The following is a 60,948-nucleotide window of genomic DNA, read 5'->3' on the forward strand; positions in this document are numbered from 1 at the left end:
TTCTTGAAGACTATAACGGAACCCGATACATCCAATCAGTAGTGAAACATGAGTGTGTGACAAGTAGTACAGGCTTATAGGAGAAGAAGATTATCCCTAAGTTTTTTCATGAAATATTTAGATGTGATTCTTGGATCAAAGACCTTCTCTCATAGTCTTTGTCTTGTTTCATTTGGAAAAAATCTATGAAAAGCATAATTGCATTGAAATTCTGTACAGGGGGAGTTGCAGAACAAGCAAGCCAGTTGCTCAGTAAATCTCAGGAGACGAAAGCTGAGAGATCCCATCCGTCAATGCTCAGTGTATCCCAGTAGTGCTCAGCTTGTGACCGGGCAATCCCAGTAACAGGCAGCAGGTGACCAGCTAACCCAGGCTCAAATGGGCAAACACAGGACCCCAGACACAGGACTCACTCAGGGGCCCTGGTTGTAGGTTTTGACCCTATTGCTTGCTTTTGATGATGTGTCACAGAGATTATTCGAAAAATTATTAGAAAATATTTATTTGGGTTACAGAAAATCCTAATGCCGTCACATCAGTAAGTTCTTATTCTAATGCATTTGAATTGATGTACAGCATTCACCTGTCCTGTCAGGTGTTTTAAATGTTCAGTATTGTGTCCTAATTTGTGAAAGAACAGAATATCATTACCTAATGATTCAACTGAATTTTACATTGTGTTACCATATTTTCATCTATATGAACAACATGGCAAAATTATGCTTTACATTGATTTATCAAATGCCTTTATCCAAAAAGCACAATATATATGCACACCTACTGTGTCATTGTATCCTGCTTGCTATGTAGAGTTTTAGGATCTGTTTCGTTGTCTTCGAATGTGTACTGTAACTTGATTCTGTCTTTTTCAGACCGTCACTGTAAAGGAGTGTGATGTACACCCTCAGAACCCGCCCAAGTTTGATAAAATCGAAGACATGGCCATGTTCACCTTCCTGCACGAGCCCGCTGTGCTGTTTAACCTCAAAGAGCGTTACGCAGCCTGGATGATCTACGTGAGTAGAGTGCACCTTCACCCCTCTTCACACAGACAGGCTGGAGGGAGGGGAGATCCTGACCACTGCCTCTCTCCTGCAGACCTACTCTGGGCTGTTCTGTGTCACTGTCAACCCCTACAAGTGGCTGCCTGTGTACGACTCTGCTGTTGTTGCTGCCTACAGAGGCAAGAAGAGGACAGAAGCTCCTCCCCACATCTTCTCCATCTCTGACAACGCCTATCAGTACATGCTGGCAGGTAAAAGACTCTTCTGCAATAAAGTTTAGATACATATTATGTAACGCAATTCGTCCATTACCAATTCAGAATATGTTTCTATTTGACCTTTCACAGACAGAGAAAACCAGTCCATCCTGATCACGTAAGTTCATCTCATATTCTTCAATGGCTTCATGTTATAGTTTGGAAAAGCTCCATATTCAAAACGTTAACAATGGTTAAGGAGTTCGTCAAGAGACCAACAAGCTTTTTCTCCTTTCTGATTTCCTATTTCTCACTCTTGCAAATCTGCAGGTTGGTTTAAAGGGCATTTTCTCAAACAAGCTGTGAGTGAAGGCAGATGTGAAAGAGTTTGCCAGGCTACTGATTGACAAGTCTTCTCACAAGAACTCGTTTAAGGATTTAGAACTGTGGGATCATCTTGACATTTATTTGATGGTTGTTTAAGAAATGAGGGAAAGGAGCAATTTTTTACCTTCAAACAGGATTATAAAAATAAAATAAAGAAACAAGACCAGAACAAATACCAATACCAACTTGCACATGGCTATACGTCTGCCTATCCCAAAGCATGAACAGTGCCACACAGGACTCTAATGACACTCTTTTCAGGCCAGCTGATATGTAAACAAGCAGACACAAGTTCCATAAACAATAGAAATTAAAACATTTATCAGAATGTATGTACATATATGTTAATGTATGAATCTATGTTAAGTCATACGACTCACAAAATAAAACATTTATGTTATCCTTTCACATTTTTTAGCTTCTGTTCAAAAGCTAAAGAACATAAAAAGTATTTACATGATTAGTATTTCTGTTTTCTGAAGTTCCTCTGCTGATGAGACTGCTGTGTATAATTGAAAACATGTCTGCAGCGATGATGAGACTGGAGTGTTTCAGTGTGAATGAGCATCCCTCATCTTGTCTTGCCTGTGTCGGTGTCCCCAGTGGAGAATCCGGTGCTGGGAAGACTGTGAACACCAAGAGGGTCATTCAGTACTTCGCCAGCATTGCGGCTGTGGGCGGGAAGAAGGACTCAGCAGCGGCTAACAAGGTGGGAGACAAAAAAAAACTGAGCTCCCAACAGTACTGAGAAATGTCATAGCACCGAGCCAATTCACAGTGAGTGGGTTAAACTACTGTGTGAGCAGTAGTTTGAGCTCATTGAGTGTGACAGTGAGAGAACTGATTCTAGGCCCACAAGCACTAACCTCAGTAAAACACCCTGAGCTGGCTGCTCCATAGACAGCAGAGTCTGACACTGCCTCGTGTGTTTGCTTCCAGGGCACCCTGGAGGATCAAATCATCCAGGCCAACCCAGCCCTGGAGGCCTTTGGCAATGCCAAGACTGTGAGGAACGACAACTCCTCACGATTCGTGAGTAACCCCTCTGCTGCCTGAAGATCAGGAGACTGATGTACAAAATGCAATGCTGAAACAACATCCCAGGTCAGGAAAGCAGTCCTGGCTCTCAGTGAAGTTGATATTAGAGCTGACTTCTCTTGTCTCTCTCTTTAGGGCAAGTTCATCCGAATTCACTTCGGGGCCAGTGGAAAGCTTGCTTCCGCTGATATTGAGACCTGTAAGGAAGTCTTTTTTTTTAAATAAATACTAAATCCCTGTTTTATTTTTGTATTTGTTATGAAGCACATGCTTGTTTTTCAGAAATGATCTGTTATGTTATTTGTGAGATGTTAAGTGTTTGTTCTAAGTAGTGTCTTGTGTTGATGTTTACAGATCTGCTGGAGAAGTCTCGTGTGACCTTCCAGCTCAAGTCTGAGAGAGACTATCACATCTTCTACCAGATCCTGTCCCAGAAGAAGCCAGAGCTGCTGGGTCAGTACTGCAGTCTATTCTCTAGAGCGTGAATTGCAGAGACTCACCAGCACCTGGACTGACAGTTGGGTTTTCTCTTCTTTAGAGATGCTGCTCATCACCAACAACCCCTATGACTACACCTATATCTCCCAAGGAGAGACCACAGTGGCATCCATTGATGATGCTGAGGAGCTGATGGCCACAGATGTGAGTGACAAGACTAAATGGCTCTGAGGTGGAATAAATACACCTTCAGGCTAAAGAGCTGTCAATGACACTTTGTTCACTCTCTGGTTAAGTGCGCTCAGTAGCATAATGGATTGAATCATTCTCTCCTGTCCTGCAGAGCGCCTTTGATGTTCTGGGCTTCACTCAGGAAGAGAAGAACGGCATCTACAAGCTGACTGGAGCCATCATGCACTACGGCAACATGAAGTTCAAGCAGAAGCAGCGAGAGGAACAGGCAGAGTCTGACGGCACTGAGGGTAGGCCTGGCTGCACTGAGCCACCTTTCATTACACTGTCTAGGGATGCTTACAAAAATCAAACAGTTTATTCACCAATAAGCCTGTTTCTTCACTCAAATACCAGGTCAAAGTGGAAGATTACTGATTGACAAAATCTGATTATATTTATCCCTGAAACATTTGTGTGAGCAGTCTGTCTCCTGCATGTAAAAATCACTGTATATGTTCAGTGGGTTGTTTTTGGTTTGGATGTCAGCCTTGTCAAAGCCCTATAATTAATGTGATTATTAATTATTAATATGATTAATTAATGTCTAAAAGATAAATATAAAAACTAATCTAGTTTAAATCTATTCCAGATGCTGACAAGTCTGCCTATCTGATGGGTCTGAACTCTGCTGATCTCATCAAGGGTCTGTGTCACCCAAGGGTGAAAGTAGGGAATGAATGGGTGACCAAGGGGCAGAATGTCCAGCAGGTGAGTTGCCTTATTTAGAGTCCTATCAATCCTGTTCTTTCACTTTGAGAATTTTATAATTGATTTTGTTCTTGCCTCTCATGCTTCTTTGATGAGTAATTTTGTTATTACCCTATTGTAGGTGTACTATTCCATTGGTGCACTGTCCAAGGCAGTGTATGAGAAGATGTTCCTGTGGATGGTGGTGAGAATCAACCAGTCCCTGGACACCAAGCAGCCTCGCCAGTACTTCATCGGTGTGCTAGACATCGCCGGGTTCGAGATCTTTGATGTAAGTGTTTGCAGACAATAAAACAGCAGTATTGTGAGATGACTATGTCAGCATCTTTTACTTAGGAGATACACTGCATTGCTTATTTTTCCTACAGCACATGCCAAAGGAAATCAGTTTGATGGGAAAGAAAGCATATATTTCATAAATCAATTCTTTGTTTCAGTTCAACACCTTTGAGCAGATGTGCATCAACTTCACCAACGAGAAGCTGCAGCAGTTCTTCAACCACCACATGTTTGTGCTGGAGCAGGAGGAGTACAAGAAGGAGGGGATCGAATGGGAGTTCATTGACTTCGGCATGGACCTGCAGGCCTGCATTGACCTCATCGAGAAGGTGGGCCATAGATATAGGTTAAATGTGTGGTAAGAGGAATTAAAGATCAAAGAGAGTCAAGAATTGCTTACATATCACCCAGCTTTCTCAACAATAACAAAGTGTTTCACCTGTTCCTTCCATTCCAGCCCATGGGTATCATGTCCATCCTTGAAGAGGAGTGCATGTTCCCCAAGGCCAGTGACGCCACCTTTAAAGCCAAGCTGTATGACAACCACTTGGGAAAATCCAACAACTTCCAGAAGCCCAGAATTGTCAAGGGGAAACCAGAGGCCCATTTTGCCCTGGTTCACTACGCTGGCACTGTGGACTACAACATCAATGGCTGGCTGGTGAAGAACAAGGACCCCCTGAATGAGACAGTGGTGGGGCTGTACCAGAAGTCTTCTGTCAAGCTGCTCAGCAACCTGTTCTCCAACTATGCCGGTGCAGAATCAGGTAAACCCACAACAGCCGTCTCACCCCATGTCCGGTGCAGACAAAGTAATAGTTTCTGAAGAAAAATGGCAGACTAAGCCCTGCCATCAGAAATTGTACACAGGGGAATTTAGCTGAAAAAGTTTTAAAAGTTTCCTTAATAAAGACAACCTCAGGTGAGCCAATCTAAAGGGTACCAGTTCTGAAGTAATTTTCGGAATTCTGGATGTGGTAGGCCCCAACCTATATAAGATGGTTCACATCTGACCTGAGCATATTAAAATGCACAAAGACCTGAAGAAATCTAATAAAGGATATTAAATCAATTTAACTGTAGACAATTTCACACATATCATCAAACACTTACTGTGACCCCTAAAACGCATACCACTATCACTGTGTATGCCCTTTTTATTACTAAAAAAACTAAACTGCACCCGTGTGACAATGTGCCTACTAATCCTACACCAGTTATCTAGTCCACTAATTAATGTGCATTAATGCACCTATATAGTGCAAGTGATGAAAGGGTATTATTGACCTGCTTTGCGAAATTGAATAGGACGGTCTGTTTGAAATTGTGTTGAATCTTTAGGCAATCCTTTCACACTGATAAATATGTTTTACCACACATGAACCATGAACTGATCGAGGAATAATCTTACTCACTGAAACAGACACACCTGATATGTCAAAGATTTCAGGTCTATCTAGAGTCCCAGCCCTAATGCCAAAAGGGTATTATTATTTACCCAAGAGTAGGATATATTATAAGACACCAGAGGGCTAGAAATGATTAAAATGTTGGTTACATATATGAGAGGAAACTTTTCATTAGTTTGAAACTAAGAAACTAATAATTGTGATGAAAGTGATATTGGTGTAAAATGAGTCTTTTATGCTTGGAATACATTTTTGTGTGTGTGTTGTGCCTCAGTCTTTTGGGACTTGAAAGATGACCTGAGAGCGCAGATGAACGCTGCTCACAGATGGAGTATGGAGTATGGAGTATGGAGTATGGAGAATGGAGAATGGAGAATGGAGAATGGAGAATGGAGAATGGAGAATGGAGAATAGAATGTTTTTTAAGGGAGGGGGCACAGAAACTGAGGGCAGCAACAGATATTCAAAAGGAGCAGTAAATCCTGTTTTTTAACTAAAGACTTTATTGCATGCTCAGTGTTCAAGGTGAAGGCGTTTCATGAGTGCCTGATGTTGGAAATCTAAACTGTGTTTTATTTCATGACCAACTCAAGAGAGCAAAGGAAAAGGAGGAGGAAAGAAGAAGGGTTCTTCCTTCCAGACTGTCTCTGCTCTGCACAGGGTGAGAGATTATGATTTCAAAAACTGGAGCCTACCATACAATAGTCTTGAAATATCACAGATATCTGTGGTGTAACTTGTGTGTTCTGTTTAGAATTATTTTATGTGGCTTTGATTTACAAAAGCACTTTACTATCCCCAGGAGAACCTTAACAAGCTGATGACAAACCTGAGGTCCACCCACCCTCACTTTGTGCGCTGTCTCATCCCCAATGAGACCAAGACTCCAGGAGCCATGGAGAATCCTCTGGTGATGCACCAGCTGCGCTGTAATGGTGTGCTGGAAGGCATCAGGATCTGCAGAAAGGGTTTCCCCAACAGGATCCTGTACGGAGACTTCAAACAGAGGTAGGAGTCACTCTATCCAGGACTAATATCTCCTAATATAGCCTTCGAATGCCTTCTAAAGATGTGTCTGCTGCCTTCACAGATACCGCATCCTGAACCCCTCTGCCATCCCTGAAGGCCAGTTCATAGACAGCAAGAAGGGAGCAGAGAAACTGCTGGGGTCCCTGGACATTGACCACCAGCAGTATAAGTTCGGACACACCAAGGTAAGAATCATTACACCAGGCAGAAAGACTAGGGATAAGTGTTATGATAACGACTCTCACTACTCACTCCTCATCACAATCTTTGATCTTTGGATTAAAGCTTTTTAGTTGTACTTGACAGTGAGATTGTAGATCCATGTACCAAAGGATGTGAGGGACGAAAATGACTGAAATTCTCAGCAGTTTTAAATCATAATTAAAAACGCCTATCTTTTCTGTTTCTCTTTTTATACTTTTTTATACAAATTCATAAAACTGCTGATTATTATTATTTCTTCTAAAGAAGTGATATTACCCCCCCTCACCTCCAAAACAGGTGTTCTTCAAGGCTGGTTTACTGGGTCAGCTGGAGGAGATGAGAGATGACCGCTTGTCTCTCATCATCACTGCTATCCAGGCCAGGTCCCGTGGTCTTCTCTCAAGAATTGAGTACCAGAAAATCGTAGAGCGCAGGTAGGATATCAATGTTTCATGAACACACTCTAAATTAGCCTTACAATTACATTTTATCCTTTTACCAATGTTGTATTTGTACCTTGCAGGGATTCCCTGCTCGTGATCCAGTGGAATGTACGAGCCTTCATGGGTGTGAAGAATTGGCCCTGGATGAAGCTTTTCTTCAAGATCAAACCTTTGCTGAAGTCTGCAGAGGCTGAGAAGGAGATGGCCAACATGAAGGAGGAGTTCCTGAAGCTCAAAGAGGCCTACGCCAAATCTGAGGCCCGCAGGAAGGAGCTGGAAGAGAAGATGGTCTCTCTTCTCCAAGAGAAGAATGACCTGCAGTTGCAAGTTCAGGCTGTGAGTTCACACCAATATTTAGTTTATATTTTACCATAATAATTAAGTGGGTTCTGACAGTTATTCTTGGATGGGTGGTTGTGTACACAACACTCTACCTTCAAGCTGTATTTAACCTATTCATGTTTTAAACCTATAGTTCAAAATCAGAAAGTTACTGGTGGAAAAATGCTACATCTGTTGCTCATGTACAGTAACTCAATTGGTGAACTCCTTTAAAGGAACAAGATAATATCTGTGATGCTGAGGAACGGTGTGACCAGCTGATCAAGAACAAGATCCAGCTAGAGGCCAAAGCAAAGGAGCTGACAGAGAGGCTGGAGGATGAGGAGGAGATGAATGCAGAGCTGACTGCCAAGAAGAGAAAACTAGAGGACGAGTGCTCTGAGCTGAAGAAGGACATTGATGATCTGGAGCTCACCTTGTCCAAAGTGGAGAAGGAGAAGCACGCCACTGAGAACAAGGTCAGCCTGCAGCACTCTCTCAGTGTGTCTGCCTGTTGCTCTTCTGTCTGTGTGTCTGTCCCACAGTCTGCTGAGTCCCTGCTCTGTGCTAACAGGTGAAGAACCTGACTGAAGAAATGGCAGGTCTGGATGAGATCATTGCCAAGCTGACCAAGGAGAAGAAGGCTCTGCAGGAGGCTCACCAGCAAACTCTGGATGACCTGCAGAGTGAGGAGGACAAAGTGAACACGCTGACCAAAGCCAAGGCCAAGCTGGAGCAGCAAGTCGACGATGTGAGTCACTCAGATTTACTTGATATAACTCTGTTTTACAACATACAGAGGAACAGGAATTGCTGACTCATAAACACTGTACAATATTAGATCTTAATTGAGATGGTTCTTGTGATTTATTTTATCAGCTTGAAGGGTCCCTGGAACAGGAGAAGAAGATAAGAATGGACCTTGAAAGAGTCAAGAGAAAGCTGGAGGGAGACTTAAAGTTGACCCAGGAGTGTGTGATGGACTTGGAGAACGACAAGCAGCAACTGGAGGAGAAGCTTAAGAAGTAAGAGTAAACACAAATCTTTTAAAACTGATTTCACTTCAAAAAGATGATTTAATATGAGTCATACTACTGTTTTTGTCAGGAAAGAGTTTGATATCAGCCACCTGAACAGCAAAATAGAGGATGAACAGGTCCTGGCAGCTCAGCTCCAGAAGAAACTGAAGGAACTTCAGGTGACTTCATGTTCTAGTTTCAGTGAGGCTGTAGCTCATTGTCAAGAGCTGAAATATGAGCTTGTATTCTCCCTGTTCCAGGCTCGCATTGAGGAGCTGGAGGAGGAGCTGGAGGCTGAGAGAGCTGCCCGGGCCAAGGTGGAGAAGCAGCGGGCAGACTTGTCCCGGGAGCTGGAGGAGATCAGCGAGAGGCTGGAGGAGGCTGGAGGGGCCACTTCTGCCCAGATCGAGATGAACAAGAAGAGGGAGGCTGAGTTCCAGAAGCTGCGCAGAGACCTGGAAGAGGCCACTCTGCAGCATGAGGCCACAGCCTCCACACTGAGGAAGAAACATGCCGACAGTGTGGCAGACCTTGGCGAGCAGATAGACAACCTGCAGAGGGTGAAGCAGAAGCTGGAGAAGGAGAAGAGCGAGCTCAGGCTGGAGCTGGATGATGTGGTCTCCAACATGGAGCAGATCGTCAAGAACAAGGTAAACTGGGGACTCAGTTCTTTGTGGAAGACAGTCAATCACTTATAGGACTATTCCAGGTTGACTGGAGGCATCAGTACATACATGTGAGTTCTTTTGCCTCTTTCAGACTAATTTGGAAAAGATGTGCAGGACTCTGGAAGACCAGATGAATGAGTTCCGGACCAAGTCTGAAGAAAGCCAGCGTGCTGTCAATGACTTTACTATGCAGAAAGCCAAGTTGCAGACTGAGAATGGTAGGCATGTTCATTGAATATTAATTCTGTAGACACTCCTTGAGACAATCCAGATCCATATTCACTGTGTTGTCATACTAGGGGAGCTGTCCAGGCAGCTGGAAGAGAAGGAGTCTCTAGTTTCCCAGCTGACTAGAGGCAAGCAGTCCTATACCCAGCAGATTGAGGACCTCAAGAGACAACTGGAAGAGGAAGTCAAGGTAACTACTTGGCTATTTTCACCATAGTGTGTAAAGGCAGGACTCTGTGCCCAGACTCTGATGTCCTCTGTGTGTTTCTGTGTCCTCAGGCGAAGAATGCGCTGGCCCACGCAACGCAGTCTGCTCGCCATGATGCAGACCTGCTGAGGGAGCAGTATGAGGAGGAGCAGGAGGCCAAGGCTGAGCTGCAGCGCAGTCTGTCCAAGGCCAATGCTGAAGTGGCTCAGTGGAGAACCAAATACGAGACTGATGCCATCCAGAGGACAGAGGAGCTGGAGGATGCAAAGTAAGGACTGATGTCCAGTACCTACTTCTTATCTTTGTATTTGTGTCCTTTATATCCATTTATATCCTTTGCAAAGTTAGAAATGCTTAGATTTCATACTATACATGTAGTTGCAGTTTAAAAGGTGCTGTTTCATTTCTTCTAACAGATAAGCTTTTTGTTTGCGTTATGTTTAAATTAGAATATAAGACGAACAAAAAGTTTGTCTGTTTGCAGACTGTACGACTGTGCGTGTGGTAAGTGAAGAAGTGTTTGAGTCTGTGGCTTAAGGAGCTCCTCTTGCCTCAATCATTCCCTTGTCTGCGTTCCTCCTTCCCAGGAAGAAGCTGGCTCAGAGGCTGCAGGATGCAGAGGAGGCCGTGGAGGCTGTGAACGCTAAATGCTCCTCCCTGGAGAAGACCAAACACCGTCTGCAGAATGAGATCGAAGATCTGATGGTGGATCTGGAGAGGTCTAATGCAGCTGCTGCCGCTTTGGACAAGAAACAGAGGAACTTTGACAAGGTACCACTGGACATGGGTCTGAGTGATCTGAGGGAGACCTCAATGAACCTCTCTGAAGCCCCTGTGTTCAATGTGCTTCCAATGGTCTGTTCTGATCCCCCCAGATCCTGAGCGAGTGGAAGCAGAAGTTTGAAGAGTCACAGAGTGAGCTGGAGGGCTCCCAGAAGGAGGCCAGGTCACTCAGCACTGAGCTCTTCAAGCTGAAGAACGCTTATGAGGAGTCTCTGGAGCACCTGGAGACTCTGAAGAGGGAGAACAAGAACCTGCAAGGTGAGACGTGCTATGTGCTCTTCACAGACATGTTGGGGGTGAATAAACCTGTGTTTCCTATCAGAATGGAATCCATAAAGATGCTGACATATCTCTTGACCTCCTGATTCCCAGAGGAAATTTCTGACCTGACCGAGCAACTTGGTGAGGGAGGCAAGACCATCCATGAACTGGAGAAAGCCAGGAAGCAGCTGGAGCAGGAGAAGAGTGAGATCCAAGCTGCTCTAGAGGAGGCAGAGGTGAGGGACTGACTCTCAGTGTGGACATATGAAAGACTTCGTGTCTACACCCTGATACACCAAGTCCTTCATTATACATTCACCCAATCGATAGATGTTGCCTTAATCAGTGAATTCTGTTGTTCTTGACAGGCCTCTCTGGAGCACGAGGAAGGAAAGATCCTGAGAGCCCAGCTGGAGTTTAACCAGATCAAGGCCGATATTGAGCGCAAGCTGTCTGAGAAGGACGAGGAGATGGAGCAGGCGAAGAGGAACCACCAGAGGGTGGTGGACTCGCTGCAGACCTCCCTGGAGGCAGAGACCCGCAGCAGGAACGAGGCCTTGAGAATAAAGAAGAAGATGGAGGGAGACCTCAATGAGATGGAGATCCAGCTCAGCCAGGCCAACAGGCTGGCGGCAGAAGCCCAGAAACAGCTGAAGAGCCTGCACTCCCATCTGAAGGTGACAACCTTTACTTTCATTACTGAAATTCATCTCAGATGTAAAATTTCATTTTATTCTGTAGTGTCACAGAATACTAGTAAAGTAATGTCATTAATCTGAGCTCTTTCCCTCCCAGGATGCTCAGCTGCAGCTGGACGACTCCCTCCGTGTCAACGATGACCTGAAGGAGAACATCGCCATTGTGGAGAGACGCAACAACCTGCTGCAGGCGGAGCTGGAGGAGCTGCGCTCGGTGGTGGAGCAGACAGAGAGAGCCCGCAAGCTGGTGGAGCAGGAGCTGCTGGACGTCAGCGAGAGGGTGCAGCTGCTGCACTCCCAGGTACTGTCATCCCGCAGGCTCTTCCGCACAGTGTGGGCTCCAAGTGTAGAGCCTCACGCTCACCCCTCTTTCCCTGTGGCAGAACACCAGCCTGATCAACCAGAAGAAGAAGCTGGAGGCCGACACGTCCCAGCTCCAGACGGAGGTGGAGGAGGCTGTGCAGGAGTGCAGGAACGCAGAGGAGAAGGCCAAGAAGGCCATCACTGACGCTGCCATGATGGCAGAGGAGCTGAAGAAGGAGCAGGACACCAGCGCTCACCTGGAGCGCATGAAGAAGAACATGGAGCAGACCATCAAGGACCTGCAGCACCGTCTGGACGAGGCGGAGCAGATCGCCATGAAGGGCGGCAAGAAGCAAGTCCAGAAGCTGGAGGCCCGTGTAAGTGTCTGACAGTTCACACGCTGTTGTGTGGAGATGTAATCAGGATGAATTTCTAAGTTAGCCTGGTGAAATTCTGGGTACCCCTGCATATTATACCCCAGAACTCGATCACCCTTTGTTACAATATCAGTGGACCAGTAGCGGATCAGCAGTTTAACTGCAGATATATTCTATTTTTACATAGAGAGGTCTGAATTAACACAGTATGAGAGAGAAGAAGAACTCATGTTAACGTCATTAACCCTGCAGGTGAGGGAGCTGGAGAATGAGTTGGAGGCTGAGCAGAGGAAGAACACTGAGTCTGTGAAGGGTGTTCGAAAATATGAGAGACGTATCAAGGAGCTCACTTACCAGGTACCTTCTATTCTTCTGTCAGTTTCCCATTTATACCATCCTGTGCTGACAGCACCTCGGACAGCAGTATATCTGAGGCTGCGTGACCTGTGTGTCACTGTAGTGAATCTGTGTGACCTGTGTCTGACCGTGCTGTATCTCTGTGACCAGTGTGACACTGTATTCAGTTTGTGTGGTCTGATTATACTGTATCTCTGTGACCAGTGTGACACTGTACTGAATCTGTGTGGTCTCTGACTGTGCTGTATCTGTGTGTCCTGTGTGTGACTGTGCTGAATCTGTATGGTCTCATTATATTGTATCTCTGTGACCAGTGTGACATTGTAGTGAATCTGTGTGGTCTCTGACTGTGCTGTATCTGTGTGTCCTTTGTGTGACTGTGCTGAACCTGTGTGGTCTCTGAGTATACTGTATCTGTGTGAGCTGTGTGTGACTGTACCATATCTGTGTGATCTCTGTATCTGACTGTACTGTATGTAACTATGTTTGTCCTGTGTAACTGTTTCCTCTTTGTGTCTTTTATATGTTACTTTATAGTGCTGGATTGGGAATTTTCTGCCTGTTTTGAATCCCTGTATGTGTGGTGACAGTGCTGTGTGTCCTGAGTAACACTCGTCCTATGTCTGACTGCCCCTGTGTCTGCACAGACGGAGGAGGACCGTAAGAATATGGCCCGCCTGCAGGATCTGGTGGACAAACTGCAGCTGAAGGTGAAATCCTACAAGAGAGCTGCTGAGGAGGCTGTAAGTATCTGACAACACCATCCCCACTCCGACACACAGGCCTCAGTATTTCATCCTGAGTCTCAGGGCTGACGCCCAGCTGTGCTGCTGTGTGTCTGTCTGTGTCAGGAGGAGCAGGCCAACACCAACCTGGGCAAGTTCCGCAAGTTGCAGCACGAGCTGGACGAGGCTGAGGAGAGGGCTGACATTGCGGAGTCCCAGGTCAACAAGCTGCGCGCCAAGACCCGTGAAGTGGGCTCCAAGGTCAGTGACCCCAGCGCCTGAGAGCTCACCACTGTGCTCTGTACCACAGCCTGATACCACACTGCTCTGAACGACTGCTGTGCACCATCACTCTGCTGTGCTGTCACACTTCTCTAGGTTACACTGCCCTGTCTAACACTGTTCTAAATCACACTGCTGTGTATCACAGTCGTGTATATCAGTGTTTTTTAGCTCTGGTTCTGAGGGGCCACTGTGTCTTCTGGTTTTTATTTAATCTTGATCTTTCATTAGTTTTGCTAATGATGCATTTAATGGATCTGAATGCTTGTTTTGACTTTTTTCTGCACTCAAAAATACTCAAGGTAAAGTATATTTTTCCAACAAATACAGCACGCAGAACATCATGAACTGTCCTCCGCTTGTGAATAAGAATTTAATCCTTTTTTTCTGACTAAAAACCTTGTGTTCCTTTGTGTTCATGATCAACAAATACAGGAGAGAATGACAAAATATTTGAAACATCCCTACAAATATTTTTTGTCTTCTTAGGTTTTAGTAGATATATTTCAGCGCATTCACCTGAGTAAGGGCAGTTCTGAGACTCAGTTGATACAAATCACAAAGACATTGAAACAAATCGTTAATTAAGAACTTAGCTAGAGCAAAGCACAGAAGAGGCTGCAGTTCCCTGGGGACAGAGTTGAGAATGCCTGCACTGAAGAAAATTGCTGTCCATTATTCTTAGGTCACAATGCCTTGTGGTGAAACATCTGTGGTGGAATAGAATGAAACATCTAGCTTTTTTCTATTTTTCTGAATCTTGTCCTGGCCTCTTACAGTAGGTCACAGAAGTATTTTTTGTTGTCCACTTTTGAATGTCCTAACAACTTGTGAGTCAACGCACGTTGTAATAGTTCAAAGAAACATTCACAATACCAATTTAGGAGGACAGGCATATTGTTTATATTTTAGATTAACTCTACATGTACTTTTGGTAATACGTACAGTCATTACCTTGTCTGAACTAATGTTCTACCTGTACTGCAGGAGCGACATACAAATAATTTATTAATAGTTATGGGGGCCTCTACATTGTGAATATTTAACAATATAATGACTTTCAGTGTGTTTCATCTGTTTGAGAAGGAAAATGTCTGCTTGAGTCACACAAATAAATACTTTCAGGTAGAAGTATGCAGGAAGCACTATTGATATAGTGATTAAACTTCTTGACTTTTATAATATTTCTCAATACAGTACAACCATTCATTTCTGATGTTTGTGCTTTGTGATTAAGGGTTAACCTGTAAAACAGAGAAAAGTTAAATAACTAGTGAGCGTTGCAGTTTCCGTACTGCTGTTCTTTCGTAGTTTGAGATGGTCAGCAGAACATGGCGGTTTAGTTTCTGTGAGTTTGAGCAGTCACTTTCTAAAGATGACCTTTAACACTAGAACCCATATGTCTGGCTGGGTTTTCAGTGTGGTGGCACTGGATATTCCAATCATTGGTACATTTGGTTTAGTTCTGACAAGTATTTAGGCATTTTCACGAAGCATGTTTTATCTGGGGCTGGATAGACATGAGAACAGTTATTATCAGCTGTGATTTTTTGTTATGTTTGAGTCTGTATTTCCTTATGTATTAACTCATAAGTAGTATTCCACAACATACACAGCTCTTTGTTAATGAACTAATATGACATTAATAGTTGTTAATGACAAGTTTTCATGCCTTCCAGCTCCTGAACACTAACTGAGCCCAGACGCAGCTCTAACACAGTGCAGAGCCTATTAACTCCCTTAGTTCTTCTGGTAATAATTGCAGCTACATGATATCCAAACACTCACCAGGTCTTTTCTCTCCTTCTCTCTCTGTCTCTCTCTGTCCATCTCTCCCTCTCTCCCTGACAGAAAGGGCTTGATGAAGAGTGAAGCTCTCAGATGGACCTTTCTGAAAACCTCTAGTCTGCTGTGCTTTAGTCCCCCTTGCTTTCTCTCTGCTCTTCCTCTAATTCTGTAGAATAAAACCGGTTTCAAAACGAACACCTCTTTTCTATGCTTCCTGCTTTGAAAGATTAGGAAATGTTAGAGACTGTCAGGGTCTCTCACCACAGAGTTACACTTCTAGTTATTTGTGTACTTGTACATCTTTTCTTACAACATGGTTTGCTGTAGCATCTCAATGTTCTGTGCTCTTTAGAAAATGTCTGGTGGAAATTCCATAAAAAGTAAAAAAAGAATAATCAAGGTAAAATTCACAAATACAGGGCAATGTATAATGAATCAAAAAAGCTTTTTTCTTGTACGGATATCCTTTGGTGGATAGCTTCTGATTTCTTCCCATGTTCCAGAGCTGCTGGACAGGATGATATGTGTCTCTCAATTGACACATGTGTATGTGTCTTCCTGGCTGGACTGGTGTCCCATTAGGGTGTGGTCCAGTCTTCTGCCCTGTGGCTGCAGGGTTAGGCTCTGGCTCATCACAACCTTTTATAGCAGAAAGTGCGTGTGGATAATGGGTGTCTCCAGTAACATAAAACTTGTTACTGCTTGTAAAACGCAACCACCAGCTAGCATTGCACTTGTATAGTGATAGAGAGCTATGAGGGTCGAATCACACTTGGTTTACATGTCATTCAGTCAGCCTGGCAAACACCACTAAATACCAATACTGGGTGATTTTCAGAACTCTACAAGGGATTATCTGGATTTCTTCTGAAAATACAGTAAGAATAAGTAAAACAACTGATTTCACTGTGTTCACTGTGCTCCTTCTGTCACTTTCAGTCCGTTTTGAAGAACTGCAGGTTTTATTAGTCATTTTGGAAGTCTTTAGCCACACCAGGGAATTAAAGTTCTTGCACACACTAAACCAGCAGCATGATATCCTTGTAATGAGTGTGCAGTACAGCCATAACCAAGCAAGCTAATATGAGTATGATCCAAAACATCCATAGTAAAGTGTTTATGAACTATTAATGAAAACCAGTACATAGCTCCTACAGTACCTATCATACCAAGTCACACCACACAGCCCAGAAGAATGAGCCAGTTGTGCACCACCACTCATTGAGTCCCAGTCCCAGTTAGCCCGTGAAGGGAGCCAGGCTCGAACCCGCGGTCCTTGGTCCACATATTTCAACCCATACACAGGCACACACCTTTGCCAGCCAAGCTAATCAGGAGGCCAGGAATGGAACACGTTCAATTTATTTTTAATAACAAGATTACACTTACGTTCGTTTTTCAGATTATTTCTAACACTTAGTGCTGTAATTAACAACTTTCCAAAATAGAAAAAGATATATTTCTTTCTACACAAATGGAGCTTCTACGGTAGTTAAAAGCAATGCACTGTACCTCTACTGATTTCATCCTCTGGGGAACAGGACATTTCTCTAATCTTCATAGGGCTGTTCCACAATTTCCTTCTTTTTACTTGTAATAATTGAGCAAGTAATTCATTGAATTTATATAGTGCACTTCTTTCTGAAGCATCTCAAAGCACTGTCCACACAGAAGGGGACCCATTTCATTTTCCAATGAAGTGCAGTTCCCAAGTGAGTGACACACAGCAGCCCCACTGCACAGCAGGTCAGACAGAGGGCTGTGAAATTAGGGAGACCAGATTGTACAATAGTTTGTACAGAGCAGGAATCAGTCAGGACACCCCTAATCTTACAAATAGCACCATGAGATCTTTGATGACCATTAGTTGGGACTATGGTTTCATATCTTACACGAACGTCTCCTGCTGTACAGTGTCCTCGGACATGATACCTGGGCATTGGTTTTGGAATTCTGGTCCAGAGGGTCCTGCCCCCTGCTGGTCCAGTTGAAAACTGCTGCCCGGTTTCACTTGAAAGACAATAGTGAAGCAGTAAAGTAAATAGGTTAAATTTATATCTAACATACTAAATATTTAAATAGTTTTCTTCACAATAAAATAAAAATGCACATTGGCAGTCATATAACATTCTAATTAGTTTACATAGACTTCATTATACATGGTTTTAAGAGTAGTTTTTCCACTAAGAAACACAGAGCTTTACAGACAACACCACGTCTCAAATGACATTGAAGTTACTTTGTTTACTTTGTTTAGAACTGTCCTTGGTATAGTATTAACGTACGTATCTGTTCATATTTGCATGGAGAGGTCTGATCTTTTCATCCTGTTAGGATTAGCCTTTAAGCAAAGGCTTTCTTTTTTTCCATGGCCTAGTGCTGAAAATATACATCGCAGGTTCGGGTTTCACATTAACTCCACCGATGTCTCTTATGCCTTAACGTATATCCATCCCAAAAGTGCAGCTGTTTCTTACATTCTTCCTTCTCTTCCATTTCATCTCCACGGTACGCCAGATTCTCGTAGCATGATGCTGTGTAAGATGTTAAATGTCTGGTGCTAAATGGAAATTATAACAATGCAGTACCTTGACCTGTGTCAGCTAAAGTGGAGATAAAGTGTAGATAAAGCACTTGCATGGAGAAGCCAGGTTGCTTCTCATGCTTCACCTATTTCCTTGCACAGTTTCCACGCTCATTCTTTGACTCGATTCATTTGGTTTTTGTGCTTGGCTAAGGAGCCAGCGGTGAGAAGCTATCATCTGTGGGATTATACCTGAACATGTCTAAATCAGAACCTTCCCCAAAAAGTATCAGTGTATCAGTGCACATCATCCCTAAAAACAAGAGCTGTCCTTTTAAGAAAATCTTGACTTTGAAAATTGATCAGACAATGTTAATACATTCACGATTCCAGTGCGGTTAAGTCCTGGTGTCTGCAGGTTTTTATTTGTAGCTCAGGTCTCAGCAATCCAGATTAGCTCATTACTGGTTTAATTGGGCCACTTTAAAAGCTCCTCCCAGCTCTTCAGATGCTGCCGCTTTAACGAGACCTAGAAACTCTGCAGACCCACCAGCCCCTCAGGACCAGGATACAACAGCCCTGACCTACACCAGCACAAAGGGATCCTGCAATGAATTTCTCTGCCACTCCATCCACTAGATGGAGCCACCAGACTTCCATTTTTATGTCCCTAATGAGAGTCCAGCCATGATGCTGAATTGTGTTCTTTTGGAACTTCAGTGAGCTGTCTGGTATCTTTAGGCTAAAGACTATGCAAATAACAAGAAAATGTACGAATGGTATCTTATCATTTTCTTACATTCTAGAAATGGTAGATTTCAACAGTATTTCTCAATTGTAGAAACATCACCTTTTGATAATCCGACCACACGGAAGGATAGTGGATAATCACGGTGAAATGATTTCATTGTATGACAAATAAAACAAAGAGTCAAAAAGATGAAATTGCCCAGCACCACTGATGAGAAATTGTCTCTAGGAATTGGAGTATAAAATCACACCAGGAGACGAATCTCCTAGAAGTAAACAGGCTGACAAAGAGACATCCCAACCATTAGTCTCTTTATCACTTTCCCCACTAAAAAACACAGACCCTAAAAAGAAAGCACAGAACATAGCCCTTACAACAGGAAAACAAGATTTTTTCTTAGGAGAGGGCTCGTTTTCTCCACAGAGCAGAGCACGTAATGAATGCAACGAGGATTTAATTAATGCATAACAGCGCGCTTTTCACACGTCCACTTGAAGCCTCCAGTCTAACGTCTGTCACCCAGGAACTTCAGAGGTTCGTTCGGTGGGACATATTTTAGTATGGCAAAGCAGAGCTTCTAGTGCAGAATGAGCCTGTTTGCATGCGATTCGGGGAAGCCTGGTTCACATTCTGCTGTCCATGTTATTGTTACAGCGTGTTTCATGCTAAGCAGTGTGCCACTAATCGATCTTCACTGAGTGAATGATAAGCAGAGAGCAGAAGATGAGCCTTACCTTTCCAGTGCCGGGATCTCCGGTGAGAAATAATAGAGACTCAGTTGTAACTGCCAGACAAGACCTTAGCACTCCACCCACAGCAGACATGGCCAAGTCTTTCCTTTGCACCTGTGTCCATTAACCCTATAGGCAGAGTCATTTTTAGCTCAGTCGTGCTATTATGAAGGTTAATGAGGAAACAGCCAGACGTCATGGCAGTTCATGCCTTAGCAGAGATCACCTATGGGCATGTTTGTGGATGTGTCTGTACAGGAACAGATCTCACTTCATTGCTCTCAGGCTGCCACCTAGGAATATTGTTACAACACAATTGTCTTTACAGATGCTTACACTAGAATATCCAGATGTCAAAAACAGGTTTTAATGTATGTGCGGATCCACATAGCAAGGATACACTCCCTCAGCCCACTGCACTACTGGCCTGTGCTGCATAGGCAGCTGTCCCTCAGACAAGGTCACCTTCAGGCCTCAGGACATTTATTGCAGGAAGTTGCTCCATTGTGCACAGCGAGGAGAGAGGGCACAGATACTAATTAGGGCACATCTCCCCTTGCTGTTTGTCCTTCATGTGGTAGCCAGAGAGAGAAACAGGTGTTCCCACATGACAGGCTGTGTTACTGGTCTGCGTGCTTGCTGTGGACTGACCTGTATATACGATCACTTTATTGGCCATATACAATTTCTTGCATTAGGAATTTGTCTTTTCGCATTCCCCAGCTTGTTCTCCATGAGACACACAGGCGGGGAAAGAGAAGCTGGGGGTCATGGCGCAGGGTCAGCCATTATACAGCACCCCTGGAGCAGCTGGGGTTAAGGGCCTTGCTCAGGGGCCCAACGGAGTAGGATTCCTCTGCTGGCCCCAGGATTTGAACCGGCAACCTTCCAGCCACAGACACAGATCCTGAGCCCCTGAACCCCCTAGTTTGTTCTGTATTCTTGTTGTAGACCTAAATTAATTAGATTTTCATGAAAGTCTGAGTGGACAGTGCAGTGGCGCAGTGGTTGGCATTGCTGCCTCACAGTACTCAGGCCCTGGGTTCAATCTTAGCCCCAAGGTGCTACCTGTGTGGAGTTTGTTTGTGCTCCCCATGCTTCCAGGGTTTCCTACTGGTTCACCAGTTTCCTCCCACAGTCCTGACATACTGGTAGGTGAATTAGCTTCTGGTAAAACTGGCCCTGGTGTGAATGTGTATGTTTGCGTCTGTCCTGTGATGAACTGGTGTCCTGCCCAGGGTGTATCCCACCTTGCGCCTGTTGCTTGCTGGGATAGGCCCCAGCTGCCCTGCAACCGTGAATTGGATGAAGTGGTTAGAAAACAGATGGATGGAAAGTCTTAATAAAAGAAGATAACCTCATTATATCCAAAAAATAAGACTTGATCAGGAAAAAGAGGATCATGATTTGGAGTCCCAGAAACTTCCACTTATACATTATGTATGTCTTCCGTAAGTCATGTCAAACAAAGCTGGACCAGACACAGCATGGTCAGAACAGCAGAAGGGTTCTGTGTAAGGGGACAGAGTATGAGCTGGCACGGTGAGGCTTGCAGGCTCCGCACACAGAAATGCCATGGGTGTGACAACACACTGGTACAGAGGATCTGACTGAGATGACTGTCAAGGACTCCGTGTCCATGAATAAGCAAGTGCCTGACAGAAGGCTAGCATCTGCTACAATTTCCTGACACCTCATGGTTGTAGAGATGTAAGCATGCCTGGGGTATTTTTGTAACGGATTTTAATTGTCATTGAAACAGAAACCCCTGCGAGGGTCTGTAAGCCTGTCTGTGCTGTGATAGGTGTGGGTACGGTGCGCTTTGGCAAAGCAATAAGACAAAAGCAGGAATATGAGAGTGGCCCTTTTATTAGACTGATTATATTGTTCACTTGTGGCACTTAAATAATGGGCTGGAATACAGAAACCTGACACCTGCAGAGTTTCTGCTCTAAAATTCATCACCCCACTCACAAGAGATTACCCTGTAAAGCTCTCAGATATGTTATGGAGTTTTTCCCTTTAATTTTTCACACTTATAGGCGTTTAGTTTGCTTTGTCATGGTTTTCTTTCATATGTTTCATCCTTTACCACACCTCTCCTTGGTTTAAAAATGCCTTTATCGTGACCTCACTTTTCTTTCCTACACAATGGCACTGTCATGAGCATACCCTGAATGGCACCCCGGACTGTGGCCTGTTCGTGCAGTCTTCAGCAGTGTTCACCCTGCTGTGGACAATACACTGTCACAAGTATACTGACGTTTTACGTTCTTAGTCTCAGTCCGCAGAGATGACTTCAAAGGCATCTCTGCGTAACGAAAGTCCAGTTTTAGATCATTGATAATCTGCGCCAAACATGAAAGAAGAAACACAGTCGTTTTGTTATTTTCCCTCTTAGTTCTCGCTGGTTTTGGCAAGCCCAATTCTTTCTTTATGTCTCCGCTGACATTGACTCCTGTAGTGCACAGGAATAATGAGAATGGGCAGACAGGCTCTTTCAGCCGGCCCGCCAGCACACCCAGGCACTGAGCGTGTGACACAGAGTTTGACAGGGGAGTCCGTGTCCATCAGAGGAGCAGCAGATCTCTCACTGATGTCATTACAAACCCGCAGGCATTATAGGTGCTGCCGGGTGTCTGATGGAAAAGCGAAGAGCTTGGGCTGGCATACCCCAGCATTTCCCCATCGGCATTGCACCACGTGCGTATTGCTGCTGCAAGGGGAATCCTCCTCAGAGAAGAGGAAAAACAGTCAGGACAAGGCACAAAACTCTCTGGGCTGCTACGTCACATAAATGTTCTTATCTATTAGTATTTCGTTTTGGGGTCTCACCACCTGCGCTTTTTAAACGAAATGATCTCTGTGGAGAACCTGAAGGAGCTGTAGCACATTAAGTGGCAGGTTCTGTCATTGACAATAAACAATTTATGTCCACGAGAAAACTTTGACATGGAATCTAATTTAACATGTGAAACCCTGGAAGGTAATATTTCTTAAGGACTGCGTCCTTAAAGCAGAATTACACCGTTTTGTACCTCTAACTCCAAGATACGAAAGGGACCATTTCAAAAGTAGCTATGGCCATTTTTATTCTTGTACTTGAGAAACTGTCGGCATCAAGTTTCTTTTTTCAAGCCGGACGTGACCGATTCACAGTCCACCTCACGCTGTTTATTTAAATATAACAAGACCTTTTCTTTGAGAGTCACCTGTTGCTGTTGATCCCGTGCAAATGCTGTAGATAATGTCTAGGCCTCTCAAGCTGTGCTCCTCAATCAGCGAGAGGCACTCGGCAGGAATTTCACAGGGTTATCTTTGTACAAAGGATAAAGGGAAGGAAACAATGTCATATTGATGAGAATGAGCTGGTCGCTGAGTTTTTACTAGCCCACCATGTAGAACAGGCCAGCACTGACCTTGTCCTTGGCCATGGCATCAGTGCTCTTCCTTACAGCAGGGTAGCAAGTTCTTTCATCTGCTTCACTAATCCTTGGGTTTAAGAAATTAGCCTGTCATTTCAGACAGCCCATAGTCCTGTTGTAGGGAAAGAAACTCATTAAGGACTGACTCTGCTTTGACACTCACAGTTTGGTTCGGTTTTTAAGTACAAGACAAAAACAACTTGGTTCCATCCGTTGCTGTCCGTAATGCTGAAATATTTTTATTAAGGTCAGGTTTTTAACAGTGCCGCTTTAAAAACATGTGAGCTGGACACTGGGTGGTATTTCTTTCACAGTGAGTCCACAGATTAACTTTTTGTCAGCACACCATCACCTCTGCGGTGCTGCGTTCTCGGTGTAAAAGATGTGAATCTCAACACAGGAGAAGAGACTGTAGGCTTTCAATTCTGTCCAGCACCAGGAGAAACTGTAGCAGCAGGGCCCCAGACTGGCCCCAGCGGGTCAAGGATGTCTTGAATCCCAGACACACTGAGCCTGTTTCAAAGCTAAAAGAAGATCATTTATTTACAGTGTGAGAAACTGCAAGACGTAGTTCATTAAGAACACTAGTTGAACTTTCTCCTCCAGCCCTTCCCCATTTAGAGCCGGGCAGAGCTGAGCTGGGCCACTGAACGTTTTTTTTTCAGTCCTGATCTGAAAAACATCTGCCTTCTCCGTTTGTGACGTTAATTCGGGGTTCCCGAGCTCCGACCTCCTGACCTCGCTCGGCTTCTCATTCTGACTTCTTCCACTGATGCTCCATAACTGGCACGAATCTGAGTGGATGTACAGTACAGTACAGTACAGTACCTCCCAGTCTTCCAGCAGATGCAGAATGCTGGCAGCCTCTGTTTCCTGGTTTTTAAAGCTTTAAAACTGAGACTTTAAATTCTCTCCAATGGACTGGACAAGTGATGGCAGGCAGTAGAGCATGCCCAGCAGCCTTCTGGGGAATGTAGTTGAGCCATCTTGACAAATCCTACCTTCCTTCTGCACCATGCACAGCCCTTTCAGGGGTGGAACATTTTTAAAAAAAATCCTAACCTCACTTTCCTTGGATGATGTTTTTGTTTTTTTACCCTTTTATGCCGTTTTTATTGTTTTCATATATTGCCTTCCTCCAAAACCAGCCTCATGGTTATGTGGTCAACTAAGGGACCGCGTTCTGCTAGAGTTAGGCTCCATTCCCATTGTATACACTGGAAGACCTTTGTCAAGGGAGTGGTTTGGATAAGGGTGATCGGGAAGGGAATGGTGTAATTTACACATTATATCAATTAAGACAGAAAAGTTTAAATACCTTAGAATTGTCACAAATGAGAAGAGGTCATTTAGCCTGTCTGGCTCACTTGGCTGTCAGTGGGTAATTAATTCAAGGATCTTGTCCTTGAATTAATCCAAACAATGTCCAAACAATTCCTGATGGGAGCCAGGCGTCCGCTTCAGCAAGGTAGCTTCTTCCAGACTCCCACGTCAGTCTGTGTATCAGAGTGCCTCAGTCCTCGAAGGGAACTTCTGATTTTGTTTGTGTATTACTGTTCTCTATTGGGTTGAATTTGTTAGTACCTTTAAGAAGTCTGAATACTGGAATCAAGTCTCCCTGCCTTCTCTTTCACTTAGCCACGTGAAAGCTGCTGTACTATGTGTTCCTCAGGAATAGTAGCTCTGTAGGAGCTTTGCTCCAGGAGTGGGCTGAATGTTGATATGTCTTTCTCTGTTGTTATCGAGCCTGTGGCTGACAGGCCTTCAGCATGTCTCTTCCCCTTAAGATTGTAGCCATTGCAGGTGAGTCGACCAGGGCCAGTTTTCCCAGACGCCAATTAACCATTAATCCCATCCACCACAGCTGGGGTTATTACAATTAGAATAATAATTCCTGTGTAGGTAGGTAGCACTTTTTCGCCACCAAAGGATGAAAAAGGATCCTGAAGTGCTTTATACAGTATGTAAGATAGCACACGCTTCATCCTCCACCACAAACCTGGGTAATGCGTGATGCTTGCCAGCCTGTCTGCACCACTACACAGAGGATCAGCTGGAGACATTGTTTCACCCGTCTGTATCTTCCTGTGCACGACACTGGACTGCAAGTCCAGGTGGATCACCTTGTTGGAAGCCTCTGAGAATGCCTTGAGCTTTCCCAAGATGTGGCACCTTTTGAAATGACTGCATGTCTAATGATTGTATTGTCGCTTTATTCAGCTCAGACTCCTGCTTGTCACCCACTTAGAATCCTCAAAATTGCAGTCTACTGGTTTGGTGAGGCCACCTTCCCAAAACACTGCAGTTTCTTTTTGCTGCCTGCATTTAACGTTCTGCACTTGGTTCCATTAAATATAATCTGCTGGGTGTTTGCCGAGTCCTCTTCAATTTCCTTTGCAGCTTCTTCAGCATTCGCCGTTGCATACATGATGTTGTCATGTCTGTAACTTTCAGTGTGATAATTATTCTTTGATGTGGAAGTTAGCAAGATTAAAAATGTAATATCTTATCCTATGACCTGAATCCTATGCTGTGGTTGCTTGATTCAAAGAAGAATAACTGGCTAATTTAAGCAAGATCTGCTTTTTCTAAACGAATGGTGACTAATGATGCCTGAGATACCATACTTTGTCTTTTCCTGTTCCCTTACTTTTAATATTTAGAACATGACAGGTTTATTTTTTCACATCTTACACTGTATGCATTGTCTTTTAGCGTCTGAGGCATGTGCTGGACTGGCCACAATCGGAATATCGCCTCTACCTGGACACTTTGAGAGAGGCTCTCAGCTCATCTCATTCCGTCTCTCATTTGCGGCCGCGGCGTTAGCGCTCAGCCCGGCATCGTTTCAGCACTGAGGCGGTCTCTTGGCCCCTGAATGATCCTCCTGACAAACCCAGCCCCCACCCCTACAGCCAGCACATTCTGTCAGAGATCCCCGCTTCTCTCATTGTCAAGTAGTTCATGCTCAAGGTTATCCAATAAATGTCCTCTTTATTATTGGAAGCCATTTGTCTGATCTATTGTTTCCTTTGGTTCTGAACAGTACATTCTCTTGTTGCTACTGGCAGCTACTAGGTCCTCTGTGCCCTCCCCTTGTGCCCTAATGAAATAATCACTTGGCACCAATCACCTATTAAGGACTGAAACATCGTCGGTTACAGTGACACGTTATACGGAGCTATATGCAAACACATACACATAAAACACATTCATAGGTACACAGAAACATTCATGGCCCCTCCTGTCTGTGACACAATGCTTTTACGGCTTTCTGAAATGCCACTTCCAAATGTGGGGGGGCTTGCTTCCTTTATAAAGAGAAGCAGGGACTGGACAGCGAGATGTTAGTGGCTGAAGGTATGTACGGCGGGCTGTTATTAGGGGAGGGCTCACTCAGGCTTCGAATGAATATACTTCTAATATACACAACAGTGTGCAGATCCCACTGTGGAGCTGTGGTTTCTAACCTCTTTTCTGCCAGCCTTTTCCACACACAGCTCTAACACCCAGTAAGCAGTGAGTGGACCTGCTGCTGCTTCTGAGTCAAAGCTCTGCTGTGCTGCCATCTGCTGGCGAATCTGCCTGTGAAAGGCAGAGCCACTGAAATCGAGGGGAAAAGGCAAATGTTCATGTAAGAGACTCACTGTCTTTCTGTGTGTGTGTGTTCTCAGGCTCAGGGAACTCTGCTGATCTTCAGTGTTGGACGACACAACACCAGGTAAGACTGGCTACTGATTTTAAAATCTCTTGGATCTAGGAGGTTACCTTATGCCACAGAGCAGTCTTTTTCTCTTGCAGAGCTGTTTTGAAACCTGTTTTGATAACCACTTGTCAGTGAGGTGAAGGGTTGCTGTGTACAGCAGGGAGTACTTTTAAGTTTTCTTGTGTAAAACCTCATTGTAATAAACATGAAAAAATACTAATAAAAAGTGTTCTTTTCCTTGGGTGGCACTGTAGCACAGTGGTTACCATTGCTGTTTGGGATTAATATCTGTGTGGAATTGGCATGTTTTCCTTATGTAGTTCAGGTGGGTAGCTGCGTCAGCATGCGTAGGCTGCAAAGGAACAAGTAATAGGTTTATTCCATGCTGAAAAAAAAGAAGAAAGAGAACACAACGTTTCGGCCGTGGAGCCTTCTTCAGGTGTGTCACCTTCTTCAGGTGTGACACACCTGAAGAAGGCTCACGGCCGAAACGTTGTGTGCTCTTTCTTCTTTTTTTTCAGCATGGAATAAACCTATTACATGTTTTCCTTATGTTTTGTGGGTTTCCTCCCACAGCCCAAAGACATACTGGTACGTTAAATAGCTTCTGGGAAACTTTGCTCTGTTCTGGTGCGAATGTGTGTGTGTCTGTGTGTTTGTGCCTTGTGAGGCATTGGTGTCCCATCCAGAGTGTATCCTGCCTTGAGCCCGGCTCTAGCTCCCCAGCGACCTTGAACTGGATGAAGCGGTTGGAACGTGGATGGATGGTTATTTCTCTTTCAGGTTCTGAATATCAGTTCCGTCCTAGCCTGCTGGAAAAACTGTTTTCCACTGAGGGTGCTGTTTTGCACTCTCACAATATCCTTACCTGCAGTGAAGCCGTGTAAAGCCACACGGAGCCTATAAGCTCTTTAACAGAGGCCGCAGAACACCAACTCACAGGCTTGACACTGCTTAACACAGGCTCCCTGGGAAAGAGCATAGTAGTGATGCAGTGCTGTTTTCGCAGGTATAAGCCATGACTGACATGTCGGAGTTCGGGGCCGCTGCCACTTTCCTTCGCAAGTCGGAGAAGGAGCGTCTGGAGGCTCAGACTCGCCCCTTCGACATGAAGAAGGAGTGCTTCATACCCGACCCCGTGGAGGAGTACGTGAAGGCGTCGATCGTCAGTCGCGACGGGGACAAAGTCACCGTTGAGACGGAGGCAGGCAAGGTACTGAACCTGCACGTGGAGCTGCCAGTCATTTGCTCTAGCTCACTCCATTTTAGACTCTTTTACATCCGTATCTGTAGCTTTGTAGAGATACTCCTGTGATTTTAGAGTTGTAACTCTGTTGTGACTTAAATCTGTGTAGTGTTCTAGACATGGCTAGTCATCAAACAATGATCTGTAACATCCGCTTTGACAGACGAAGATGTTTGATGTGCCATCTCATTAGTCCCAATTTTCAATGTGTGTTGATACTGCTATCACCAGCTGTGCCGATGTAAGAGAGAGCTTTGTTGGTTCCCTGTTTTCCAGACGATCACAGTAAAATCCTCTGATGCCCACCCTCAGAACCCACCCAAGTTCGATAAAATCGAAGATATGGTCATGTTCACCTTCCTGCACGAGCCCGCTGTGCTGTACAACCTCAAAGAGCGTTACGCAGCCTGGATGATCTACGTGAGTAGAGTTCACTCACCCACTATACCCAGAGAGCAAAGAGCTGAAACTTCTGATCACCACAGTTCATGTCAAAAGTGAATTTACCAGCTTATATGTATACATTTCTTCATCATAATGTGTTTTTTTAAAATCTTTTAGTTCAGGTCACCTTTGTTCCACCTGACAGAATGTGAAGAACACATTCCAATTCATTGAAACTGGTCTCCACCACTGAAGGTTGTTATAGATACAACTGATGGTTACACATACCTGATTCTTCCTCTTACGAAGACACAGTGCAGTTGCAGAATGTAGTATTTTAAGCTAGGATTGTAGAGCCTGTGTAATCCCCTGGGTGCTGCTTCTGTCTTGCAGACCTACTCTGGGCTGTTCTGTGTCACTGTCAACCCCTACAAGTGGCTGCCTGTGTACGACTCTATTGTTGTTGCTGCCTACAGAGGCAAGAAGAGGCAAGAAGCTCCTCCCCACATCTTCTCCATCTCTGACAACGCCTATCAGTACATGCTGGCAGGTGGGCACTAAAACCCTGGGATTCTCGAGAGTGAATCGTTTTATTGATTAACCACAGAAGTACCACGTTCTACACTACCTCCACACATATGGTAATACCAGGCACATACGATACTGGAATTTCATGTCGTGCCTCCATTTTACTTTCTTTCCTGACGTCCTCAAAACTACATCACTTCCTTTGTAGGGAAAAAACCAAGGGCTCAACGTCGTGAAGATAGCTGTGCAAGACTAGGGTGTAATTAGGAAGTGCACAAACTATACAGACACAAAACACATGAATCTGGAACTCCTGAGTGACTCAAGCATTAAAGGGGCTTGCATCGAATGGAGGTTGAGCCCTGGGATTTGAGCTTGCCGTCTCGTCTCCAGCAGGCTGTGACCAGGATTCTCCAAACAGTGGCTCACAATTGTTTGAGCACCACTGCTGTAGTTTTGCCATTAGCTGGCCAGGGCTACTCTTGGCTTTCTGACAAACTCCTGTGACCTCCTGGGCAACTACAGGTCTGTAGTGGAATATGTGACACACTGCAGTACATGCATTGTATCAGAAGAATGAGTGTTACTTTGGAAGAGTAGGTCGCCCCTTTCTCATCCTGTCTATGCAGTACGAGTCTTGAAAAGTGAACCAATATCACATGACACTGCTGGTGATTCTTACTTGGGTGGGCATACAATGAAAAACACAACCCCCCATTACCCCATCTGTATAAGTTTGAAAATATTTAGCATTCCTGGGAATGAAGAATTACTAAACTACTGTTTATTTTAATTTCAAAAACAAGAAGTTTTAACAGTTCTTCTTCTTTTTTATTTAGACAGGGAAAACCAGTCTGTCCTGATCACGTAAGTCTTTAATTGACCATTGTCCATTATTGCTGGTCCAGACTCCAGTACATCAGTAATGTGCTGTGGTCTGTAAAAGTGTTCGCAAACCCAGACAGTAGTGAAAGGCTAGATGCCTTTCTGTGTGTCACTGGCCACTTGGCTCCCCAGAAATGGAGAGCTCAGACTGCACACATTTCTCCCGCACAAAATTCCATTAATTTACTATTTATACTACTACTACTACTACTACTACTACTACTAATAATAATAATAATAATATAATATTTCCCAAACTTTAGTGATGTAAAACCAAACCACTAGTGAAAACTGAAAAGATCTGGGATTGAATGCTGATTGAATGGTTGGAGCCTGAGCAGTTGTCGTCAATGTGTCCCCAGTGGAGAATCCGGTGCTGGGAAGACTGTGAACACCAAGAGGGTCATTCAGTACTTCGCCAGCATTGCAGCAGCAGGGGGAAAAAAGGACTCAGCAGCCGCTAACAAGGTGGGTCCGGATCCTGGTTCTGATCCTGGTGTTATCCTGCAGTGCAGGGTTGTCAGGAATACAGCTATGTGTGAGCTCAGTTCCAGCACTGACAGGTTTCACTGGCGCAAACATTCAGTCTGTACATGTGTTTGCTTCCAGGGCACCCTGGAGGATCAAATCATCCAGGCCAACCCAGCCCTGGAGGCCTTTGGCAATGCCAAGACTATGAGGAACGACAACTCCTCGCGATTCGTGAGTACCCCACATTAAGGATACCTAACATCATAACTGTTTTGAAGACCATTCACTAACACTGGATAGAAAAGTTCATTGTTGCATGACAACAATTGATTTAAATTCAAATAGATGGCATCCTTTGTACATATTTTATGGGTTTTTCTCACCGATTTAGGGCAAGTTCATCCGAATTCACTTTGGAGCCAGTGGAAAACTAGCTTCTGCAGACATTGAGACCTGTAAGGAAGTCTCTTTATTTAAATTTGAAAAAATATTTTGCACCATATTTTCTTTATGTAATAACATTTCAAATAGTTGTTCCGAAATTATCTGTTGCGTTGTGTTGATCTTCACAGATCTGCTGGAGAAGTCTCGTGTGACCTTCCAGCTCAAGGCTGAAAGAGACTATCACATCTTCTACCAGATCCTGTCCCAGAAGAAGCCAGAGCTGCTGGGTCAGTACTGCAGTCTATAGAGCATGAATTGCAGAGACTCACCAGCACCTGGACTGACAGTTGGGTTTTCTCTTCTCTAGAGATGCTCCTCATCACCAACAACCCCTATGACTACACCTATATCTCCCAAGGAGAGACCACAGTGGCGTCCATTGATGATGCTGATGAGCTGATGGCCACAGACGTGAGTGACAAGATTAACTCAATATGACATTGAGGAAGAATTATGTATTAATGTTCAACAATGTGATGTAGATTGAGCTATGTTTCACCTATCTTCTTGAGAAAGTGTTCTTAATTGTTGAAAACATGAATAGAGTAGAATGCTGCAACACCTAACTTTTCCTGTCCTGCAGAGCGCCTTTGATGTGCTGGGCTTCACTCAGGATGAGAAGAACAGCATCTACAAGCTGACTGGAGCCATCATGCACTTCGGCAACATGAAGTTCAAGCAGAAGCAGCGAGAGGAGCAGGCAGAGTCTGACGGCACTGAGGGTAGGCCTGAGTTTTCCTTATTTTCCCATTTACATGTTTCTCAGAAAGGTTTTGTGTTATGGCCAAGTGGTACTGATGCATGAAGGTTGTCTTAGAAATTAATTTATGAGGAAGCAGAATTCATCCCAAGAATAAATGTTATGGTAGAGTTTCTTTAAGATAATGTTTCTCCTGCTTTCCCAGATGCTGACAAGGCAGCCTACCTGATGGGCTTGAACTCTGCTGACCTCCTGAAGGGTCTGTGTCACCCCAGGGTCAAAGTGGGCAATGAGTATGTCACCAAGGGGCAGAATGTCCAACAGGTCAGTGTTCTCTTAAATGATCATCAACAACAGCAAGGAAGAAGTTCATAAAGTTGTTAACTCATGTTATGAAGTAAGTTTCATTTCATTTTATCTGATTCATAGTATTGTAGTAGTACATCAGTAGTAGATTCATAGTACATCTCATTGATTTGATGCATTCATGGGTTCAAGCACCGTACCAAGGGACCATGTTATTAATATGTATATACTATTTCATTATGGTTGTACCCTATTCAAGTATGATAGAGTGATGTTTATTTTATTATGGTAGCAAATTACAGAATACTTGCTCCTGGCCACTTGCCTCCATGATTCTCTGTTCTTCATATTTTTCCAGGTGTACAACTCCATTGGTGCCCTGTCCAAGTCAGTGTATGAGAAGATGTTCCTGTGGATGGTGGTGAGAATCAACCAGTCCCTGGACACCAAGCAGCCTCGCCAGTACTTCATCGGTGTGCTAGACATTGCCGGGTTCGAGATCTTTGATGTAGGTTTTGCAAAGCTGCAATTCTCTGATAATTTTTTTTAACAGAACTATGCAGAAACATCTAGAAAACGAAACATTCTCAACAGTGCACTTCGACTAATGTGGACCCTCTTGATGTTTAGTAACTCAAGGTTCCTCACATAGAACCCCATGGTTTTTTACCTGAGATGCGTTAGCATTACTAAACAATTTCTAAATAATCAATTTCATGTGATCTCTTTCTCTTGCAGTTCAACACCTTTGAACAGATGTGCATCAACTTCACCAACGAGAAGCTGCAGCAGTTCTTCAACCATCACATGTTCGTGCTGGAGCAGGAGGAGTACAAGAAGGAGGGGATCGACTGGGAGTTCATTGACTTCGGCATGGACCTGCAGGCCTGCATTGACCTCATCGAGAAGGTGGGCCATAGATATAGGTTAAATGTGTGGTAAGAGAAATTAGAATTGCTTCCATATCACCCAGCTTTCTCAACAATAACAAAGTGTTTCACCTGTTCCTTCCATTCCAGCCCATGGGTATCATGTCCATCCTTGAAGAGGAGTGCATGTTCCCCAAGGCCAGTGACGCCACCTTTAAAGCCAAGCTGTATGACAACCACTTGGGAAAATCCAACAACTTCCATAAACCCAGGATTGTCAAGGGGAAACCAGAGGCCCATTTTGCCCTGGTTCACTACGCTGGCACCGTGGACTACAACATCAATGGCTGGCTAGAGAAGAACAAGGACCCCCTGAATGAGACAGTGGTGGGGCTGTACCAGAAGTCTTCTGTCAAGCTGCTCAGCAACCTGTTCTCCAACTATGCCGGTGCAGATTCAGGTAAACCCACAACAGCCGTCTCACCCCATGTCCGGTGCAGACAAAGTAATAGTTTCTGAAGAAAAATGGCAGACTAAGCCCTGCCATCAGAAATTGTACACAGGGGAATTTAGCTTGAAAAAGTTTTAAAAGTTTCCTTAATAAAGACAACCTCAGGTGAGCCAATCTAAAGGGTACCAGTTCTGAAGTAATTTTCGGAATTCTGGATGTGGTAGGCCCCAACCTATATAACATGGTTCACAGGACCTAAGCATATTAAAATGCACAAAGACCTGAAGAAATCTAATAAAAGATATTAAATCAATTTAACTGTAGACGTTTTCACACATATCATTAAACACTTACTGTGACCCCTAAAACGTATACCACTATCACTGTGTATGCCCTTTTTATAACTAAAAAAACTAAACTGCACCCGTGTGACAATGTGCCTACTAATCCTACACCAGTTATCTAGTCCACTAATTAATGCAGCTATATAGTGCAAGTGATGAAAGGGTATTATTGACCTGCTTTGCGAAATTGAATAGGACGGTCTGTTTGAAATTGTGTTGAATCTTTAGGCAATCCTTTCACACTGATAAATATGTTTTACCACACATGAACCATGAATTGATCGAGGAATAATCTTACTTACTGAAACAGACACACCTGATATGTCAAAGATTTCAGGTCTATCTACAGAGTCCCAGCCCTGATGCCAAAAGGGTATTTTTATTTACCCAAGAATGGGATATATTATAAGATACCAGTGGGCTAGAAATGATTAAAATGTTGGTTACATATCTGAGAGGAAACGTTTCATTAGTTTGAAAACAAAGAAACTAATAGGTTAGACGTTAAACGTGTAGACTTTAAAACCCTCATGCTCACCTATAAGGCTCTGCATGGCCTGGCACCTCAGTACCTGTCTGAACTATTATCGCCCTGCTCCCCACCTCGCAACCTCTGCTCTTCAAATTCTGCTCTCCTTACTGTCCCCCCAAGCTCGTCTACATTGTATGGGTGACAGGGCCTTCTCCTGTTGTGTCCCCAAGCTCTGGAACTCTTTGCCCAAGGATATCAGAGTCACCTTCTCTAAACTTCAAATCCAGACTCAAAACCCTCTTCTTTAGAAAAGCCTTTACTTAACTGGTTCCATTCTTCACCCCTCTGCTTTTCTTAGTACCACCATCCACAGTCTCCTCTATATATTGTAATTGTGTTTTATCTTGTGTATTCTCCTTATTTATTGTTGTATTCTTATTTATTGTTATTGTCATCCTGTAAAGCTCTTTGAGAAGCCACCTTTAAAGGCTCTATATAAAATAAAGTTTATTATTATTATTATTATTATTATTATTATTATTATTATTATTATTATTATTTTAATGAAAGTGATATTACTGTAATATGAGTCTTTTATGCTTGGAATACATTTTTGTTACCAGCAGGTGTGTGTGTGTGTTGTGCCTCAGTCTTTTGGGACATGAAAGGTGACCTGAGAGTGCAGATGAATGCTGCTCACAGATGGAGTATGGAGTATGGAGTATGGAGTATGGAGAATGGAGAATGGAGAATGGAGAATGGAGAATGGAGAATGGAGAATAGAATGTTTTTTAAGGGAGGGGGCACAGAAACTGATGGCAGCAACAGATGTTCAAAATCCTGTTTTTATCTAAGGATTTTAATACATGCTCAGTGTTCAAGGTGTACTGTATGTGATGGGTATCAATGATCCAAATTTTCTATTTTTGTTTTTTTTATCAAATGAAATAGACGGCAATGATTCAAGGGCATGAAATGTGTTAATCGTCATCTTACATCGAAAAACGTTATGAAGGTGTTTTATGAGTGCCTGATGTTGGAAATCTAAACTGTGTTTTATTTCATGACCAGCTCAAGATAGCAAAGGAAAAGGAGGAGGAAAGAAGAAGGGTTCTTCCTTCCAGACTGTCTCTGCTCTGCACAGGGTGAGAGATTATGACTTCAAAACCTGGAGCCTACCATACAATAGTCTTGAAATATCACAGATATCTGTGGTGTAACTTGTGTGTTCTGTTTAGAATTATTTTGTGTGGCTTTGATTTACAAAAGCACTTTACTATCCCCAGGAGAACCTTAACAAGCTGATGACAAACCTGAGGTCCACCCACCCTCACTTTGTGCGCTGTCTCATCCCCAATGAGACCAAGACTCCAGGAGCCATGGAGAATTCTCTGGTGATGCACCAGCTGCGCTGTAATGGTGTGCTGGAAGGCATCAGGATCTGCAGAAAGGGTTTCCCCAACAGGATCCTGTACGGGGACTTCAAACAGAGGTAGGAGTCACTCTATCCAGGACTAATATCTCCTAATACAGCCTTCGAATGCCTTCTCAAAATGTGTCTGCTGCCTTCACAGATACCGCATCCTGAACCCATCTGCCATCCCTGAAGGCCAGTTCATAGACAGCAAGAAGGGAGCAGAGAAACTACTGGCGTCACTGGACATCGATCATGATCAGTGCAAATTTGGACACACTAAGGTAAAGATTAGAACCCGTCACAAACAAATACTCTTTACAGTAGATTATTTATGAGTATGTAGAGCTAATTAACTAAATACAAGTACAGTATACAGAAATTTAGATCTCAATATTAAAGTTCCTTTCAACTCTTGCTCAGGTGTTCTTCAAGGCTGGTCTGCTGGGTCAGCTGGAGGAGATGAGAGATGAACGCTTGTCTCTCATCATCACTGGAATCCAGGCCAGGTCCCGGGGTCTTCTCTCAAGAATTGAGTACCACAAGATCGTAGAGCGCAAGTAAGGATATCAATATTTCATAGATAACCTGTAATTGAGTGAAACATATTATTCCCTCATGAACATTGTATTTATAACCTGCAGGGATTCCCTGCTCGTGATCCAGTGGAACATTCGAGCCTTCATGGGTGTGAAGAACTGGCCTTGGATGAAGCTCTTCTTCAAGATCAAGCCTTTGCTGAAGTCTGCAGAGGCTGAGAAGGAGATGGCCAACATGAAGGAGGAGTTCCTGAAGCTCAAAGAGGCCTATGCCAAATCTGAGACCCGCAGGAAGGAGCTGGAAGAGAAGATGGTCTCTCTTCTCCAAGAGAAGAATGACCTGCAGCTGCAAGTTCAATCTGTATGATCTTCTATCAAGTATAAGTTAAACATGCTATTCTGTTGTAAAAGTCTTCCTGTTGCATCCTTAACAAATGGCATTGAATATTTTATTGACAGGAACAAGACAACCTTAGCGATGCTGAGGAACGGTGTGAACAACTGATCAAGAACAAGATCCAGCTGGAGGCCAAAGCGAAGGAGCTGACAGAGAGGCTGGATGATGAGGAGGAGATGAACGCAGAGCTGACTGCCAAGAAGAGAAAACTAGAGGACGAGTGCTCTGAGCTGAAGAAGGACATTGATGATCTGGAGCTCACCTTGGCCAAAGTGGAGAAGGAGAAGCATGCCACTGAGAACAAGGTCAGCCTGCAACACTCTCTCAGTGTGTCTGCCTGTTGCTCTTCTGTCTGTGTGTCTTTCCCACAGTCTGCTGAGTCCCTGCTCTGTGCTAACAGGTGAAGAACCTGACTGAAGAAATGGCAGGTCTGGATGAGATCATTGCCAAGCTGACCAAGGAGAAGAAGGCTCTGCAGGAAGCTCACCAGCAAACTCTGGATGACCTGCAGAGTGAGGAGGACAAAGTGAACACGCTGACCAAAGCCAAGGCCAAGCTGGAGCAGCAAGTCGACGATGTGAGTCACACAGATTTACTTCACATTGCTGACTACACGGGTTTCTCTTCTGGAGGTTCCTCTCATAAACACTGGAAAGTGCAATATCTGATCTTAATTGAGATGGCTCTTGTGATTTATTTCATCAGCTTGAGGGGTCCCTGGAACAGGAGAAGAAGATAAGAATGGACCTTGAAAGAGCCAAGAGAAAGCTGGAGGGAGACTTAAAGTTGACCCAGGAGTGTGTGATGGACTTGGAGAACGACAAGCAGCAACTGGAGGAGAAGCTTAAGAAGTAAGAGTAAACACAAATCTTTTAAAACTGATTTCACTTCAAAAAGATGATTTAATATGAGTCATACTACTGTTTTTGTCAGGAAAGAGTTTGATATCAGCCACCTGAACAGCAAAATAGAGGATGAACAGGCCCTGGCAGCTCAGCTCCAGAAGAAACTGAAGGAACTTCAGGTGACTTCATGTTCTAGTTTCAGTGAGGCTGTAGCTCATTATCAAGAGCTGAAATATGAGCTTGTATTCTCCCTGTTCCAGGCTCGCATCGAGGAGCTGGAGGAGGAGCTGGAGGCTGAGAGAGCTGCCCGGGCTAAGGTGGAGAAGCAGCGGGCAGACTTGTCCCGGGAGCTGGAGGAGATCAGCGAGAGGCTGGAGGAGGCTGGAGGGGCCACTTCTGCCCAGATCGAGATGAACAAGAAGAGGGAGGCTGAGTTCCAGAAGCTGCGCAGAGACCTGGAGGAGGCCACTCTGCAGCATGAGGCCACAGCCTCCACACTGAGGAAGAAACATGCCGACAGTGTGGCAGACCTTGGTGAGCAGATAGACAACCTGCAGAGGGTGAAGCAGAAGCTGGAGAAGGAGAAGAGCGAGCTCAGGCTGGAGCTGGATGATGTGGTCTCCAACATGGAGCAGATCGTTAAGACCAAGGTAAACTGGGGACTCAGCTCAATGTGGAAGTCAGTCAGTCACTTATAGGACTATTCCAGGTTGACTGGAGGCATAAATACATACATGCAAGTTCTTTTACCTCTTTCAGACTAATTTGGAAAAGATGTGCAGGACTCTGGAAGACCAGATGAATGAGTACCGGACCAAGTCTGAAGAAAGCCAGCGTGCTATCAATGACTTTACTATGCAGAAAGCCAAGTTGCAGACTGAGAATGGTAGGCATGTTCATTGAATATTAATTTTGAAGACAGTCCTTGAAACAGTCCAGTTTCTTATCCACTGTGTTGTCATACTAGGGGAGCTGTCCAGGCAGCTGGAAGAGAAGGAGTCTCTAGTCTCCCAGCTGACTAGAGGCAAGCAGTCCTACACCCAGCAGATTGAGGACCTCAAGAGACAACTGGAAGAGGAAGTGAAGGTAATTACTTGGCTATTTTCCCCATAGTGTGTTAAAGCAGGACTCTGTGCCCAGACTCTGATGTCCTCTGTGTGTTTCTGTGTCCTCAGGCGAAGAATGCGCTGGCCCACGCAACGCAGTCTGCTCGCCATGATGCAGACCTGCTGAGGGAGCAGTATGAGGAGGAGCAGGAGGCCAAGGCTGAGCTGCAGCGCAGTCTGTCCAAGGCCAATGCTGAAGTGGCTCAGTGGAGAACCAAATACGAGACTGATGCCATCCAGAGGACAGAGGAGCTGGAGGATGCAAAGTAAGAATGGGTTGAAATCCCAATATAATTACACATTGTTGTGTCAAAATAATTTTTGACATTATAAATGATAATATATTATTATGCAGGGTTTAAAAAATATTTAATTTTAGCGATCAAAGACACACTTTTAACAAAGTTGCTCCAATCCTTCCTGAATCCTGTCTCTCCCTACCTTCCTCCTTCCCAGGAAGAAGCTGGCTCAGAGGCTGCAGGATGCAGAGGAGGCCGTGGAGGCTGTAAATGCTAAATGCTCCTCCCTGGAGAAGACCAAACACCGTCTGCAGAATGAGATCGAAGATCTGATGGTGGATCTGGAGAGGTCTAATGCAGCTGCTGCTGCTCTGGACAAGAAACAGAGGAACTTTGACAAGGTACCACTGGACATGGGTCTGAGTGATCTGAGGGAGACCTCAATGAGCCTCTCTGAAGCCCCTGTGTTCAATGTGCTTCCAATGGTCTGTTCTGATCCCCCCAGATCCTGAGCGAGTGGAAGCAGAAGTTTGAAGAGTCACAGAGTGAGCTGGAGGGCTCCCAGAAGGAGGCCAGGTCACTCAGCACTGAGCTCTTCAAGCTGAAGAACGCTTATGAGGAGTCTCTGGAGCACCTGGAGACTCTGAAGAGGGAGAACAAGAACCTGCAAGGTGAGACGTGCTATGTGCTCTTCACAGACATGTTGGGGGTGAATAAACCTGTGTTTCCTATCAGAATGGAATCCATAAAGATGCTGACATACCTCTTGACCTCCTGATTCCCAGAGGAAATTTCTGACCTGACCGAGCAACTTGGTGAGGGAGGCAAGACCATCCATGAACTGGAGAAAGCCAGGAAGCAGCTGGAGCAGGAGAAGAGTGAGATCCAAGCTGCTCTAGAGGAGGCAGAGGTGAGGGACTGACTCTCAGTGTGGACTATGCAAATTACATGTGAAAGACATCGTGTCTACACCCTGATACACCAAGTCCTTCATTATACATTCACCCAATCGATAGATGTTGCATTAATCAGTGAATTCTGTTGTTCTTGACAGGCCTCTTTGGAGCACGAGGAAGGAAAGATCCTGAGAGCCCAGCTGGAGTTTAACCAGATCAAGGCCGATATTGAGCGCAAGCTGTCTGAGAAGGACGAGGAGATGGAGCAGGCGAAGAGGAACCACCAGAGGGTGGTGGACTCGCTGCAGACCTCCCTGGAGGCAGAGATACGTAGCAGGAATGAGGCCTTGAGAATAAAGAAGAAGATGGAGGGAGACCTCAATGAGATGGAGATCCAGCTCAGCCAGGCCAACAGGCTGGCGGCAGAAGCCCAGAAACAGCTGAAGAGCCTGCACTCCCATCTGAAGGTGACAACCTTTACTTTCATTACTAAAATTAATCTCAGATGTAAAATTTCATTTTATTCTGTAGTGTCACAGAATACTAGTAAAGTAATGTCATTAATCTGAGCTCTTTCCCCCCCAGGATGCTCAGCTGCAGCTGGACGACTCCCTCCGTGTCAACGATGACCTGAAGGAGAACATCGCCATTGTGGAGAGACGCAACAACCTGCTGCAGGCGGAGCTGGAGGAGCTGCGCTCGGTGGTGGAGCAGACAGAGAGAGCCCGCAAGCTGGCGGAGCAGGAGCTGCTGGACGTCAGCGAGAGGGTGCAGCTGCTGCACTCCCAGGTACTGTCATCCTGTAGGCTCTTCCGCACAGTGTGGGCTCCAAGTGTAGAGCCTCACGCTCACCCCTCTTTCCCTGTGGCAGAACAACAGCCTGATCAGCCAGAAGAAGAAGCTGGAGGCCGACACGTCCCAGCTCCAGACGGAGGTGGAGGAGGCTGTGCAGGAGTGCAGGAATGCAGAGGAGAAGGCCAAGAAGGCCATCACTGACGCTGCCATGATGGCAGAGGAGCTGAAGAAGGAGCAGGACACCAGCGCTCACCTGGAGCGCATGAAGAAGAACATGGAGCAGACCATCAAGGACCTGCAGCACCGTCTGGACGAGGCGGAGCAGATCGCCATGAAGGGTGGCAAGAAGCAAGTCCAGAAGCTGGAGGCCAGAGTGAGTGTCTGACAGTTCACACGCTGTTGTGTGGAGATGTAATCAGGATGAATTTCTAAGTTAGCCTGGTGAAATTCTGGGTACCCCTGCATATTATACCCCAGAATTCGATCACCCTTTGTTACAATAGCGGATCAGCAGTTTAACTGCAGATATATTCTATTTTTACATAGAGAGGTCTGAATTAACACAGTATGAGAGAGAAGAAGAACTCATGTTAACGTCATTAACCCTGCAGGTGAGGGAGCTGGAGAATGAGTTGGAGGCTGAGCAGAGGAAGGGCACTGACTCTGTGAAGGGTGTTCGAAAATATGAGAGACGTATCAAGGAGCTCACTTACCAGGTACCTTCTATTCTTCTGTCAGTTTCCCATTTATACCATCCTGTGCTGACGGCACCTCAGACAGCAGTATATCTGAGGCTGCGTGACCTGTGTGTCACTGTAGTGAATCTGTGTGACCTGTGTCTGACTGTGCTGTATCTCTGTGACCAGTGTGACACTGTATTCAGTTTGTGTGGGCTGATTATACTGTATCTCTGTGACCAGTGTGACACTGTACTGAATCTGTGTGGTCTCTGACTGTGCTGTATCTGTGTGCCCTGTGTGTGACTGTGCTGAATCTGTGTGGTCTCATTATATTGTATCTCTGTGACCAGTGTGACATTGTAGTGAATCTGTGTGGTCTCTGACTGTGCTGTATCTGTGTGTCCTTTGTGTGACTGTGCTGAACCTGTGTGGTCTCTGAGTATACTGTATCTGTGTGAGCTGTGTGTGACTGTACCATATCTGTGTGATCTCTGTATCTGACTGTACTGTATGTTACTATGTTTGTCCTGTGTAACTGTTTCCTCTTTGTGTCTTTTATATGTTATTTTATTGTGCTGGATTGTGAATTTTCTGCCTGTTTTGAATCCCTGTATGTGTGGTGACAGTGCTGTGTGTCCTGAGTAACACTCATCGTGTGTCTGACTGTCAATGTGTCACAGACGGAGGAGGACCGTAAGAATATGGCCCGCCTGCAGGATCTGGTGGACAAACTGCAGCTGAAGGTGAAATCCTACAAGAGAGCTGCTGAGGAGGCTGTAAGTATCTGACAACACCATCCCCACACCGACACACAGGCCTCAGTGTTTCATCCTGAGTCTCAGGGCTGACGCCCAGCTGTGCTGCTGTGTGTCTGTCTGTGTCAGGAGGAGCAGGCCAACACCAACCTGGGCAAGTTCCGCAAGCTGCAGCACGAGCTGGACGAGGCCGAGGAGAGGGCTGACATTGCGGAGTCCCAGGTCAACAAGCTGCGTGCCAAGACCCGTGATGTGGGCTCCAAGGTCAGTGACCCCAGCGCCTGAGAGCTCACCACTGTGCTGATCATTGTCACTTTTAAGACCTGTCTGAGGGAATAATGAGCTGAGATTTGAAGTGAAGTCAAAAGTGAAAAGCAAAAATTGGTTGTGTATTAACTGGGAAACAGAATTGGCCACAAGTATGTTGAAAGGGTTGTCAACTGACAAAAAATAAACACTGAAAATACTTATATACTGTATACAGTAAGAAAAGCTACAATGTGCCATCATCCATTCTAGCTCTCTGATAGTGAGCACTTCATTGATCCCAGACTCTCATCTAGATATTTCTTGAAAGACCTCAGGGTACTGGCTTCAACGGCAGGGCTGGGTAGCTTCTTCCACACTCCCACCATCCTGTGTGTAGAGTATGGCCTCCTGTTTTCAGATCTAAATGCACTTCTGTGTGGATTCCACTTGTGCCCTCTGGTTTTGGTTTAAATGTCAGTGGTTTTGCGGATTTTAAATCAGATCCCCTCATAGTCATCTCTGTAAAAGACTAAAAAGGTCCAGATCTCTCAGCCTATCAGTGTAGTATAGTCTCTATATATCCCAGTATCCCACTGATACTTTGGCCTTGTCTTGTACCCCACTGTGGTACACTGCAGTGCTCTGTTAGACACTGCTCTAGCACACTGCTCTGGGCTCTGCTTCCCTGCTCACACTCCTGTTTCACACTGTTTGGTGCCAATGCTGCACTGTGCTCTGTCTCCGTGTTAATGTCTGAAATGTTTACCAATATTTTAGGGCCTTAGCAGAAATTAATTAATAGTCCTTTGGGATAAAACCCTTTCTTTTTCCACTATTATCCCACATTTAACTGACCTATATTGTGTTCTGAGAATGTTGAGAGTTTCATTCTAATTTTATAATTGTGGCTTTTGATTGAGCTCTAAACTGAGGTGTGGAAATGTTTGTGAAACTTGTGATAAAACCATGTTCTAAACCTTTCTCTTTCTGCCCGTGCTCTGATTCTCCAACTCTCCTTCTCTCCCTGACAGAAAGGGCATGATGAAGAGTGAAGCTCTCAGAAGGACCTTTCTGAAAACCTCTAGTCTGCTGTGCTTTAGTCCCCCTCTGCTTTCTCTCTGCCCTTCCTCTAATTCTGTAGAATAAAACTGGTTTCAAAACGATCAAGTGTGTTTAAGAACATGTATCTGTGTCATTGTACAGACACCCTAGCACTCTTCTGTAAAAAGTGAAGGTCTTCCCAGCAAGTATGATCACATCACTTTATTGGCCCTGTGCGATCTCTTGCATCAGGAATGTGTCTTTTCACAGACCCCAGCTTGCTCTCCAGGAGACACACAGACAGGGGGAGAAGCTGGGGGTCAGAGCGCAGGGTCAGCCATTTATACAGCACCCCTGGAGCAGCTGGGGTGAAGGGCCTCGCTCAGGGGCCAAACAGAGTAGGATTCCTCTGCTGGCCCCAGGATCCGAACCAGCAACCTTCCAGCCACCAAGCCACCCCACTCTCACCATCACCTGCCTCTTACTACTGTACGTACAGGGACAAGGTGCAAGAATATATGCTGCACCAGAAAAACTGTGCTTGTAAAAAATCTCCAATTTCTAAATTTACAGTACCATCCAGTTAACGTCTGTGAATCATACGTTGTGTGTGAATGTCCCAGGAGCAATTGGATAGTTCATACATGCTTGATGGACTGTGAGCCCTCTGACTGCACTGCGCATGTCAAAGCTGGACTGTCTGTGTTCTGCCAGGGCAGGTCTGTAGTCTGTGAAGGAACAGTAAAATACGTCTGATACAGAATTATCCTCAAAGAGGAGGGTCAGCCTGTCAATACCATTGAAGACAGACAAAAGTTTACAAAGGGTGATCACTCAAACAATTTAGAATATATCTATAGCCTAGAATGATTCAAATTCTTTATGATGTTGTTAGGAAACAGGCGCACAATGGAAAACGGTGTACACTCTGTCAGTATAACAGAGTAAAACTGTATTTTTGATGATGGGGTTTACATGGTGCCTGTAGCAGGTATTGGAGGCAAAACATAAAACAACTGACCCTTCTAGACCATACCTCCCAACTGTACAGTACTGGGACTTTAGAATGACCCTCCAAATACAGCTACTTCAAATTCATTTAACATTGTAAAAGGGTTCACTGCTGGAACCTGCTTTACTTTTACACTCGGGAACATTACCGATCAGCACACATGGCTTTGATGGGAAAATACTTGCATTCAAATCTCAGAAACCTAGGAACATGCAATTTATCGGCATCTCATCACATGTGTTTAGATCTCGTCTCAAATTCAGTCTCCATCCACTTTCAGGACATCCACAAATAAGAAATCAGTTAGCTGCTCTACCCTGATTTGTAGTGGCTAGGTATATCCGTTGTTTCAAATACTTCATAAGAAAGGGGTCATCTGTATATTTGGATAATACTGCAGCGTCTCCAAAATCTTTATTTCGATGCCAATCAATAGTGTATTTTGCAAAAAGTCACTGTTTACATTAATTTAAACCCCTTCCGTGGTGAGTCTGTGATTTTATACTTATTTAGTCTTCAGACAGTCTCATGCGTATCAGTTTTCTGTAACTCAATGTTTCTGGGATATGTGCACAAACTAAAATGTGATCCGTAGAGCTGAAACTGTAACACCCCGTGGCAGGGGATAAACACACAGCTCTGAAACCACAGCCACGATCAGGGATGACTTGATCCAGAGCGTTGCTGCCACATTCACAGCCTGGCAGGTAGCTCGAAAGTCGTTTGAGTGGACACACAGCTGAACCACACCCAGTTCACCGAACTGACCAGGACAGAGGCGCTCCGTGTGCTCTTCGTTACACTGCTGCACACACTGCCAGTGTTTTGTAAACTACAAGAGTAAGCGGCTCACAGCAAACATCTCTTGAACAGGAAACCCAGCTTTATCGAAAACACTATCTTCCAAATCCTCAAAAAAAGATATGTTTTCTGAAACGCACTTAGGTCTCAGTTTGGTCTTACACTTCAGCTCGGCCTCAGATGTGCAATTCTCCCGAAGTGTGTGAAGCCCGTGGAGGCGACAGGGCTGGGAGACGGGCACACAAGCACAGTAAGGGCCCCCGTACTGTGCGAATTCGGGGCCCCCCTGCCAGCCCAGAGCGGTGGTATGCACTCCTGCCACACAGGCAAGGAGAGCGGGGAACAGCCCAGTGGACTCCACTGCCCTATCCCCCATTCAACAGCTGGCTTTATCCGTGCAGATCGAGATTACACTGCCGTCCAGGGAGGGCCAAAAATAAAGGCACTTCAAGGGGTGAAGAGAGCATGGCGTGTGTCGCGAAGGATTCGCTACTCACAGGCGCTTACCCGGAGCCTGGAAAAGCTCTTCTTAATGAGCGCATTCCTGACCGCTGGCGGGAAAGAGGTGCTGGCCCCGCGGCTGGTCGGAGAGGCCCTGGATGTGTTCACTGAGTCGGGAGAGGAGACGAGGAGAAGTCCCTCCGTGATCCTGTGATAATCGCACTGCGCTTCCTCTTCCCAGCACACTCCCTCTCTGATCCCCCCCCGCCAGCCCTCCGTCACTCCGGGAAAGAGCGATTTCTACCGTACCTGCGCAGTACTTCCAGATTGCAGATGGGTTACAGTGTTTAGAACGTATATTTTTACGGGTGGCAGGGTGGCGCAGTGGTTAGTGCTACTGCCTTGCAGCACTGGGGCCCTGGGTTTGCATGCTCTCCCTGTGTTTGCATGGGTTTCCTCCCACAGCCCAAAGACATGCTGGTGGGTTCATTGCCCTCTGTCCAGGGGGTACCCTGCTTTGTACTCAGTGGCCCTGCATTGGATAAAGCAGTTAGAAAATGATGAATAAAAAGAATGATGTATGTGATTTTTGTCCTTTTCTGGGTGTGGTATTTCTTGTCTCTGTTTCCGCTCGAAATAAGCAGGAAAAAAAATCAGAATAAGATGAAGATAATAAAATGAGCCACATGCTGTACGTTTCTGACATCAGTGGGGACACAACGGGTTGCATGCTGGTTTTTAGGGATTCTTAGACACTCAGTCGAAATGTCTCAGAGGCCAGGCAGACACGTTCTGCTTTCCCTCTGCCACCTGCACACATCACGTGAAGATCTCGTCTTCGCTCTGTAGGGCGGATCTTTGGTCTTTGCCCTCTGACACCCCGCCTGCACTGTTTCAGGGCATGTTAATGGAAAGGCACGCCCAACATTCAAGATCCGCGGATCTGGAATAGATTTTATTGCCGATGCGTGTCCAGACGCGCTTCACGCCTGTCAAGCCTGCCGACCGCGTGCCCCCGGCGGACACCACCCCCGGTCAGAGGAGGGCCTGTGGCTCACGTGCTCTCGAGGCCCGGGCCTCAGCCTGCTTCTAATACAGGAGCCTGCACCTGTCCTTACTCAGGTCAGCTCAAGAGGCCTTTCAGAGGAAGAGTCATTTGTTGGCTCCATTTCCATTACTACCAATGCAGTGTCACTAATGACCTTGCAGCAGAGCTAGTTTGGATACGGTCACGTCAGCGCCCTCCCTGCGCGTAGCAGGGTCCTCAGCTGCCTGGGCTGGGGGGGGTCTCCTTTAGCTCATGCGGCTGGTTCCCTGTTGCGTTACGCCGGAGACCCGGGTTCGCCCCCCAGGCGTTACAGGACAGAACGGGTGGCGGAGGGAACGAGCCCCCGCGGAACCGCGACGGTCACATTGTCTCACATCCTGTCACTGATCTGCGGTGTCATCTAATCTCCCGTGCACTTACTGTCACGTCCCCACTCGGGGATTGAGCGTGAATTAACACCCAGGCAAAGTCAAGGGTCTCAGCTTCCAGCGGAAACCACATGCGAGCTGGTTTCATCTCTGACCTTTCCCCTCGTCTCTTTGTAGCTCCTGCCCTCGAGCACGCGCGCTGTGTGGAAGGCCCGGCGTTGGAAGTGTGATGCAGCACCGCTGAAGGCGCTGTGCGACTCTCTTGGAATCTGTGCGTTCGACTCTTTGCACATCTAACGTAAACTTCTGTTTGCAGGACTCACCTGCTGCTGCTAATCCACAACGTGAGCTGTCTGCCGGGTCCAGGGAGACGGGAATTTCACAGAGTTATATTTGTCCTGGAGGACAATGCAAAGAAAACAGCAGAGCTGGGGGTAAGGAGGTTGCAGTATGGGAAGGGGGGGCAGATTCTAACAGATGTCACATGACAGCACCATGTGCTTGGAGTGGCTCAAAACTAGTTTGTGTCCTTGTCTCATACTTGCTGTGCTTTACACAGATTCTTAGGTTTCTTGTGACATAAAATCACAACTATGTAACTTGCTTGCTCTTGAAAATAAAACTAGATACCTGTGGGGTACGTGCAGAGGTGTGTGTCTTGTCCAGTCCCAGTGGGACAAGACTGCAGAGGGACGTGCTGATCTGATGCTTTTAGTCAAAGCGAGTTACGTTTGCCCAGCTGGGCTTAAAGACTGAGTGAAGGCCCTTGCCACAGGGCACAACAGAGCACCCCAACTAAGGTATGAGCCCACAGATTAGGGGTTTCCAGTTACCAGTCCAGAACTGCCTCTGTACTGGCAGCAAGCATAGCTGAAACTGTTTGAAGACAAGCCGAGTGTTGTGTGTTTATAATAGGAGTTTGGGAGGGAGGTTACATCCTAATCTTGCACTCTCCCACTCGCCTACATACAGATCTTTACTTCCCTTCATGTAGCTCTCTCACATGAGAGACAGACTGCTCTGTCATGTGGCTAAAAAGAAAAAAAGAACAATTGGAGTATTGGAGTTTTTAGGGGGGTCTTTCATGGGATTTGGGTAGCCTGTCCACACGCCTAGACTGTCATTCCCTCACCTAGGTGAGTTACACTGAATATCTTTTTATCAAGAGACTATCTCGTCCCTCTGCTGCCGTTGTTAGGATCTGAAATAGACCGTGCCTGGAATTCTCTCAGAGAAGACCATTTACCTTGTACCAGATCTGAGGAACAGTAGTGCAGCGCACAGCTGCCGAGAGAGCAATGCATGCTCCAAAAAAAAGAAAGAGGACACTCCAGATTATGGAACTCGCTTTGGTTTGCTGCAAGTGTAAACTGAAATCAGGAAATGAAAGCTTTGCACTGACTATCCTGTGTTTTAAGATTGGTTGTTTTTGCTGCCCTCATTGCCTTACATAACACAACATAATTTATTGGCCCTATACAATTTCTTGCATTAGAAATTCATCTTTTCACAAACCCCAGCTTGCTCTCCATGAGACACACAGACAGGGAGAGAAGCTGGGGGTCAGAGCGCAGGGTCAGCCATTTATACAGCACCCCTGGAGCAGCTGGGGTGAAGGGCCTCACTCAGGGGCCCAACGGAGTAGGATTCTTCTGCCAGCTGCGGGATTCGAACCTGCAACCTTCCAGTCACAGACGCAGATCCTGAGCCACAGAGCCACCGCTCCGCATTACCATTAGCATTAGCGCTGCGCATTTAACAATTGCCTCATACAGCATCGTCGGCCCTGGTCAAGAGGGGTGATCGGTTAGGGAGCAGGCATGAGCCAAAGCAAGAAACTAAGGCCCATCCTGTCTCCGGTGGCCTGCGCTCTGTCCTTCACTCCATCGCTCTTATTTTCGCTGCCTCCTGCTTCTCACTGAAGGCCGTCCAGCCTGCTCCTTGCCCCCCCCGGCAGGCATGATATTCCTGCCAACGCCAAGCGTGGAGAAATTCGACTGCGCTGCGCCAGGAAGGAGGGAAGTGATGAAGCCAGTTCAGAGACGGGGTAAAGGCCAGGGGGAAATTTGGCCAGGACGCTGGGGTAACACCCCTACTGTTTTCAAGAAATATCCTGGGATTTTTTAATGACCACAGAAAGTAAGGAGCTCCATTTTACATCTCATCTGAAGGACTTTTCCATTGCATACTGTTCCTCAAAAGAGCACTTGGAGACCCTGGGCTGTACAGGAAAGCCAGCTGTGACCTGGAGCGGGCCGTCACACATGCGAAAAGGGACTACAGAGACAGGCTTGAATCACAATGTGGGGGCATTAACACAGCGTGCCTCTGGAATGTCCTGAGGGCTATCGCTAATTATAAAGGACAAATGGGTGTTAAAACAACAGCTGCTGACCAACTAAACAACTTCTATGCGAGGTTTGAAGCTCACAACACGGCCCCTTCACACAAAACGCTCAGTGAGCCTGGGGAGTTTGTGCTGCAGCTGTCTGAACAGGAGGTACGGAGAGCTTTCGGAAAGGTGAAGCCACGCAAGGCTGCCGGCCCTGATGGCCTCCCCTCCTGCGTTTTAAGGGCACGCGGAGCACAGCTGGCCCCCGTCTTCACTGTAATATCTAACATGTCACTATCCCTGTCTACTGTCCCACTGTGTTTCAAGAGAACTACTATCGTGCCACAGCTTAAAGCAACCAAGGTGTCATGTCTGAATGCCTGCCTCACCTCAGTAGTCACGACGTGCCTGAAGAAACTGGTGATGGGACACATCAACAGTATTGTCCCGGACTCCCTGGACCCCCTGCAGTTTGCTTGTAGGAATAACAGGTCAGTGGACGATGCTGTCTCACTGGCCCTTCACACCAGTCTTGACCACCTGGACAAGAGGAGCACCTGTGCCAGAATGTTATTTATTGACGTAGAGCTCAGCCTTCAACACAATTGTGCCAGGTAGGCTGGTGATCAAACAAAAGAGATTATAGTGGACTTCAGGAAGCACGGAGGACGTCACACACCCATCCTCATTCACAGGGCTCCTGTTGAAACTGTCAGCACCCTCAGGTTCCACGGCCTCCAGATCTCGTGAGAGGCTGAGCTGGCCAGAGAACACTGCTGCCATCCTCACTAAAGCCCACCAGCGCCTTCACTTCCTGGGACAGTTAAGGAAGTGGGGGATGAGCACGACAACACTCACCAATTGTTACCGTAATCCGGTTGAGAGTGTCCTGCCCAGTGGTGTTACGGTGTGGTATGGTGGAGCCACAGTACAGGACAGAACAGCCATACAGAGGGTTGTGAGGTCTGCCCAGAAAATCACTGGGACCGAGCTACCCTCCATCGACCAGATAGATCTCGACCGCTGACACATCCGGGCGCGATTTATACTTCGGGACCCAATTCACCCGGGCCACGATCTGTTTTCACCCCTGGGTTCTGGTAGGAGGTATCACAGTATCAGAACACTGACAAATAGATTCAGAAACAGTTTCTTCCCCCAAGCAGCCCGCATCTTAAACAGCTCATATTAGCACCTGCACTTTAAGGTACTGCACTGTTTGCACTGTCCTGTCTTGGCTGTATTATAATGTCTATTGGCTACATTTATTGTCCATGTCTGTTTGTCATTTGAGCCTATTTTTTTTTTCTCTACTGTTACTGGCTACAGCTCAACGAGTAAGCATTCCAATACACAATGTATATGGCAAATAAAGAAATCTTATGTCTCTATTATTTAAGTGCCAAGATTCATCATCACAGCCAGGAAGATCTATACATTTTTTGTAGCGGGGCTACATTGACATGGTATTAAACAGTCGACACAGGTAAGTTCATTTGAGACGATTAATATTTGTCATGAACAAAGGTGATGAAGATGGTGACGATGTCAGCGAGTGAGGCCCCAGGACTTGATCCCTACAGTGTCATGCAGTCCGGGTGGCATTAGTCACTACGAGTGATCTGCGGCGACTAGACACGCCTTCTTGTGCTGCCTCATCTTTATCCCTGTCCAGCTCTAAGAAGCCTAGTACAGATCACACAGGCCTTTCTGCTCTCTGTGGTAGTGGAATAAGAGACTGCAGCCTGAAAGCAAAGGCTGGATCAGGACCAGATGCCATTCGAGAGCACTCTTCTAAGCAGGACAGGCACTGTTTTTTCTTCCACACAGTCCTCCCACCCTCATGAATGTTGAAAAGACAGTATATTGAGACAGCAGACATTTACTCGAGATTTTCCCTGAGCAGTATAGCATAGCATTGTTACACAAGAGCAGGTTATCAAAGAGTGGGGCTTCCCATCAGACCCTCCCGCCCCTTCTGGAAAGGAAGACCAGGGGGCGTCCTCGAACGCGTTGACTCGCTCTTAGCTGATCCGCTTGACTGGGGCAGGGGCCCGGAAGTGCCCCGTCACCTTTAACTCAGACCAAAGCAATCGCTCTCAAACCACAAAACCAGATTTCTTAGAACGTCGACAGAGGAGATGGGATAAAAAGAAAACACACAGAAACGGGAGAGGAGTGAAGGCAGGAGGAGAGAGGAGTGAGAAGCGCAAGAGAACAACTCCGTCCACAAACCGGGAAACCCGAGCCCATTCAGGTAATCCGAGCACAAAAAAGACTGGACTCCAGGCCTCCAGTTTTTTTTTTTTTACAAAAAAGTGTTACTTGTTTCCTGTCTGCAGTATCCAGTCTTTTAGCTAAAAGACAAACCTCTGTTTTTAGCGGTGCGTCGTGTTGGATAGGCAGTCGATCCATTTTCTTGAGGATGTTTCAGAGGACCTCTTCCCTCCTGCCCCTTTACTGCCACCTGTCCCCGTCGCCAGCTGTAGTGCAGTTTGCTCCGGTCCTCACAGATGTGTACATAATAACAGTGAGCACTGTGGTGTAGTTGTAACCTATTGTACATGTGCTTTCTGAGGTTTGCACCCTACTTATGACTCCATTGCCATGCTGTGCTGGAGAAACGAAGAAAACGGGCTGATTGAGAGCGTTCCCCGAAGACAGGGGCTGCGTTAAGCGTGAACTTTTATTGCATGGGAAGCTAGCGCTTGTATCCAGTACTCGACAGTTCTCCTGCCTAGTTGAAAAAGAAGATGCAGCTCGTCTATTAGAAGGAATAGAATAATCCTGCGCTATAAAACGACAGCAATTATTACTATAAGGAGGTTGGCCTGTTCACTACACACAACCGAGGCCGGGAGCTTCTCCGTGTTTACTGCCCAGCATGCAGCGTACATCAGAGTGCGGAACACCCGCACGCGTCGATAAATTACAGCTGGAGCCAGAGACCACAGCGATGCGAAGTCCAGAACGAACGTACCGAGAGCAGCACCCGCCCAGCTGCGCAGACACCTCCGACACCCACCCCCCCCCCCAACACTCATCGCAACAGCAGACGCACACCACGGCTCATTTTTAAACAACGCCTTTTTTTATTATTCTTTTTTTCTCCCCTAATTACAGATGCTCATTTTTTTTGAGGGTTAAAAATCAAAAAACAAAACAAAAAAAAACAAAACAAAAAATTAAAAATTGCAAAACAGGTCTTTTTCACTGGTTGTTTTTTTTTTGTCCTCGACACCCCAGTACCTCTCCGGCGCTCCCTCCCTCCCTCCCTCCCCGCCCCACACGTAACGCTGCCCCTCCCCAGTTTAAATACTGATCTCAGCCTGCCCACCCACTCCTCAGAGCCCAGTGTTTCCAATGGGGGCTGACGAGCGGTGCAGCGGCCCTGTGGTGACCCCTCTCTCCGCGCCTGCCTGTCTCTCTCTCCTATTAAAACAGCAGCTGCTATCTGGCTTGCTCTCTCTATATAAACACATGTGTGCGTGCGCGGCGCTCGGGGGCGGGGCTCAGCGCTTGTTGTTATAGTACAGCCCCCCCGGCGCGGCCCGGTGGTCACCCTGCCCCCCTCCCCCACCTCCCCACACGGAGAGGATGGGGTGAGTGTGGAGGGCGGGAGCGGAGAGAGAGAGAGACGCTGCCGACACTGTAGGAGGCGCCGCAGCCACGGGGGGAGGAGGGGTGGTCAGCCTCCACTGGTCCTGAAACCTGCAACGACAAGAAGTGGTCTAATATACAAGGGAGAGGGGGGGAGAGAGAGAACACACAGAAACAGGGAGGGCCCCACACAGCAGAGGAGGAGGAGGACAGCAGAGAGAGGGAGAGAGAGCAGATGAAGGCAGCGGGCCTGGCCTCTGCCCCGGAGCCCCAGGGTGAACCATCCGCAGACAGGCCAAGACAGAGGGACACTACGGGCCCGAGGGGCTACGAGGCACTGCCTGTCCTGTCTACCGCCCCAGAGCAGCGCCCGCTCGGGACTCGGGGCAGGAATGAGACACACGGGGGAGGGAGATGACAGCAGCGACACAGAGGCGATGGCAACCAGTCGTCCACACACACAGAGAGAGAGGGTAATATAAAAGACTCCCAGCCAGCAGCCTCAGGAAAACCACAAAACAAAACAGCTCTTCGCTACACAGATCCACAGAAACATTAAAAATAAAGAGATTCCTTTTTTTTTTGTCACGGGTGTTAACGGCGGCTGTGCCCGAGTCACAGCCAGAGAGCGAGGCCAGGCTTCAGACTGTCATCTTCCCAAATCCTCTCACAACAGCTCCCCCAGCAATACCTTACCAGCGCCGCCACGTAACTCCGCACACTCTCACGCACACACCCCGACAGCGCGGGGGCACAATCGCACACGCGGGAGGCGCCCCCGGGCCTGTCTGTCTGTCCAGGGGGTACGCAGGAAGATTTTTTTTTCTTTTGTCTTTTTTTTTCTTTTTTCTTCTGTTTTTCTTCCTCCGTGTTTTTGTGTTTTTTTATTTTTTCTTTCTCTCTTTTTTTGGGGGGCGGGGTGGGTGTTGGTTTGTGGGGTTCTAGGTGGCGGGGGGTGGGTGGGTGGAGGGGGGTCAGGGGTAATTAGTAAGGGGAATACCAGGATGTCGTTCTCCCTCGGCCCCTAGAAAAGAGAGAGAGAAACAGAGGGTGAGTTTTGGCTGTAACACTGAAATCAATTGAGGAGGGGGTGTCCAATACCCAGCAGAGGCCAGGTGCGCGAGAATTTGGCAAGGAGGGAATTTCGAGGGGGCTGGGGACGTGTGCAACAGGGTACAGATTCAATGCTTAGGCCATCTTAAAATACACATCATTCACATTTCTGACAAATTGAGGCGTTTAAATTGGAGCGACGCAGGTTTAAACTGGGACGCCAATCACGTGGACCGTTTCTTTTACTTGTTACAACCTAAACTCACTCGTTCGCCTTCCTTATCAGATACCCAGCACTGGGGCCGGGCGCGTGAGAAGAAGAACTTTTTCAAACAAGTAGAAAGATCTGAAAGTGACATTCGAGGAGGGCAGAGGTTTTGAGAGCTGGAGATCGCTCAAGGCTCCTGGATCGGAGATGCTGGACTAGTCAAGTGGTCCAGGGTGATGTGGGGTGTCACAGGGGTGTAGTGTGAGAGTGCAGGTACTCTCTCTCTCTCTTTCTCTCTCTCTCTCAGGGAGCGCTCTTCCCAGGGCTGCTGTTGGGAGAGAACCCACCCCATCCCCACCCGCACTGGGACCAACCTGCAAACAAGAGCCGACTCCAACCCCCCACTCCCACCCCACTCACGCTCTCTCACCCGGACAGACCAGCACAGACACACAGGCACAAGCCTGCAGCCACACGTCACCTCACACTGGAGCACAACCTCAGCAGCTGTCCTAGCCGAGCCCAGCTGGGGACACAGTGGATGGCATCGCGAGCAGCACCTGGGTGAGGTGCGTGTGTGTGTGTGTGTGTGCGAGAATGTGCACGGGGAGGGCGCGTGCTTGTGAGAGAGCACAAGAGGATGCAGCCTGTGGATTCAGCTCTCTGACGGTCACTCCCAGGGAATCACCCGCAGCTCGGAACACAACAGGAATCCCGTTATTGTCTGTTTCCAGGAGAGTCTCTCACATCACTCTCCCTCTCCTTCGGCACCCCGTCTCTCACACTCGCGCCAGACTCACGGCATGGTAGGAGACACACGTGTCCCGGGACACACGGACACGCGCGTGTAACAGGCTGGCTTTGTGGCGTCAGAGCTAGCCGCTCTGTAACTGCGGGTGGAACCTCAAAGTGACTAACACTCCAGGGTCTGGAGAGGGCGGAGAGGAAAACAGCCCAGCCCAGGGACAGTGGCTCTCTGGCTGGCTGTGGTGAACCCTCTCCTATGGTTCACCACAGGGGGGGGGAGGAAGTGCGAGTGCGGACAGGCTTCCCCGTCCTGTCCACCTCCCAGTCTCTCGGTCACGGGGTGCAGGTCAGAGGTCAGGGGCCACCGGCAGCGCTGGCCCAGAGAGGCTTCTCCCCAGCGCTACATCACCAAGAGAGACCCGGGACCACAAACCCCACCCTACGCCCCCAGGGGCCGACTCGGCCTAGTGACATGACCCAGCCTCGAACCCACGACACAGCCTGGGTCACAGGTCTCCACCTGCGCTCGGGCCGAGTCTCGTGCGACTCCCCTGCACTGTGGAAGTTAATCCAGCCTGGGGCTCCTCCCACACTCGAACTGCCCACAGGGCGCCTCTCGCCCTGCTGCACGCCCCTCGGGACTGGGCTCCGGACAGCTCGCGCGAGACTTTCCAAAACCGTGCGTGCAGAAGGGCCGTCGTGGCCGCCCGCCCGGGGTCTCCGAGCGCACCCGGCGCCGGAAGCGTACCTGAAGGCCCGGCCTCGTCCTCTGGGGGGGGTGTATCCACTGTAGTATCGGGAGCGGGACGTCGAGAAGTTCCCTCGCGAGCGGAAGCGGGCTCTGGGGAAGCCGCGGTCTGTGGTGCTGATCCCTGGCCGGTTCGTGCGCTTGGCTCCCACCTGCACAGCAACACGCGCACAGTGAGACAGTCGCCATGGCAACACGCGCTCGCCACAGGACAACCGCCGCCATGGCGACGGGCGAGACACTTTGAGACCTCGCACAGTCACATCCCATCTCAAGACTCACTTTTAAAGCACAGCTCTTCATTCTGGTAAACTTGCCGTTTTCATCTTTACTCAGGACTGTTTTACTGTATAGCGCCTTGAGATGATGTAACACAGAGAGCTCTACATAAAACATGTCACTGCTCCCTCATGACGGTGCTGCTATCCCTGGTCCTGGAGGGGCCCAGTAAGTCAGAGACTTCCAGCAACACAGGGCAAAATCGTCCTGACAATTCAAGCAAGCCTCTCGGCTTCATCACCATCATCACAGACCTGGAAAACAGACTTTAGCCCCAGTAAAGAGGACCTCAGGCCTCTGGACCTGCTTGTACACTGATCTGCAGCAGCACATGAGACACCAGTCCTCACAAGCCCCTCAGTGACCCCTGCCACCCAGCGCACACGGACAGACGGCACCCACGCACCTTTATCTGCCTCCCTCTGAACAGAGACTCGTCCAGGGCCATGGCCGTCCGCACGGACTCCTTGTCTGCAAACTCGATGTAGGCAAACCTGCGCGGGACACCAGTCATTAACGCACAGCGCTTACCAGCGGCACCCCCGCGGGGCGCCGGGGCTTACTTCTGCCACGGCCTGCGAGCACCCAGAAGCCCAGCCCGGGAACCCGCTCCGGAAGCCCGTCTGAGCGCGCTGGAGTCACAGCTCTTCACAGCTAGTCGGGGCCACAGCCGGGCCCCGTGACCGCCGCCCAAGAAAGAGCCCCACGCTCACTCGCGGCAGAACCAGAGCGGGGCGCCGAGACCGTCAGCGGCCGCTCGGGGCTCAAAAGTGCGTCGGCTGGGTCCCGGGGCGCCTGTATCCCCCCCACCAAGGGACCCGCGCGCTGCAGTAACACTCAGACAGCTCTGCTTACCCTTTGGGGTGTCCGGTGAACTTGTCGCACAGGATGGTGACTCTGTTGACGGAGCCACAGCCGTGGAAATGGGCCTCCAGCTCCTCCGCCGTGGCGCCGTAGTCCACCTGCGAGACAGAAGGGCACGGCTGAGGCGAAGGCGGGTTTCTGAGCCCCGGCCTCGCGGGACCTTACAGCCATTCCTGTACCGGACACGTCTGCGCCTCAGTCGTTTACAGGGGAGCTGGGAAAGAGGCTGAACGACATCTGTGACCGCTAACTAGGATTTAATGGGAAATTCATTTTCCACTTCACTTCTGAACAGTCCAGCTGGGACACACCGATGGACTCAAAACAGGCCTACACTCTTCTCCAGCTCGTCACACCTGGACAACATCCTGGGATCAATCAACTACTACCAGCCGTGTGAGCCCTATGTTGAGCACCGAGCAGGTGCTCCGTGTCGAGCAGCGAGCCCTGTGTCGAGCCCCGAGCAGGTGCTCCGAGACACGGAGCACCGAGCAGGTGCTCCGAGACACGGAGCACCGAGCAGCGAGCCCTGTGTCGCGCTCCGAGCAGCGAGCCCTGTGTCGCGCTCCGAGCAGCGAGCCCTGTGTCGCGCTCCGAGCAGCGAGCCCTGTGTCGCGCTCCGAGCAGCGAGCCCTGTGTCGCGCTCCGAGCAGCGAGCCCTGTGTCGCGCTCCGAGCAGCGAGCCCTGTGTCGCGCTCCGAGCAGCGAGCCCTGTGTCGCGCTCCGAGCAGCGAGCCCTGTGTCGCGCTCCGAGCAGCGAGCCCTGTGTCGCGCTCCGAGCAGAGGGCCCTGTGTCGCGCTCCGAGCAGGTGCTCCGTGTCAGGAGGCATTACTGTAATAGATTCCCGAAGCCCAGAGGAGAGCGCAAGACTCACGTTTCCCACGTAGATCGACCGGCCGTCAGCCTCCATCTTCTCCTCGATGGACATGATGACGGGACCCGCTGGGGACAGAGGGGTAGCAGACGTCAGCGCCAACACAATCCCACACCCTTGCCTGAGGAAACGGCCTGCATTTCCCCTGTGGGTCAAAGAGCCACGGCAGCGCTCTCCTGACGCCGACACCAGCGCGTCACTGACGCAGTAACAATGCCATCAGGCTGTGGGGACTGTGGGACAAGGGGCTGACTGTGAGGCCCTGAGCATGCATGCACACAGAGAACCTAGGGGACTCGTCTTCACTTGGACAGAGCCCTCCCTGACTGAACACAAATATAAGTCCCATGCCGGGAACGTACAGACACACAGAAACCGATATTGCCCCCAGCTGCAAGGACACCAAATACAACAATGACGAATCCTGTCTGGGCTCAATAGCCTTTTACCCGAGCAGCTCTGAGCTATCCCAGCACCCCCAGCGCAGGCGGTACTGCTCAGGCACAGCTCCATCCTTCCTGGGACCACAACCCATTTCCTCACCGCGCTGCGCCCCTCGCTGGCTCAGGAACTGCGGGCTTGACTTGAACCCCAACCTCACACAGAGCAAGTGGGGCGCACTGGAGCACCCCCATCCCTCATCTCACCTGGCGGGGGGCTGAGGTTCATCTGTTTCTCCACCTCGTTCTGCAGCTCCTTCAGCTTCTCGGCTTCCTCCTCCATCTCTCGGACCCGCGCTTTGATCGCCTCCAGCTCCTGAAACACAGGGACGCGCGGAGGTCAGCCCCGTGCCCCCCCGACGGGCCCCCGCCGCAATGCTCTTCAGGGCCCGGAGCTGCAAGCAGGTCAGACGCCAAGGGCCAGGGCAAACGCACCCGCACGCCTCCTGCCGGAGCGCAGGGGTCACTTAACGACCTCCTCCGGCACCGACAGGCGGGGGCAGCCTCCCCGGACCCTCCCCACTCATCCAGCTGCGCCCCGAGAGAAGCCATGGAAGTGGCTTCAACAACACGGCCGAGCAGCCTGTTAGACTCTCCCGCCACCCTCTGTGTAAAGAGGAGCCTCCTGTCCTGACTGGAGGAGCTCACCCAGCTGTGTCCGGAGAGAAGCCAGTGTATCGGCTTCAACAACAGGGCTGGACAGCTTGTTCCCCACCCCCACCACCCTCTGTGTAAAGAAGAGCCTCCTGTCCTGACTGAGTGTCTCACCCAGCTGTATCGGCTAAAACACCACGTCCGCTTGTTCCACACCCCCACCACCCTTCGCGCCAGAACCGCCTCCCCAGTGCCAGCTTATGGGACGGGCTTTCGCAGCTGGAGCTGGTCTCACTGGGGAAGGGATCTCTCCCCTGCAGCCTGTCAGCTCAGCCCCGGGCGGCCTGAACCGGCACCACTCCCCTCGCCCTTCCTGAGTCTCTGGCACCCAGGGGACACGGGGCGACCCCCACCAGCTGCACTGCGCTGCAGCCGCCTCTGCGACACGGCACGCTTCTGTCGCATCCCTCCCGGAGACGGGTCACCCCAGCCCGGGTCGGCCCGAGCCGCGATCACACGCCCACCCGCTCTCCACTCACCTGCCTCCGCGCTGCGGTACCCACGCGTCCGCTCGCAATCACAGGCAGCAGCCCGAGCTTACATAAGCACGGGGTTTGGGAAAAATAAACCCCAACAACCCGGGACGATGGCCACCCCCCAGCCCGCCTGCACCCCAGAGAGACCCCCGGTCCCCCCCTAGCCCAGCCCCCGTGGAGCAAGCTGCACCCCTGCGACCGCTCGGACCCGGACACCCCGACCCCTCTCCGCTGCGCATCGCTCTCCTCCCCGAACCGACCCCGCAACAGCACGACCGAGCCGCCCCCTGGGCCGGTCTCGTCGACCTCACGGCTCCGGGCTGGGCGGCGGGAGAAGATTACCGTGTGCGCCCCTCTGCAGCGAGACACTGCGGCTGCGGCGGCTGCTAATGGCGGCCTGTCCTCTCCCTCACCGCCTTCCAGACCCCTCGCATCCTGCGACGGAGCCTCGCTATAGCGCAGGGAAACTGGCGCCACTGCGGCGCCAAGATGGACACCGACGCCACGCTGCGGAGGGCCGCCGCCAGAGCCAACATGGCGGCCGGGGCGAGCCCAGTTTCACACGCGCGCGCCGCAGCCCCCCACTTCGCGAATCGGGACACGCAGAGCGACGACGACCCCCCTCAAAAAAAAAAAAGAAAAAAGATGCCCCCGCTCACGGGGCATCCTACACCGCCGGACCGGCTCGCACCGCGAGGCAGGAATACCAGCGGTCCACCCCTCTAGCTCTGTTGCGGCTGGGATAGAGGGGGGGGGGGGTCCCCCAAAATACAAAGCGTCACCCTTCACCCCTCCATCCAGCGCCCCGGGGCCGGCGGCAGGAGGGGGGGCCTGGATCTGCTCGCCCCTGGCACCCCCCGCCGACCCGCGGCTGCGCAGCTGGACCGGACCGGCTGGACCCGACGCCGAGGCCGGGGGGCCGCCGGTCCCGCTCGAGCGGTCGCGGGAGAAGTGGGGGGTCCCGACCCGGGTCAGGAGCCCCGCACACGCGCGGCGCCCACGGCCGAGGCCGCCCGCCCTCACGCGCTCACACACACACACACACGCCGGACCCCGCGACCTCACCGGGTCCTCAATGGCGGCTTCGCCCTCCTCCAGACCCGGCTCTTCGTCCCCCGCGGCCGAATCCTCCAGCTCCGGGTGCCCGGGGTCCGAGTCCAGCAGCGACTCCTCCGTCAGGCCGTTGCCGTACTCCGCCATGCCGCCGCCCGTGTGTGCCGCCGACCAGGCCCGGCCGCGCCGCGCGAATCGAGAGGGGGAGCGAGGCGACAGAAAAAGGGGGCTCTTTCGAGGACCCCCCCCGAGCTGATTCGGGCTGGCCTTGTGGCGACTCCGCTGGGCTCCCTCGGCGCCGCTGCCCCGGAACACTTCGATCCTTAGACTGGAAAATAAATAAATGTTTTTATTTTCAATTCTCCACTCGAGCGCCGCGTCTCCTCCAAACCGAAATGGAACCGTGGGGCGGGGCTTCACCTCACTGCGGTCGCCAACTCCACACCCGATTAGTCGCCGCGTCCGCCTCGGCACCGCCCTCCAGGCCTGTCCGGCTCTCTGATTGGCTTTCAGTCAGGTCATTTTCTAAAATCACGGCTAGGATGGCTTTCCTACCTCTTTCCTGATTGGATAGGGGAAACGTCCTTCATCTTAAGCCCAGCCTCTGCTACGAGCGTGATTGGCCGAAATATGCGTCGTTTATGACAGAGAGTCTCCGTCTAGTCGCTCTATTTTTGAACCGGTCTGCCCATGTCTGATTTTACACACATCTACCGGCATCAGAAAGCTGCTTATTCCTGAGTAAGGTTCGACCCGGGGACAGCCCGAACGGCTAGCGCTCAAGGACAGGGATGAGCTCAACAGGGCGCCAGTTCTAAGTAGCAAACCCCTCTACAGACACTGTTTAGAGACACCGGTGACCTTAACCTGTATGTCGTTGGGGAAACGGAAATACACAGCAGGGACACAGGGAACATGCAGACTCCACACAGAAGGAGCTAGTTAGGAATCGAACCCAGGACCCAAGAGCTGTTTTACTGGCGTGGTTACTGGAGGGTCATTCATTTTATTTTATTAGACCTCTGTGGTCCCCGGCTCACCCCTGTCACCCAGCTATTCTCCTCAGGCACGACACTGACCTGGAGGAGCAGCTGCAGAGCCCCCACTTCAGGTCCTGGAATGACGGCGCACACTGCTGAGGCTTGCCGCCCACACAGGATCACAAGTGCAGCACAGGGTGGGGAGGACTCCCCGTCACAGGAGCCCTGCAGCTGCGTGTAATAATAATAATAATAATAATAATAATAATAATAAAAATTGCTTCCACTTATATAGCGCTTTTCTGGACACTCCACTCAAAGCGCTTTACAGGTAATGGGGATCCCCTCCACCACCACCAGTGTGCAGCCCCACCCGGATGATGCGACG

The 60,948-nt window shown here is 47.9% G+C and overlaps 3 protein-coding genes across 6 annotated transcripts in view; 2 read left to right on the forward strand and 1 right to left on the reverse strand.

The window, feature by feature from the left end:
- Positions 1-8,720, forward strand: part of LOC102691976 (myosin-6) — a 15,528-nt gene extending 6,808 nt beyond the window's left edge. Inside the window, exons 5-25 of the mRNA XM_069188036.1 lie at positions 873-1,016; positions 1,099-1,255; positions 1,352-1,379; positions 2,192-2,297; positions 2,528-2,620; positions 2,762-2,825; positions 2,981-3,079; positions 3,165-3,268; positions 3,408-3,546; positions 3,888-4,006; positions 4,128-4,277; positions 4,444-4,614; positions 4,743-5,052; positions 6,288-6,355; positions 6,497-6,702; positions 6,785-6,908; positions 7,225-7,361; positions 7,451-7,706; positions 7,928-8,170; positions 8,266-8,442; positions 8,571-8,720. Of these exons, the coding sequence (XP_069044137.1) occupies positions 873-1,016; positions 1,099-1,255; positions 1,352-1,379; positions 2,192-2,297; positions 2,528-2,620; positions 2,762-2,825; positions 2,981-3,079; positions 3,165-3,268; positions 3,408-3,546; positions 3,888-4,006; positions 4,128-4,277; positions 4,444-4,614; positions 4,743-5,052; positions 6,288-6,355; positions 6,497-6,702; positions 6,785-6,908; positions 7,225-7,361; positions 7,451-7,706; positions 7,928-8,170; positions 8,266-8,442; positions 8,571-8,720 (3,045 nt within the window). The remainder of the gene's footprint in view (positions 1-872; positions 1,017-1,098; positions 1,256-1,351; positions 1,380-2,191; positions 2,298-2,527; positions 2,621-2,761; positions 2,826-2,980; positions 3,080-3,164; positions 3,269-3,407; positions 3,547-3,887; positions 4,007-4,127; positions 4,278-4,443; positions 4,615-4,742; positions 5,053-6,287; positions 6,356-6,496; positions 6,703-6,784; positions 6,909-7,224; positions 7,362-7,450; positions 7,707-7,927; positions 8,171-8,265; positions 8,443-8,570) is intronic.
- Positions 8,721-26,493: 17,773 nt separating this feature from the next.
- Positions 26,494-46,849, forward strand: LOC107075340 (myosin-7-like). 2 transcript variants are annotated; one of them, XM_069188000.1, is made up of 38 exons: positions 26,494-26,540; positions 27,535-27,738; positions 28,048-28,191; positions 28,549-28,705; positions 29,523-29,550; positions 29,931-30,036; positions 30,178-30,270; positions 30,431-30,494; positions 30,612-30,710; positions 30,791-30,894; positions 31,067-31,205; positions 31,389-31,507; positions 31,848-31,997; positions 32,228-32,398; positions 32,509-32,818; positions 34,697-34,770; positions 34,912-35,117; positions 35,200-35,323; positions 35,463-35,599; positions 35,684-35,939; positions 36,038-36,280; positions 36,376-36,552; positions 36,681-36,826; positions 36,909-36,999; positions 37,081-37,470; positions 37,580-37,706; positions 37,788-37,906; positions 37,996-38,192; positions 38,383-38,566; positions 38,671-38,836; positions 38,951-39,075; positions 39,220-39,528; positions 39,647-39,850; positions 39,933-40,229; positions 40,468-40,572; positions 41,217-41,312; positions 41,421-41,555; positions 46,568-46,849. In XM_069188000.1, exons 2-38 carry the CDS (start codon positions 27,544-27,546, stop codon positions 46,832-46,834), a joined length of 6,054 nt encoding a protein of 2,017 aa, XP_069044101.1. In that variant the 5' UTR covers positions 26,494-26,540; positions 27,535-27,543; the 3' UTR covers positions 46,835-46,849. The 2 variants fall into 2 exon arrangements, with proteins under 2 accessions (XP_069044101.1, XP_069044102.1); XM_069188001.1 differs by lacking the exon at positions 46,568-46,849 and adding an exon at positions 42,572-42,703.
- A 4,803-nt stretch (positions 46,850-51,652) lies between these two features.
- Positions 51,653-60,008, reverse strand: pabpn1 (poly(A) binding protein, nuclear 1). 3 transcript variants are annotated; one of them, XM_006642978.3, is made up of 7 exons: positions 59,593-60,008; positions 57,605-57,713; positions 56,958-57,025; positions 56,074-56,180; positions 55,625-55,712; positions 54,940-55,091; positions 51,653-52,294 (listed from the first exon to the last, which is right to left on the reverse strand). In XM_006642978.3, the coding sequence occupies exons 1-7, from the start codon at positions 59,725-59,727 to the stop codon at positions 52,096-52,098; spliced, it is 858 nt and encodes a 285-aa protein (XP_006643041.1). In that variant the 5' UTR covers positions 59,728-60,008; the 3' UTR covers positions 51,653-52,095. The 3 variants fall into 3 exon arrangements, with proteins under 3 accessions (XP_006643041.1, XP_069044247.1, XP_069044246.1); XM_069188146.1 differs by lacking the exon at positions 59,593-60,008 and adding an exon at positions 58,870-58,985; XM_069188145.1 differs by lacking the exon at positions 51,653-52,294 and adding an exon at positions 52,931-53,207.
- Between the last annotated feature and the right edge of the window lie 940 nt (positions 60,009-60,948).

The sequence above is a fragment of the Lepisosteus oculatus genome, chromosome 4 (assembly GCF_040954835.1).
Source record: "Lepisosteus oculatus isolate fLepOcu1 chromosome 4, fLepOcu1.hap2, whole genome shotgun sequence".
Taxonomy (NCBI): Eukaryota; Metazoa; Chordata; class Actinopteri; order Semionotiformes; family Lepisosteidae; genus Lepisosteus; species Lepisosteus oculatus.

Excerpts from the sequence above, each read along its gene's own strand:
- LOC107075340 (XM_069188000.1), top strand. The coding sequence starts at position 27,544 with ATGACTGACATGTCGGAGTTCGGGGCCGCTGCCACTTTCCTTCGCAAG. Across the intron at positions 30,711-30,790 it reads GAAGAAGCCAGAGCTGCTGG|AGATGCTCCTCATCACCAAC; the intron begins GTCAGTACTGCA and ends TCTCTTCTCTAG. Across the intron at positions 40,573-41,216 it reads TCAAGGAGCTCACTTACCAG|ACGGAGGAGGACCGTAAGAA; the intron begins GTACCTTCTATT and ends AATGTGTCACAG.
- pabpn1 (XM_006642978.3), bottom strand. The coding sequence starts at position 59,727 with ATGGCGGAGTACGGCAACGGCCTGACGGAGGAGTCGCTGCTGGACTCG. Across the intron at positions 57,026-57,604 it reads GAACCTCAGCCCCCCGCCAG|CGGGTCCCGTCATCATGTCC; the intron begins GTGAGATGAGGG and ends CTCTGTCCCCAG. Across the intron at positions 56,181-56,957 it reads GGTCGATCTACGTGGGAAAC|GTGGACTACGGCGCCACGGC; the intron begins GTGAGTCTTGCG and ends TCTGTCTCGCAG.